Source organism: Gastrolobium bilobum, unplaced genomic scaffold (assembly GCF_033153095.1).
Source record: "Gastrolobium bilobum isolate Gb01-03AN ecotype WA unplaced genomic scaffold, APGP_CSIRO_Gbil_v1 utg72547, whole genome shotgun sequence".
Lineage (NCBI taxonomy): Eukaryota > Viridiplantae > Streptophyta > Magnoliopsida > Fabales > Fabaceae > Gastrolobium > Gastrolobium bilobum.
Window position 1 is genome coordinate 45,706 of NW_026896410.1, and position 72,089 is coordinate 117,794.

The 72,089-nt window shown below is 36.1% G+C and overlaps 5 protein-coding genes across 5 annotated transcripts in view; 2 read left to right on the forward strand and 3 right to left on the reverse strand.

Moving 5' to 3' along the window:
• Window positions 1-3,422, forward strand: part of LOC133299565 (homeobox protein knotted-1-like 6) — an 8,190-nt gene extending 4,768 nt beyond the window's left edge. The window contains exons 4-5 of the mRNA XM_061499032.1: window positions 2,223-2,461; window positions 3,264-3,422. Coding sequence (XP_061355016.1) covers window positions 2,223-2,461; window positions 3,264-3,422 — 398 coding nt within the window. The remainder of the gene's footprint in view (window positions 1-2,222; window positions 2,462-3,263) is intronic.
• Window positions 3,423-33,145: 29,723 nt separating this feature from the next.
• On the reverse strand, window positions 33,146-36,601 carry LOC133299567 (cysteine-rich receptor-like protein kinase 2). Its single transcript, XM_061499034.1, has 8 exons — window positions 36,464-36,601; window positions 35,251-36,083; window positions 34,992-35,105; window positions 34,595-34,734; window positions 34,309-34,519; window positions 33,975-34,209; window positions 33,665-33,815; window positions 33,146-33,534 (listed from the first exon to the last, which is right to left on the reverse strand). The coding sequence occupies exons 1-8, from the start codon at window positions 36,520-36,522 to the stop codon at window positions 33,199-33,201; spliced, it is 2,079 nt and encodes a 692-aa protein (XP_061355018.1). The 5' UTR covers window positions 36,523-36,601; the 3' UTR covers window positions 33,146-33,198.
• A 2,137-nt stretch (window positions 36,602-38,738) lies between these two features.
• On the reverse strand, window positions 38,739-42,110 carry LOC133299562 (cysteine-rich receptor-like protein kinase 3). The gene is made up of 7 exons (XM_061499029.1): window positions 41,351-42,110; window positions 40,818-40,931; window positions 40,591-40,730; window positions 40,284-40,497; window positions 39,965-40,199; window positions 39,360-39,504; window positions 38,739-39,245 (listed from the first exon to the last, which is right to left on the reverse strand). The coding sequence occupies exons 1-7, from the start codon at window positions 42,108-42,110 to the stop codon at window positions 38,919-38,921; spliced, it is 1,935 nt and encodes a 644-aa protein (XP_061355013.1). The 3' UTR covers window positions 38,739-38,918.
• An 8,835-nt stretch (window positions 42,111-50,945) lies between these two features.
• Window positions 50,946-52,097, forward strand: LOC133299563 (protein MAIN-LIKE 2-like). Its single transcript, XM_061499030.1, has 4 exons — window positions 50,946-51,239; window positions 51,311-51,445; window positions 51,491-51,654; window positions 51,998-52,097. Exons 1-4 carry the CDS (start codon window positions 50,946-50,948, stop codon window positions 52,095-52,097), a joined length of 693 nt encoding a protein of 230 aa, XP_061355014.1.
• A 13,353-nt stretch (window positions 52,098-65,450) lies between these two features.
• On the reverse strand, window positions 65,451-67,629 carry LOC133299566 (high affinity nitrate transporter 2.5). The gene is made up of 2 exons (XM_061499033.1): window positions 66,476-67,629; window positions 65,451-65,850 (listed from the first exon to the last, which is right to left on the reverse strand). Exons 1-2 carry the CDS (start codon window positions 67,627-67,629, stop codon window positions 65,478-65,480), a joined length of 1,527 nt encoding a protein of 508 aa, XP_061355017.1. The 3' UTR covers window positions 65,451-65,477.
• Between the last annotated feature and the right edge of the window lie 4,460 nt (window positions 67,630-72,089).

The window sequence follows — 72,089 nt, forward strand, 5'->3', positions numbered from 1 at the left end:
TTTTTTTCTCGGCAATGCACTCCCCCTGTATAAATGAGTCATACACAAATAATAGTTTTCTCCTATTGAAAAAACTATTACCCTTTGATTTAATGGTTCTTTTCCAAAGCGTAAGGTTTAGGTTTTGGAAATGTTGAAGTTCGAGTAAAATTATGGAGTGAATTAGATTGAAAATTTTCACATGCTCTCCCGCAGTTTACGCTGTGAGAAGAGAAGCAGCTTTTATTGATTGATAGAACGTTCAATGCAATCAGCCATGCCATTTAGATCTTCCCCACGCACTATGCCTTCTCTGCCCCATGCCATAGCGTCTGTCATTGCCCTTCATTGTTTTGTTCTCTTTTGCCACTTCTGTCATTCACCCTTTGGTTCTTGCACAACACTTGACAAATGTCACTCTCTAAATGCCATTTCTTTAAAGATAAATGGGTCCCTTCAAGAAAGCAATCGTATTGTTTTGAGTCCACATTAGACTTTGTACTTAAAAAAAAATATAAAATTTATGAAGTATACTTTGCATGTGCTTTGGTGTATCAAAATAAATAAATAATAATTTGTTGTTTAACGATTGGAACAGTAACTGTTAAGGCAGGCATAACATTTTCTTAAATAAGTGCTGAACTTTCGTCGAACATTGATTTGGGTATGATACGATTTAGATTTCTTGATATAAATTTTTGAACAATAATTAATTCACAAAGCAATTTTGTACACAACAAATTTATGGAAAAAGGGTAAGTGGACAAAAAAAATGTGCAAATATATAATTGCTGTTTAAAAATAATGGAGAAAAGATACAGATGTTTGGACCCTCGGGTAGCTGATATCTAGTGCACTCGTGTTTGTTAAGGTCTCGTGAGTTTGTCTTGACTGCAGAATTAAGAACAATAATACTGGGTTTTACTTAGTTTTGGGAAAGGGCATATTGCTTAACTTTGAGTCACTCTCGTTTGGCACTGATGACTGACGATGGATGGAACCAGGCACTGACACTGATGTTTTTTTTCTCTCTTTCTTAGACTTCTTTCCAACGTAGGTCTGGTATGCACAGTGTACTCTTATGCGACCGTCAAATCCTTGTCGGATTGACTGGGTATCAGTAGTTTGTGGGGGCTCATGGCCTACTACTAGTAGCACCAAACAAATTTTCGCCCTACATTTTTTTATTTTTTATATAAACTTTAATTTTCTTACAAATTTTGATTCTTTAAACTGATTGTAAAATTAATTCTGAGTGTAGAAAAAGTTTGGAATTAAAATTTTATGCATCTCGCAAAGGTGATGTTCGTGGGAATTTTCCTACATTTATTTTCAGAGATAGGATATTTTGTCTTGGAAAAAAAGTTGTGTCATTAAAAAAAGTTAATAGTTTAAGAGATAGAATATTTTTATTATCAATATCACTATCAATTTATTTGATCGTTAGATTGATTATGTTAATCTAATGATTCTGATTTAACTTTTTAAAAATCTTCTTTTTTCTTCTTATATTTAATATTTAATATTTAATATTTATTTTTATGTTTGTATGATTATGATTCTTTATATTTAATGTTTTCATATTAAATATGAGGAATCATATTATACAAAGTTGGAAATAAAAATAACCGTTGGATCAACATAATTGATTTAACGGTGAAATAAATTGGTAGTGATATAAGTAGTAATATTAATTGATATAACAATATCATATCCCATTGTTTAATCTATATCTTTTTTTTCTTTTATGTACGCCTGTAGATAAATGCTTGGTTCGGTAGAGAATTATTTTTCTACTTTTAAAATAAATTAATGCAAAATGTTAGTGGTTGATATTTAGTAGTGATAAAAGTTTAGAAAAATGAGAAATTGTAGAGGGTATGGATAGTGCAATTATTTTAATTAAAATGACTTTTGGGTATGTTATTGATGTCTCAAATACTATTTATTCAACATTATTCAAATAGTAGTTAGCATTTATGAATTTTCAGCATGCCGAACATTCTATATGTTGCACAAAATACTAGTGGCAACGTATTGTAAAAAGATGTATTTTTCACGAATTAGATTGGCATTGTCGGATGTTTAATTAACAATTTAAGTTTGTGACATAATATTCCACACTGCATTTGATATTGTGCTCATTTAATTAGCTTTTCTATTTATGTTGTTTTATATGCATCATTTGCACAAGCAATGTGGGGCTTCTTTCATGACTTTGTTATTGCCACTATTTTGGCCAGATGATGCGGGTGTATCTTCGGAAGAGGGTTTTAGTACTGGAGATGGTGATACTGAATATGGTAAATTCCGGGGTGAAGATCCAGAGCTGAAGGATAGGCTTTTACATAAGTTTGGAAGTCATATTGGTAATTTGAAATTGGAGTTTTCAAAGAAGAAAAAGAGAGGTAGGCTATCGAAAGACGCCAGGCAAACACTGCTTCAATGGTGGAATGTTCACTACAGATGGCCTTACCCAACGGTAAATATTTCAATATATATATATATATATATATATATATATATATATATATATATATATATATATAATGTAAGAATAATAAGTTTTACATCCAATTTTAACCGTTGATTTTTGTCAATCTAACATTTATCACCTAAGAATTGTTGGTCTAGTGGCGAACCTAAGATTGTTGGTCTAGTGGCAAACCATCCAGGATTTGACTTGCCCAAAAGATAGTAGTTTCGATATTCCTGAAGAGGGTAGAGAGTCTCAAATCTAAATCCGAATTAGTCGAGTTTATAAGAATTTCGGACACCAGTTGATATATATATATATATATATATATATATATATATGGATATGATCATTTTACACCAGTGTAAGTTACACTCTCGATTTTATCCATTGTTCTCACTTATATCTACGGGCTCTAATTTTTTAGTAATGTGAGCCATTGGATACAAGTTGATCAATAGTCAAGATTGAGTGTAAGACTTCTAACTCCTACACCGGTATAAGAATATCCTGCCCCCCACACACACACACACACATATATATATATATATATATATATGCGCATACACACACATCAAGCATGATATTCTTATATCGGTATAAAAATAAGATGTTTTGTGCAAAATCTTGATTATTGATTTGCTTGCATCTAACGGCTCAAATATCTAATAAATCAAAACCATTACATATAAATAGGATCAACAATTAAAATTGAGAGTGTAATGGATTACATGAAAACGTTGCTTGACCAGCAATTTAGTGAACCTAAGACTAAGCTTTACAATCAAAACCTTGTTTGATCATCCAGGAAGGTGATAAGATTGCACTGGCTAAGTCAACTGGGCTAGACCAGAAGCAAATCAATAATTGGTTTATTAATCAAAGAAAGCGTTACTGGAATCCATCTGAGAATATGCAGTTTTGTATGATGGATAATCTGACCGGACGGTTACTTACTGATGAATGAGGTATGTACGTGCATAACTCGTGTACATTCTCAATTCCTGATTGATTACTGCTTCTGCTTTCTTCTGTAAATTCTCAAGTAGAGTTTCTGACGTTGAAATGGTTACTTCTCCACAAAGAATGGGGAATGATAGTGTAATTTATTTGCTTCACTTGTATTCTTGATGAATAACTATTGACATTGTGAGTGGAAGGCTTATCCTTTTTTGGTTCGTTGTTAAATTATCATTTATCATTTTCAATATAGTAATATCAAATCCATGTAGTAAAGAATCATTTCAACCAAAAACTTTAAGTTATTGGATGAGGTTACATTAATGATTTTATATATATTTAACATGTCCCTTCACAAGAGAGCCAATTGATCAGTTTGAAAAGTGAATAATGCATCAGGCTTAACTTACCTGTGCTATTAAATTTCATTCCACGAAAAAAATGGGAGGTGGCGAAGTGTTGGGAAAAAATCGGTTCCCTCATATCGGCTTAGGGGCCTTTGCGGAAGTCAGTCAATGAGATCCTCGATCTCAGCAATACCTCGGCCTGAATTTCACCAGATCGGGCAGCGCAGCAGAAAAATCAAAACGAAAAAACACAGGAGAGAGAGAGAGAACACAAGCAATTTTAACGTGGGAAAACCTTCTTCAATGAAGAAGTAAAAATCCATGGGACCTAATCCAGATCAAAAATCCACTATGAAAATAATGGTTACAAAATAATCAGAATACACCAATGTGGTGGTTAACTCAACCTCTCCAACAATGGTGATAATCAAACTACCCTAGAGATGTTTCACTCAAACTCTCTCTAGAGATCTCTCAAATGCAAAGCATAAAGCTTTGCTCAAATCTCTCAAATAATTTTCTCTCTAATCTCTTAACCTTGCCTCCACCCACAACTAATGAATATATAGAGGAGGTGAGATCTAGGGTTAGGGTTTTTAGGAAACCCCTCAATGGGCTTGGGCTTAACATTGAAGGAGGAAGCCCAACAAATCTCCCCCTCTGACTTCAATGCGTCAGCTTCATCATCAACCCGGCTCCTTCACAGCAGTCTTCAAATTTCCTTGCTGGAACCAGCTTTGTCATCATGTCGGACCAATTTTGGTCAGTTTGCACCTTGACGAGTTCGACCTCTCCACCTTCCACCACATCCCGGATCCAGTGATACCTCACGTCAATGTGCTTAGTGCGGGAGTGATAGGTTGAATTCTTCGCAAGATGGATTGCGCTTTGATTGTCACAACTCAGCTTGTACTTGTCTTGATTATGGCCGAGTTCCGTGAGGAACTTCTTCATCCACAGCATCTCTTTGCTTGCCTCAATCGCGGCAATGTACTCAGCCTCAGTTGTTGATATCTCCTTGAGTAGGACTTGTTCCAATCGCGATATCTCCTTCATCCGCCGTCCGAGCGAGCTGAAATTTTTTTAGCAAGATCTTGACTCATTGTCTTTCATATCGACCGGTGGATTTCTTGATTCGATGTCTATATCATTCCTTGAAAATTCAAAATCAGAACAGTTTTTCTGGACGTTTCTACAACGAGCAGCAATTTTGTGAGGGTCATTTCTCCCAAAAGAACTGTTGGATTATCCTCAAATTTTGTCAGCAAGATTCCATTTAGGTTGTGGTTGATAGATAGACTAAATCCGCCCACTTCATTCCAATCAAGATGACTTTCTCCATGAAGCAGCTAGCTAGATTGTATGTCAAAGAGATTGTGAAACTTCATGGTATTCCTGAAAGCATAATCAGTGATCGGGATTCCAAGTTTACTTCACGCTTCTGGGAAGCATTGCATGAGGCCTTTTGGTACTCAATTGAGATTGAGTACAACATATCACCCGCAGACGGATGGTCAGACAGAGAGTACCATTCAGACATTGGAGGATATGTTGAGAGCATGTGTTTTAGAACAGGGAAATGCTTGGGACAAGTACCTGCCATTGATCGAGTTCTCCTACAATAACCGTTATCATGTCAGCTTGGGTATGGCTCCTTATGAGGCCTTGTATGGCCGTAGGTGTAGGACACCTACATGTTGGACGGAGATTGGAGAAAGATAATAACTGAGACCAGAATTGGTCCAAGAGACTACAAAACAGATTGAGATGATTAGAGATCGGCAGAAGAAAGCATAAAGCCGTCAGAAGATTTATTATGATGCAAAGCACAGACCCCTTGAGTTCTCTGATGGGGATCATGTATTTATTAGATTGTTATCCACCACAGGAGTTGGGCGTGCTTTGGGAGTTAGAAAGTTGAGTCCACGGTTCATCGGATCCTACCAGATAATAAAAAGGGTTGGACGGTGGCGTATTAGCTTGCTCTACCTCCTGTAACACCCCGTATATGTCCGGTTTGTTATCATATCATCGTATTAAGCCACACTTAATTTAAAAATGCGAAATATCTTTTTCTGTTCAATTATGACGTCATTATTATTAGCAAGTTGAATTACTTACTTCATTTCATAAAACATCGCCTGTATAAAAATTGCAAAAGACAGCTAACTGATATACCTCATAACATAAATGTGAGTATCTAAGTCACAGAACTACAACACGTAGACCGGACAACCCTGATAGTTTATACAACTCAAGCTGGAAGTACTAACATTAATGTGGCATGGACAAACCCCATGCTCACCAAATAAGGCAACAAATCCAAAAAGAGTCTCAACTCAAATATCAATCTAAAGACAGAAAACATAAACATCATCCAATATCCAGTCATGTCAGCATACAACATATATAATCAGCTAAGCTCTGGCCTCCTGCCGTCAGAGGTCTCAACCCCCGCATTACCTGAACTTGAAATATGTGTCCCAAACGTGGGGTGAGATCTCTAAAAAGAAATATCAGTAAGACAAGGGGTCCTCAAGGATCTTCCACCCCAAGCTCACTTACACGAGCAATATAAGTTCAAAAACATTTAACAGTATAAGTTCCAAAACTATGTAGTGCAACAGATATTCATGCCATGTGTGTTTTAACTATTCTACTGGCCAGAGAAATGTAGGACGTACGTCTACAACCCCACAATAAGTACAAGGAACACCGCTTGCACCTCACCCACAATAAGTACCACATACTCAGGCTTACTGTATAGGTGGAACACCACATGCATATCATAAAGGCACTCGCATATAACAGCTCAATAGCATTTCACAAATCAATATATCATGAAAACGACATCATGCATATTACCATACCCCCATGTGACATGGTGGAACCAACAATGGCTAAACCGAGGACACGAAAGCTTACCTTGAAAGCTAACAATCCAAGCAAAGAGTCAAACCAATCTCAAAGCCCAAACACAGCAGAATCACAATCTGTTTTGGACCAACAATATATCAATATTCATCTTTAACAAGCATAAGACACAAAGACAACGCCTTTCTTTTACGTTTTACGTCTTTAGGCTCCTCACTAAGCCACAAGCCCTTAATCACTTAGATTCTGACTTACATAATCATTACAGAAGTCCACAGTAGCCAATCATGGGTTCACAAACCCAAATAGCATTCTGTATGAACAATACCTTCACTGTTCACGAAAATCCAGAATATCCGGATATTTGTCGGGGGCATATCCGGATATTAATATCCGGATATTCAGATCCCCATATCCGGATATCAATATCGGGATATTTCGCGACAGAATGCAGTTCTGCATTTCGCGAGATATCCTTCCCAAAGGTCCAACTTTTACCGATTTCAGAAGCTTAAACATGCATTTCTAGGTGTGTTTAGCATTACCCAACCTTAAGTTATCAACTTTAGCTTATTACATGCATAAATGTTCCATTTTTAAGCCTTAAAACTCATGATCAAGGCTGCCAGCACTTACCCAAGCTTCAAACAGAAGCACAAGGTGATCTTGGAGCTCACTTGAAGCTCCCAAAGTCCAGCACACCCAAGGACACGAAAATGGTGCACACACAAGGTCCTTTCTCTCCAAAGGTTGCTTCTTGAAGCAACAAAATGCCAACACCAAGCTCCCACAACCCAAACAACAAAGGTCAGCCCCTCAACCCAACACACAGCAGCTGGACATCCAGAGAAAGATTACCCCTCACCCTCACAAAGGTATCCCTCACTCACACAAGTGTTTAGGATGAAGAAACAACCAAGAAATGGTCTCAAGGTTGAGTTTTGGTCAAGAACAAGGGAAGATGGAAATGGAACAGTGCAAGGGTGCACTTCAGCCGCCCAAGTCACGTATAAACAGAAAGTCTAGGGTTTTGTGCCCTAAGAATGAGTATTTATAGGCGACTAAGGTTTAAACGCACAGTATTAACGATAATTGCTAAGCTTAGCATTTTAATCCCAAACTTAGGATTCTGAACCTACTCATTTTTCTAAGATTTTTCATATTTTTATTTTATTTTTCGCAGCACCTTTCCGGTATGCGCTTTTCCCTAGCCAGTATCAGTTCTGACATAAGTTCTCATTATTTTTACTTGAAACTTGTTTTACAATTCCTATGTATTATTCTAGTGACATATCCATATTTTTTATAATTTTTCGGGATACTTCATCGTTACGCATTTATACCGAGTAGCAGAACCGGTATCTGCACTTTTCGTCCGAAAAGCGACTTTCAGCATTCTTAATCACTTTCTATATTTATTTAAGCCTTCTTATAATTATTAAGGTCAATTATGGAATTATTTCCTAATTTCACATAATTAATTAATTAACTTCCTTAATTAATGGTGCGGGTTCTTATATTCACCCCACCTTTTTAAGGATTTTGTCCTCAAAATCAGAAACATACCTGTCTCGGAAGTCGGGATACTGCCGGAGAAGCTCGTACTCTCGCTCCCAAGTGCACTCCTCAGGAGTCCTTCCGGTCCACTGCACTTTGACCATCGGAATGATCTTGCTCCTCAGATGCTTCTCGCCACGATCGAGAACCTTGAGTGGTCCGACGGGAGTCTTTAGGTTCTCTCGAACCTCCACATCATCTGGTTGCATCACGTGCGAAGGATCCGTTACATACTTGCGAAGCTGAGACACGTGAAACACGTCGTGGATGTTGGTCAAGTTCGGAGGCAAGGCAAGCCGGTAGGCAACAGGTCCTACTCTACCAAGGATCTGGTAGGGCCCAATAAATCCGGGCTCAGCTTCCTTACTCCGAGTTCCCGACCAACACCGGTGACAGGTGAAAGTCTCACAAACACGTGCTCACCCTCACTGAACTCCAGTGGACGATGTCGCAAATCGTAGTAACTCTTTTGGCGATTTTGCGCCTGCTTCAGCTTTTCTCTGATCAACTGGATCTGCAGGGTAGTATCTTAGACAAAGTCCAAGCCAAACAGCTCCTTGTCTCCAACCTTGGACCAACAGGTAGGAGTCTGACACCTCCTACCATACAACGCCTCGTAGGGTGCTATGCCCAGGCTAGCATGGAAACTGTTGTTGTACGAAAATTCAACCAATGGTAGGTACCTATCCCATGCTGAACCCTGCTACAAAGTGCAAGCCCTCAACATGTCCTCTAATGTCTGGATGGTCCGCTCAGTCTGTCCGTCAGTCTGAGGGTGATAGGATGTACTCAGTCTCAATTGCGTACCAAAAGCTTCCTGCAGCGCATCCCAGAACCGAGATGTGAACTTCGGGTCCCTATCACTAATGATACTCTCGGGCACCCCGTGAAGTCTCACAATCTCACGAACATATAGTCTGGCCAACTGCTCAGTAGTGAAGCTCACCTTCACCGGAAGAAAGTGGGCAGACTTGGTCAATCTGTCCACAATGACCTAGATAGAGTCATAACCAGCCTGAGTCTTCGGCAATCCCACCACGAAGTCCATGGAAATGCTATCTCATTTCCATTCCGAAATCTCAAGAGGTTGAAGCTTACCAGACAACTTCTGGTATTCTATCTTCACCTTCTGGCAAACTAAGTACTTGGACACAAAAACAGCTATGTCCTTCTTCATACCCGGCCACCAATAGTTCCTTTTCAAGTCTTGGTACATCTTTGTAGCACCAGGGTGGACAGTAAACTGGCCCTTATGAGCCTCTGTTATCACCTCAATAGTCAACGGACCTCGAGAAACCACAATCCTCTTCTGAAAGGTCAACAGTCCATCCTCATTCCAAGACACACCGTCCTGGTTCTTCACATAATCTAGGCACTCTCTCTGCACTTGCGCCTCTTTGATCTTTTCCATGAGATCGTTCTCAACTTGCACGGTTTCCATTTCGAGAAGTGCACCCCCAAACAAGGAAGTCACCGTCAGATTTCGAAACTTCTCAATGATGTCATAATCACCCATGGTCAAACTAGATAGAATCACGGATTTCCGACTTAAAGCATCAGCTACCACATTGGCCTTGCCAGGATGGTACTTCAACTCAAAGTCGTAGTCCTTCAGATACTCCATCCATCTTCTCTATCTCATGTTCAGCTCTTTCTGATCAAACAAATACTCCAAGCTCTTGTGATCACTGAACACAGCAAACTTCATGCCATAAAGATGATGCCTCCAAATCTTGAAAGCAAACACAATAGCAGCCAACTCCAAATCATGAGTCGGGTAGTTCTCCTCATTAGGCTTCAAATGCCTCGAAGCATAGGCAATCACTTTGCCCAACTGCATCAACACACATCTGAGCCCTTTTTCCGGAAGCGTCGGTATACAACTCAACTTCCTCAGCAGGATCAGGAAGGACCAACACAGGTGCGGTAGTCGGTCTCTCCTTTAACTCCTGAAAACATTCCTCACACTCGTGAGTCCACACAAATGGAGTCTCTTTCCGGGTAAGGCGAGTCATTGGCATAACCAACATGGAGAATCCCTTGATGAACCTTCGGTAGTAACCTGCTAAACCCAGAAAATTCCTCACTTCAATTACCGTCTTGGGCCTCTCCAAATCAAGAACGGCCTCAATATTGTTCGGATCCACTGCAACTCCTTCTGCAAAAATGACATGCCCAAGAAACTTCACGGACTTGAGCCAAAACTCACATTTGGAAGGCTTAGCATAAAGCCTTTTCTCTTTCAGCACTTGCAACACAATCCTCAAGTGCTCAGTATGCTCCTTCTCCGTCTTGGAGTAAATCAATATGTCGTCAATGAAGACGATCACAAACTGGTCCATGTACGGCTGGAAAATCATGTTCATGTAATCCATGAACACTGCGGGTGCATTTGTGAGTCCAAAAGGAATCACCAAATACTCATAGTGACCGTATCTCGAACGAAACGCGGCCTTCGGGACATCCTCCGGCTTCACCCGAATCTGATGGTATTCGGACCAGAGATCTATCTTTGAATACACACAAGCACCCTTCAGTTGATCTAACAGATCATCAATACGCGGAAGGGGATACTTGTTCTTGATTGTCACCTTGTTTAGATTCAGATATATACTGGAAGTTATTTTTGGTGAATGGAGAGATCCTATAGGTATATAAGTTGAGAAAGTGACCAAGGTTGGTCAAGGTTCTTTCTAAAACTTCATTGTATTACGGTTTCTCAGTCATCGGGTGGAAGATCTAATTTTAATGCACATGCAATGACAGTTTAGATGTAGCCCTCGTGTGGTTTGAGGATGACCAGAACCAGAATAAATCACAGTGTTTAATCTTCTAATCTTTTAACTCTTTGATTTTCATATTTGATAGCTACGTTCTAGAATCTGATTCAATTTTATTTTAAGGGTATATGAGGTTTATGATTCGTTCTTGATCAAATTCCTTTTTATTTTATTGATTTTGGGTTAAGGGGCTTGTGAAACAAGTTACCACAATTATAACGCCCCACATATATAAAATATGTTATTAAATGTTTAATTATGGGTTAGAGGGTATATTTAGTGAAAATCCTGAGTTTTAGGTCAAAATACTCACAAAGGGTAAAATGGTAATTTGACAAATACGTAACCCTAACCTGTGAAATGATAAAACTGGAATTTATTTGGTGAAATTAATGATGGATTTGGATTCAGAACGAAAGTTGGAGTGGATAGGCAAGTTTATGAAAAAATGATAAATAGTGATTTTATCATACAAAAATACGGCAGTACAATTTTGCAAAAAAATGTGAAAAATGAGATTAATGTTCTAGGATTGAAAATATATTATAAAATGTATTTAGAATCAAGAAAGATAATTATTAGAATTATCTGATGAATTTTGATGGTTTTTAGGGAAGCGTGCCAACGGTACAGAAATAGGTATAAAATCGTAATTTTATGCGATCATCGAGAAATTTCAAATTCATCTGTTAAAGAATATATATTGGACTTTGGTGAATTTTATATTTTTGATTAATTGGATGATTTAAGAAATAATCGGTGATTAGTGGATTAAACGAGTGGTTTAAGTGACTTTTCGTCCTTGTGCTTATGTGGCGATCCAAGTGAAACAACAATAAATGAATAGTGTCTCTCCTCACAGAATCTGATCTCTCATATTCTCCTTGCTGCAAATTCGCGCTCCTTCATTGGTGACCACAAACAGAGCTTGCAAATTTCATTTTTTTATTTTCTCCCACCAAATAACTTAGTGTCCCACATGAAAATTCAAGTAAAGAACCTAGTGAACTGGACTCACTTCTATTCTTCTTGAAAACCATTCTATCAAGAGAAATCACTCCATGAAGGTGACAAAATTTTGAAGAAAGTAGAGCCATGGATGGGTGTTCATGTTGATTGGGTGCTTTGAAATCACTCTTGGGGAGTCTTGGAGTTAGCTTATGGTAAGTTTTTTCATCTCCTTTTAATATTTATTGTGGATCAAAATTTATGCCCTATGTGTAAGTGTATGTTGGTTGATGTGGTTAGAGTCATTAAATGACTGTGTATCTTTGATAAATGTTGCTTAGAATGATGTCTTATGTAAGGAAATCCAATAAAATTTTAAGACATTTGGAATTGTTTAACATAGAAATTTTTTGATGTATGAACATAGTTTTCTAGTAGAACAAGTTGTTGAGTAATTGTAAAATTGGTTTGGTGATGGCTTGTATCATTAATAGTAAGATTATATGTGAGTTTAATGCTTGTGGATTGAGAGAAAAATCCCTTGGAGTCCATCCTTGCATGCCACGACCATGTAGGGTATTTGGAGAAATATTGTGCAAACATGTGTGTTGGCTTGATGAGTGGATGTTGTGAGTGTTAAATGGGTTAGAGATGAACCTAAATGACCATTTTGAACCATGAAAAGTGAGAGGAACTACTTAGAGCCCTATAGGTATACCCACAGCCTTGAAGGGGAAAGTTGGGAAAAAATAGTGTTAAGTTGTAATGAAAAGTAATTAAGGACTGAAATGATGTTAGGAAAGCATGATGGAACCTTAGAAATAGTGAGTTATAATTAAAACTCCATGAATGATACTTTAGGCTTTATGGCCGAACCTAATGGGGGGTTTTGTGCATTTGTACTTGTTGTTTTAAATTGTTGCTTATTAGTCAAGCAATTGATGATCATGTGTATGTGATCATTGTAGGTTGCCTCCCTCGGACCCGATAATAGAAGATTGATTCTCGGAGCTCTTTGAATTGCCTTTGGTCCTTGACCATAAGGATTTTGGTAAGTGAAGACTTACTTTGTTGTATGATTAATTGGATAACTAATTGAGTTATCATGTGGCACTATATAATTGTTGAAATGACCACCTATTATAGGCATTTCTTTATTGAAGAAAAAGTTGTGAGGTAACTTGTGATTGGAGCTACCTAGCTTAGGAGCTTCAAAGAGGTAAACCCTTTGTCTTGGGGTTGATCCCCGTGTGTGCTCCACCACGCCCGCTGGGGTAGTGGTTAGAATTTGTAAACTATTATTGTATGTGACATAATATGCTCATGCATTTTACATGTTGTCTGGTATATGTGTAATTATATCTGTATCTCTGGCCAGTAGATAGATTTGTGGGGACTTCCATTGGATAGGCCTCCGTAGGGAGTTTCAGTTGGTATGATGCCATAATGCTGTCTTCATTTGTCGGAGCGGTACTAGGAATGTCTCGGGAGTTATATGATGGGTGCCTTGAATTATATCCTCGGGATATGTTCTTGGTTTTGAACCCAATGATGATTGATTGATGTATGTTCTATGATATCTGTATTATTACTGTTATGCATCTGAGTGAGCCATTGGGTGGAGTGACTTTCCAGGACCTTTGGTTTACTGAGATATATTCTTATATCTCACCTCGCGTTATTGAGATTATATTTCAGGTACCATTGGGCAAGAGGCCCACCTAGGACTCATTGGAGGATTTGGATTTGCACGCATATTTTAGGATTTTGGAGTAGTAGTATTATTGCTCATATATATTAGTGACTTAGTGTATAAACATTCGTTTTGCATGTGAGTATTGCCATGCTTGGTTGTTCATACTTTTATACTAAAGTCATGTAGTTTCATTTGAATTATGATTTGTATTATGTTGTGAGTAGCAATGAATTGTAATAGTTAAATTTGTTAGTAGTTGTAAATCTAATTGCATCATTGAGGACCTTGTGTAATTGATTATGGATGTATATGACGGAAGGGAAATAAGCCTATTCTAGGAGATGATGTGATGTTATTATAATGGGAATTACTTTTCTTATGTTACATAAATTTTTTTTTATCTCCTTCACTCACATTTTTTAAATGGGTCTTACAAGATTTTTTTCTCTCACCTTCAACTTTTTTCTCTCTCCTAATTATTGTTTGAGCATGAGATAATACTTCTCTTATGCAACATAAGAGAAGTATTACCCTATTATAATACATGCATGCAAATGAATCCATGTGATTGAAATGGATAATGTCGCAACTAGATCGCGACGTGACAGCGAAAGAGATTAATGATTAAAAAATAATGGAGTCGCCACCAAAGTTTATTTGGAAAAACATTGAAAAAAAAACCCATTTGTTTGAGAAAATTGGTCTTTGATTCGTGAGTTGATTACGAGTAGGGAAGGTATTAGCACCCTACATCGTCCGTTTTAAAAAACGGTTACCTTATATTGTGCAAATTATTGATAAAAGTTTAAATATTTAGTTCACCCCAAAGAATTAAACAAAATTTATTAAAGAAAAGAAAACTAATTTTTAAAAATTTATATTTGTGCTTGACGGGAAAGGTCCTGCTCCGACGTATCCCTCGGTACAATAGGAAACTCAAAGCTACGTCGTTCTGTAGAAAATATTTGTTTGTCGGTTTATTTTAATTTTGAAAGAAAATGATTTTAAGAAAGATTATTAATTTTTTAAAAGGAATCCATCATAGCTCAGAATTTAAGGTAGCAAGACTACACGTAAATTTTTATGAAGCTTACAACACTTGAGGATGGTAGACCATACATCAACGTTGTACATTGCTGCTAGGATATGGGAAATTTTAGAACAAAAAATATTAGATAAATAAACTTTAATCTTTTTTTTTTTAATCTTGGAAGATAATATTTCAGAAAAAAAGATCCACATTTGCACAAAGTTTAAGATATCATAGCTATAAGAAAGCCCATATGATATGCACAACACTTTAGGATAGAAAATCATACATCAACGTTGTAAATTATTGCTTAGATTGAAAATTTAGATTGGATTAATTGTAAAGTACTTAGAATATTTTGGAGTTTAGAAGGTATCTTTTTTTATTTTTTTGAAAATAATGTCTTTCTTGTCTATGTTAAATTTTTACATTTTTTTAAGAGAAAAATAAATAAAGCACAAACATAATGTTCACTGCAAAAAGTAACTGAATAATAAAAAATAAATTGAATTAATATGAACTACCACACTTGAATAACAAGAATACGATCTACTTTTCCTATTTTTGATTTTAATGAATTTTGACTAAGCAAATATGAAAATGCAAACTAACGTAACATGATGACATTAAGAATTTGGACTTTTCAAAGATCATTAGAATAGGCCCAACACCTAAGATATTATTGGCACAACATAAATGAATAAAGACAACCCTTTTTGCAAAATGAAGATCACAACAGTGGTCTTATTTTACTACTTTTAAAAGTCGAACAATATCTTTGGTTTGGGTTTTTTTTATTATTTAAAAAAAACTACATGATGGCCACAATATTTTCGGCCCACTTTCAACTAACATCACGTACCATGACTGACAAATAAATAATTAAAGAAGGTAAAGAGTGGACAAAACAATATTATAATAATAAGATAAAGTTAAAACAAAACATAGTGGAAGTAGATAGGACTCTTGATGTCCGAATGAAAGAAAAGGAAATTCAAGATGAAGTGCCCTCTGTTACCGTTAGGGAAGAAATGCAATGGAGCTTTGACGCTAAGATGTGGATCCCGTAACATGGTAGAGGCAGCGGTGGTATTCCGACTTGTGCAGTGGTGGTTTAGGTCGGTGGTCAACGGTTTTTTACATGCCTTTCGCGGTGCCTGGCAGCGGCGCATGTTGCGAATTCGGCAAGTATACCGTTCGTTTCAAGTAATAAACTAATAAGTAGAGTATCGTTCCCACGAAGATTAATGCACAAAGTACTAGTTTAACTATTCTCCTTAAGTTGAAAAATAAAGTTGGTTTGAGTTGTGAAGAGAATTGATTTCGGAATTTAAAACAGAATTTAAAATAAAATAATATTTAAAAACAGAATTTAAAAATAATTAATTTCTAACGCATGCAAGAAAAGGTCAAGAACGCCAGAAAGTATTGATGAAAAAATTATAAAAAATGATGTAGCCAGCACTTCACCTCCAATCCTCCCTTATATTCCTATATTGTATTTTATAATTAATTAATTGATTTTCTCAGACAATTCATTATTTCCCTATAAAATAGTTGAACCCTAATGTCTTAGTGATTTCAACTTTTTAACCCAATTAGAATTCTAATGTCTTAGTAATTCCTCTTGAATCAAGCATTAAGCAAATGAATTATGATTCTGCAATTTATGTAAGCCTATGTCTAGATCATACAAAAATTGTTATTCTACCCTTGTCCAAACTAAAATCCCAATATGTCTATTGTGAGTCCTAACCCTCAAAGCCCTATAATCTAGAGTGATCAGTTCTAAACAGGATATGAAAAATTAAACCAGGTAGAATAAAACAAACAAACTAATTAAAATATAAAAACAATACAGAAATTATAAAGGATTCACATTGGGTCCGTGATCCCAACTACAAAAACAAACTAGCCAGACATAGCTGGCTTTAACAAATTAAAGAAATAAAAGTATTCATGAAAACAATAAAGAAAAAGAAGGAGAAGAAGAAGAAGGATCAATGATCTTCTATCTTCAACTCCGTCGGAATCCTGATCTCCAGTGTGAGCCTCCAAGAATTCTCTCCAGCCAAAGATAGATTGTTGTTTCCTGGGGTCTGAGTCTCTATTTATAGAATTGTGCCTTGCTTAGAAATCTTGATCAAATCTTCATTGTATATCTTGGTTCAATCTCCTTTGATTCAATTCTTGATCATATCTCTTGATTTCAATCTCCTCCAAATCTTCTAATCATATCTTTGACCAAAATCATATCTTTGACCAAATCCTTCAAATCTTCCTCTTTTTAATTTAATAAAAAACTTTCCTTAAAAATTTTCAAAGGAAGATTTGATAAAATCTTCAATGATTCAGAAATCCAAAGCAACTCTACTTGATATCTCCAATTTATCTCTTTATTGAGCTGAAATTACTGCAAAATATCAGAAATCTTATGAGAATATTATTGAGAATAAAATAACAATTTAATTATAATTCTCATACTTTTTAATTACTTTTACATCAATTTCACACTCATATTGACCCTTAATACATAGTAAATTGGAGACTCATCAGCGCAAATGAACTAGCTTAGTTTGATGTTGTCTGCACGTGGTGGCCTGATGGTGGTATTTCGATCTGTGTCACACTCCTTTTCTGTGTTGGGTTTTGTTTGATTTTGAGTTTCAAAGTGTTTAGGTGGTGAGAAGCTTGAGATTTCTCTACCTTTCTTCTTCTATTTTTTTTTTATATTTTTCCTTTTAAAAGAGTAACCAGAAGCCGCAAAAAAAAGTTCCCTTTTGCTATGCGTTTCTGATTTTTATAGAGGAAGAAAAAGAAGAGCTTCCCTCGTTCTATATGGTGGGCAATAGGTAGAGGTGAACTCTGTAGTGTATTGCAAGGGTGCCATGCTCAGACCACATGGAGATCTTTTCAATTTTCCATTTTTGGTCTCTGCCTTTTTCTACTTTCACAAGCAAACATGGTGCCTTGTAACAGTAACCAAACCTCCAATGCAGAACATCAGTGACAAGATTTTATTTTTATTTTTCTAATTTTTTATTTTGTTTTATTTTAAATTTGAATTTCCCAGACAATTTTAGGTGTCTACAGATAGTAGTTTGTAATATAAAAATTTACGGCTAATACCGTGGAGTAAGTAATTATCTAAATTGTTATGTATTGTGGGTTGTAACAGAACCAAAGTTTGTTGAGCCTTGTGTGCCAACCTATGGTCAATTAGGTATATTTTTAAGAAATTGGAACACACTTGTATTAGTGGGATTAGTTAATAAAACAAAGGCGATGCTGTCGAAATTTTTAAGAAATTGGTTAGACTTTTATCTAACTTTGAGAGACCATATCTCTCTCCACAATTGTACAATTGAGGTGTACCATATCTCATTTTAAAGCCTAACATGTCCACTACACTATACTAAAATTTGGTACCATTTCAAGTTGTATAGAGCCCTGTATATCGAAATGAGAGGAGACTATCCAAAACTGGCCTGTTGGGTACTCATCTCGGGTTGCTTCTTAAAATATTAATATCTCCTTCATTTATTACCCAAATTAGACTTATGAACCATCAAATTGAATATCTAGGTGTCCTCTACACTATATAAAAATTGTAGAGAAAATCGACTTGTAAATAATTAAGAATCAAAGGAACAGCTGAGTCAGTGGGCAGTTTTGCTTGTTTGACTTCAACCGGTCATATCCGGAGCTAGAGAACTCCAATTGAGGTGTGTGATATCTCGTTGGAAAGATTGAAATGTCTGATTTAACATATGAAAAGATAAAAATTTATTGATGTGTGGATCATGCCTAGTCCTGGAAAAAATTGTGCTATACTCTGTTTTGGTGGGAAATATCTATGGTACTACTGCTGTACCATTCACTTAGTGTAAAAATGGGTAATTATGCTTGCTTGGTTTATGGGAACGGATTGGTAACCTTAGATAAATGTTGTATGATTGTTAAGCCTTAGAAATTATGTTTCCGCATTTAATTTCAGTTATGATCACATTTTTGTTTAATAGCGTAATACAGTTATTTTAAATCGCAAACGTTATAAAAAGAAAAAGTTTTCCCGTTTTTTTAAATGAATTGCTGTGATTATAATTTCGCTTAATATTATAATCAATGTTTACACACCAGTCCGATAATGGGGTGTTATAATAATTCACCCCTTGTTGTAGGTTTAATCCATTCATTATTAACAAACTCCACTCCGAAGACTCATAATTGGTTTACTTGAGAGTGTGCATCTTCTACAAAACGACTAGTCGATCTCTACAAGAATTATGGTGTCACATCCTTAAGTGAGCTTGAACGACATCTCCCCAGTGGTAGAGTGGGAATTCGACTTATATCCCCGGAGTACGTAGTGAAGATGGTGGACCCAATTCCCCTTAGCATCGTCCATACTCTTCCTCAGTCCATTAATGACATTTTTATTTGAAATTTGCATTCCCGATGGGCTGAGAATGTTCCACTGAAGCGAAGCGATGCTGAATGTGTAGGTCAGACATTAGCTCTTGAAACTTTTTATTGACAAACTGAGTTCAGTTGTCAATGATCACTTCAGCCGGGATGCCAAAGAGGCAAATAATATTTCGACGTACAAATATTTTAAATTAGGCCGAAGTGATGGTTGCTAGTTATTCAAATTTGAACCATTTATATCCATTATTTTCTAACCTGATAACATAAATAGATGAAATCATATAAATATAGTTCTCATCTGTTTTACAATATTATAATTGATCTTACTAGTCTAATCTAACTTGTTATGGCAATGGCATAAGCAATGTTATTTCGACTTAGAATTTCTCTATAGCTTATTGTGTTCCAGCAACCAACCATGTCTTGTTATTTTTGGTGAGTGTCCATTGGAGTTGAAAAAATACCTAACGGATAATTTAGAAAAAAATAAAAGCTTAGCTTTGATATTCACATGCAAACATTCTCTTTAGTCCTTGCATACTTTTTCTTCAAAAATTTTACATGGGAGCTTGTGGAGAGGTTGACGTACAAGATTGGGGTGATGCTTATTTGGCCGAGATCTGCTCAGGTAAATGTAGGAGCAAAATATAATGAGCTATGATTATAAGTAAGGAGCTATTGATTGTTCAGGGAGCAAATCTACAAACAATATGCAAGCGCACACATTTAGCAATACATGATTTTATGAGCCCTAGATTATTGTTCTCAAGGGAAAGTTGTAAAGTTGTGCCTTAAAGAAATGCATAAAAATAAACATTAAAAATGCAACACAATAAGAGTAATTGGTTAAGAGATAAAGGAGCCAAATTACTCTAAGTTCAATTTAGCATTTAAGTACTACCAATAGTTCGATCAAACAGAGTTGATGATTCTGTAATGGACACGCACTGGGTTTATCACTAATAATTAATCGTAGCACTTTGGTAAAATGAAGAAACAAACAATTGAGGAGCAACTCGTGAAAATCAATAACTTGAGAGCAGAAATGAAAACAGGAGTAAGAAATCACACTTTTAGAGAAATCTTGATTTGTTGCAAATAGAATGTAAAGATCACAATGAAAAGAAGGTGTGAAAATGAGAGTATTAGAAATATAGACTTATGATGTATTTTCGCCTCACTAGGTTTCCCTCAAGACTCAGCAATTCCCCAACAATGGGTTTAGCTTCGGGTGCTTTTCAATGCCTTGAATACAGATTTTTCTAGCATCTAGTTTTGCTACCTAGGGTGGTCTGCACATATTTCTATGTTCTAAACAACCTTAGGATCCTATAAGATTAAGACCCAAGGAAGATTGTGCTTGCTCTTTATTTCTAAGGCAGCATGTTAAGGTTTATGTGGAGAAGTTCCACACATAACATATATTTCTCAATAAATTCCTATCGCTAGAGAGCCAACTTCTTGTAACCTCCCTTAATGCTAGTTAACTGGAGCAATAAAATAGAAATATCACGAAATCCATTAATGGTGGCAAGCTTACATCCAAAGTTCAACCTAGAGGGATACTTATTCTTCTCCCTTGCCTACTAAAAGAACTAGCTCATATTAAAGGAGCATATTACATATTTCCAAATCAAAAACTAAGAATAGTGAAAGAAAAACAAAGAAAATCTAAGAAATGCAAAAAACAGAGGAACATAAAGTAGGATGTGAGGTCATCTCTGCCTTGTGCTAAAAAAAATCTCTTTTCGTCATGTTTTCCTCTGCATTTAAGGTGCTTTATCCAATTCAAAATGATCTGGAGCGTTGATTGTATCAACGGTTCAGAGTGCGTTTGGCTCCTCGATAAGCTTTTCCAGCTCAACCCTAGTGTAAAATTTTGGGTTTCCTTCCTCTTCTGTGATTGGTAGAGTGTGAGTGTACTGCTGCTGTGAATTTGCAATCTGTTTTCATTTTCTCATTTGTTATCCACGTAGGCAAATTGTTGTTGCTTTTTCAGACAAAACCAGCTGTCATGTTTCCTTTTCTCTCTCCTAGCAGCTTTTTCCTTTTGTAATCTGTTTTGTATCCCTTGTCCTTTCTTTTCTCTCTTCCTCTAATTCAGCAACAATTATTGGGCCATTGAAAGGTGGGCTAAGGTTACCTGAAATAAACCAATAATAAATAAGTTCAAAAATGGACAACATATGTGGTATGGCTCCCTAATATGCACAAGTTTCCACTATAAACAATTAAAATGACCTTGAAAATAAGGGCTTTTAACTTTAAAACCCACAAGATAGCTTTCCATTTTTGGGAGCTATCAAGTGACGACGCCAAAGGCTGAAAATACATGTGGGTCTCCATCTCCACGAGAGAAGAGAGATGGTTCCAGATGTCATGATACCAAGCACCTCCCTTTTTCCTCCTTACACCTTCTCGTTTATTTGATTCTTAACTTCTAACTTTTTGAACAAAACATGCAAATGGAAAAAGGAAAACCTCAAAATACATAAATAAATTCAAAATAAAATTGCGAGAGAAGAATATATAATTTCCTATTCTCTCTTAAACATATTACTTTATATAGAAAAAATAGAAGAAAAAAAGCCTACCGAGAGAAATTCGAATCTTTCGAAAAGAGTCCCTGGAAGCTTTTTAGCATTGACAAAATTTCAACTCTAGAATGATGCCATTACCAATTTGAATTAGAGAACAAAGCTCCAGAGATGAAGAGGACGATGCGGAAGCTGACGTAGGGGAGAGATTGAGGGAGAGGAGCTCTGCCTTGCTGGGCATGGGTTTTATCGAAAAGTTGCAATGTTGAGGTTAAAAAAATTGAGAAATTAATTTATGGAAGATAGAAGTTGGTCTCGTGCTCACTAATTATCACTAAATTGTAGTCGTTTGATCGAAGTAGAATGAAGGGTTAAGATAGAGTGTAAGACTTTGTGTGAAGACATGTGTGAAAGCTAGCCCTACGAGTATGGCCAAAGAAGCAGCCAACAAGATGAAACCGTCGGACCCTGCGTCCCCATATCACCTGGAAAACTTAGATAGCCCAGGCATTTTGCTTACAACTGTAATGCTGCGCGGAGAGGCCAACTACGAAAACTGGGCTAAGCTAATGAAAAACGCACTTAAGGCCAAAAATAAGTTGGGATTCATAACCGGATCCGTGAAGAAACCAGCCGAGGAAGACGCAGAAGAATGGCGAGCATGGGAGATGTGTAACTCGATGATCAACGGCTGGATACATAAAACCATTGATCCAAAGCTCCAACCGTTCATCAAATGCTTTGATGAGGTGAAGGATCTTCAGGACGACCTGAAAGAAAGGTATGTTGTGGAAAATTTCCCCCGTCAGTACCAGCTCAAAACGAGCTTGGCTAATATAAAGCAACGTGGCAGCAGTGTGGGAGAGTACTACACGAAGCTGCGAGGAGTATGGGACGAGCTTGAAGGGAGCAAAACTCGCAAGACGTGTGCATGTGGAGATAACTGTCCGTACACGAAGGAGACTGAAGAAGAGAGGGAACATGATCGAGTCTACCAATTCCTTATGGGATTGGATGAAGCCATATTTGGCAACTTACGGTCAAAAATATTGAATAGCTCGCCCCTGCCATCTGTAAACAAAGTATATGCCACTGTTACACAAGAAGAAACTCACTGTAACACTGCGTGTAATCAAGAAGAAAGAGCGAATGTGGTGGGGTATGCATTGCGTGTTGAATCCAAGGAGAAGATGGAGAACATAGTGCAACGCGTGCCCTTTGAAAGACTGACTGAACGGATCCCATGTCCTCACTGTGGAAAAAATAACCACGACCCTTCAAAGTGATGGAATATCATTGGATTTCCACCAAACAGAACCAGTGGACGAGGGTGAGGAAGAGGTCGTTCGGGGGGACGTTATATGCAGGAGCACGCACACGCAGCAGTAACTTGGGATAACAACCAACGTGTGATGTCTCAGCCATATGATGCCCCGCAGCAAGCCTTTACAAACTCGATGCTGACACTAGAGATTGTCAACAAGTTGATGGCACTGATCGATCAACCACAATCATCAAGTGAAAAACTCTCTGGTAAGAATACTCATATCCAATGGCTTGTGGACAGTGGAGCCTCTCGTCACATGACAGGGTCCTTAAACCTTTTACATAAAATTACAAATATTCAACCCTTGTGTGTAACCTTGCCAAACGGATCTGTCACGTGTGCAGAAAAGGAAGGAACAGTTGTACTTGATGGACAATTAAAACTGGAAAATGTGTTACATATGCCTCAATTGCGATGTAACCTGATTTCCGTCTCGCAATTGTTGAAACACAACAGAAATATAGTGACGTTTATTGATAAAAGTTGTTCTTTGCAGGACCTAATGCTGAAGAGGGAGATTGGTTTGGGTGAACTTAGTGATGGAGTATATGTGTTTCAGCCCACGCTTGTTTCAGCCTCAACAGTTCGAGCAGGAAAGTCTGTGGAGTTGTGGCATAACAGGCTAGGACACCCGTCATATCAAGCATTATGTTTGATTCCAGAATTTAATTTTGTTTTGAATAAAGATGTAATCAATAAGGCATGTGAAGTTTGTCAACGTGCCAAGCAAACTCGATCTATATATCCTTTAAGTTATTCCCGAAGTAAAGATTATTTTCATTTGGTACATTGTGATACCTGGGGACCCTACAAGTCTTCTTCTTTTTCGGGTGCTCATTATTTTTTAATTATTGTGGATGATTTTAGTAGGAGTATATGGGTATATATGATGGCAGACAAAAGTGAAACTTATGATCGAGTGAGTAAATTTCTGGCTATGGTAACTAATCAGTTTGGTAAAAGTGTGAAAACAATGCGTTCTGATAATGGGACAGAATTCAAATCCAATAAAATGATAAGGCTCCTTGGTGAGAAAGGAATTTTACAGCAAACCACGTGTGTGTATACACCACAGCAGAATGGTAGGGTAAAAAGAAGACATAGACGTATTCTTAATGTGGCAAGAGCATTGATCTTTCATGCAGGTATGCCAGTTGATTTCTGGGAAGAAAGCGTCCTCACTGCAGCGCATTTGATCAACAGAACACCCACACGATACTTCAAGGAAAGTCACCTCATGAAGTACTGAATGGAGAAGCACCAGAATACAGTACCTTGCGCACATTTGGATGCTTGTGCTATGCTAACACCCGACCCAAACCTGATGACAAGTTTGCCTCACGGTCACGACGTTGTGCCTTCATTGGGTACCCCACTGGACAAAAAGGATGGAGGTTGCTGGATTTGGAAACACAAGAACGATTTGTATCAAGGGATGTTACCTTTCAAGAAAATATATTCCCATTTCACGCAAGACCAAGAGATGAGTCTGTGCCTAACTCACTTACAGCACAACCCGCAATTGATGAGGAGATCATGGTGAGAGAACAACCTTCTGAACTTCCAATTCCTGAGGGAACGGTTTTAGAGGACAGAGGGAGTGACTCTTTTTTAGAAGAAAGTGCCAATGTAACAACAGTACAACATCCATTAGAAGCTCGTCCCAATACAACGGAAGATGAAGTGCAGCCTCCCTCTTCTCAACGACAACCACGTGCACGAAAGTGGCCCTCCTACCTGCAGGACTACGCGTGTCATATGGCTGAAACACATTCGACTCCCATCGTCCGAACCAATATCACCTCAGGTATTCAGTATCCAATGAGTAATTATGTTATTTTGAATAGTTTTTCTGAGAAACATCGAGCTTTTGTTGCAGCCATCGATGTAGGTCAAGAACCTAAAAACTTTCGAGAAGCCATGAATGACTCACGATGGGTGGAGGCCATGAGAGTCGAAATTAATGCATTGGAGGATAATGGCACTTGGCACATCTCCGAATTACCTCTAGGAAAACATGCTCTTCCAAGCAAATGGGTCTACAAAATTAAATATAAATCTGATGGAACCGTGGAACGCTATAAGGCGCGACTAGTGATCGCCGGAAACCATCAAATTGCCGGAGAAGACTACAACGAGACGTATGCACCCGTTGCGAAGATGGTGAGTGTTCGGACGCTGCTGTCGGTAGCTGCTGCTAAAAACTGGGATTTACACCAACTTGATGTACACAACGCTTTCTTGAATGGCGATCTAAGTGAAGAAGTTTACATGCGGTTTCCACCAGGTTTCAGCAATGGTTCGAACAACAAGGTGTGCCGTTTTACAAAGACTCTCTACGGCTTGAAACAATCTCCGCGAAACTTGTTTTCCAAACTGAGAACATCCTTGACAACATATGGTTTTGTCCAATCACGAGCGGACTACACACTGTTTACACTTCAGAGAGGAGCCACTTTCTTGGCCCTTTTAGTGTACGTGGATGATATCATCTTGGCAGGGAATGACTCGCAAGCATGCAGTGATGTGAAAGACCACTTCAATCGGTGCTTCAAAATCAAAGATCTGGGACACTTGAAATACTTCTTAGGTATCGAAATTGCCCGTAGCAAGAAGGGCTTGTTTTTATGTCAGCGAAAGTATGCTTTAGACATTCTTTCTGAGGCAGGTCTTAGTGGATGCAAACCATCACATTCTCCTATCCAGCAAAATCATCGCCTGGCTTTGGAGGAAGGGCCAGCATGTGAGAACCTTGAACGGTATAGGAGACTGATTGGGAAGTTAATTTACCTTACCATTACAAGGCCGAATTTGAGCTACGTCGTTCATATCCTCTCCCAATTTATGCAGCATCCTAAACAAGCACACTTCGAAGCAGTCATGTGTGTCCTTAGGTATGTTAAACTAAATCCTGGACAGGGCCTCCTTCTGCGCTCAGATTGTGATCTTAAAATCCATGCATACTGCGACTCAGACTGGGCATCGTGTCCTCTCACTCGAAGATCTCTTACCGGCTTCTTTGTTATGTTGGGGAGTTCACCAATCTCTTGGAAAACGAAGAAACAAGTAACTGTCTCTCGTTCATCAGCCGAAGCGGAGTACAAATCAATGGCAGTTGCTACCGCAGAACTGGTTTGGCTTAAATCCTTCCTTGCCGCACTTGGTGTCTCTCACTCAAGTCCTATGGAATTATTCTGTGACAATCAGGAAGCTTTACATATAGCTGCAAACCCAGTTTTCCATGGAAGAACGAAACATATTGAATTGGATTGTCATTTTGTGCGTGACCATATCATGGCAAATACCATAGTTACTGCTCATGTTCGTTCCTCTGCTCAACTTGCAGACCTGTTCACCAAAGCCTTAGGACAGTGCACGTTCCTTGGATTTCTTTCCAAGTTTGGCATTTCATCCTTACATGCTCCAACTTGAGGGGGAGTATTGGAGATTGTTAGTTTGTTTAGATCGTAGGATCTTAGATTCAGTATCTTTGTTAATAGTTGTTTGTTTGTAACTATAGATAACATTTGTTTAGGAGTTTGGTTTGCTTTCTGTTCCTCTATTCCAGTTCGGTAGTTGTTGTAATCTTTTGCCTATTTAAAGGCTTCTATTGAATATAACAGAAACACAGTTAAAATACCAAGTTTATCTGACTTGCCTTCATTTCATTAATTCTTTATTGAAGGAAGTGCAAATGAAACTCTAGTATTTAGTATGAGGAAGACGAGGCTAACACAATGGAAAATCAAACAGTTACGGCCATTGATGGTAGAATTTAATATATCATATTGATTGCCTATTTTAAGAACCATTGTGCTTTAGAAATTAGAAGTAGGATTTTCCATTGTCCACCATTATGAGATCAGTGGGGACCTCATGGTGTGATTTGTTGGAAGTAATATATATATATATAAATTGTATAGACAATCTATTGGTTATGAATAAGAAGTTTGGTAGTGAAAAGGTGTGCCTTTTCGTCGACAAACAGATGTATCTTTTCATCCTAAACGATGTGTTGTTTCATCCTAACGGACATGTTGTTTCATCCTAACGGACATGTTGTTTCATCCTAACGGACATGTTGTTTCATCCTTGAATGGGTGTCTCTTCATGTTGAACGAATGTGTCTTTTCGTGTCGAACGAATGTGTCTTTTCGTGTCCAACGGATGTGTTGTTTCGTCGTCGAATAGGTGCCTTTTGGAACGTGACTTTACGTTGTCTATAAATAGACACTGACACCTTCAGAAAATGGATCCAATTTTTCTGCACTGAAACTCTGCCGGAATTTTTCTCCTTCCGGTTTTGCATGTTCCTTTTCATACTCCAGTGTAGTTTCCTCTGGCATTTTGTTGTGTTCGTTTGGGCTGTTGATTGGTAGTGCCACCATTCTTCAGACGAAATCCGTTCTATCCTGGGAGACAAGTGTCCATCAACCTTTGGCATCAGTGAGGGGGCAAATTGTCTTAAGGAGACTCGTTCTGTGGGCTCGGATTTAATTCCTCTACTGCATACATTAATCTGTTCTGATTCTTTATACTGACTACAAGTAAGTCTGTTTTTAATATTTTTATAATTGCACAGTGATAATTCTGATCATCTACCTCCTCTGCCTTATACATGGGTTCAAATCTCTTAGTGATATAATATCACCCATTGTCTTCAATAACAATCTTAAGACAATTTGATGTTTTGAACCTGTGATCAGTATATTTTATTTTCTGTTTTATATACTATTTTTTATTTACTGTGTGATTAATCTGTGTGATTAATCATAGTTTCTGTTTGCATGAATAATCTGTGAATGGTATCACTTTTTCTGTGATTGGAAATATATGTCTTTAGATTTCCAATTGATATATAATATTATATTTCATGCGACATTATTCTGTGTTTGGTTTGCTTTGTGCCTTCCATGAGAATTTATCGTGTAAATCACGTATGTGCAGTGTGATCCTTTAGTTTTATGTAAAAGTATTACTTCGGTACCGTACATACAAAACTCTAATGGAAAGTATTCCTTTTTACGATCTTTTTATCCTGAAAGTTAATTTCTTGGGATGCATATAACACAGATAATTTTTATAGTTTAAGTTTCATCCGTGTTTACAGAAATATGATCTTGTGAACAATGGAAAGGGGCTTTTGTATGTATTTGGATATATCTTCTTGGATTTTCATTGATATATGACTTGATGGCCATAAATTTTGCATGTCAAAACGTGTATGCAATAATGGTGGCATTATAATATTATAATAAATACATAACTATGGCAGCCATTATTGATATAGTTACGGTGAGGTATCTTTTTGTATATCAAGAAGTTTGCATTTGTGTATGCATAGATATGATGCATGATGTTGGATTGTTGATACCATAATTGCTTTAAACCTTCCTTCCATATTTAAATTGGGTTGGAATACTGGAAGTTAAGAACGGTGCAATAATACATATTTTTTTTTTGTCGATAGTCATGTATGGATAATATCACTTGTGCAACATATTTTGTAAAGATTTTGCATGTTTGAAATCTTCAAATTCATTTAATTCAATTAAATCGGATTTGATTTTTGTTTGTATAACAGAAATGACGAGTGTGATAAATGAGAAATATTTATGACATGAATATTTTGTTATATTAATTATTATGTGGGAAATGTCATGCATTTATTGGCATTCAATTGTATATGGTACACTTAATGAATTTGATGGTATATGATGATGTTTGATATCCATTAAATCATGATTTATAAATGGGAAAGTTTTGACTTTATGATTTAGGCAAGTGATAATTCTTGCTTAAAAAAGTGCACTATGTGCTTTGATGGATATAAAAGTCTTATATCTAGTGAAATATTTGATACTATGTGAACTTAAAAGGGCTATCATAGTGGTGGCATGATCACGGTCAATGGATAACTTTGAATATTGTAAATGACATGATAATTGTATATTATCTTATGGTTAAATTGGATTTATTATTTGATATATGTTAATGTTCAGTAAGAAAGTTAAAGGCATTAAGGAGCGATCGAGGGGAAGATTATAATGACCCTTCGAGGAGTTCAGTTTGGAGTGTGATATCATATAACAAATGATTGCTCCTTATGCTTCACAATCCAATGGGATTGCTGAGAAAAAGACCCAGACATTAAATGATATGATCTTGTTGATGTCTGGTTTTTTGGGGAAAAGTCATTTAATGACAAATTATATAATCAGTAAAGTATCCCACAAGAAAATTAAGAACACCCCCTATGAAATATGGAAAGGTAAGGAGCCTACCTTGAATTATCTTTAAGTGTGGGGGTGTTTGACAAAGAGCATACCATACGACGTATGGAAAGGAAAGAAGCCATCCCTGAAATACTTTAGAGTGTGGGGTACTTGGCTAAGGTTGCGGTTCCTAAACCCAAAAGGTTGAAAATCAGACCTAAAACCGTGGATTGTGTATTCATCGGTTATGCACTTAATAATAGTGCTTATCGGTTTCTAGTGTATAAATCTGATGTCTCAGATATACATGCTAATACGATTATTGAGTCAAAGGAAGTTACTTTCTTTGAAGACGTATTTCCGTATAAGAGGATACCTGAATCAAGTGGTAATAATGATGATCAGGTTGTGATACCTCAGGATGCTACAACTGATACTGATCCTATAGAGGATGTAGAAGATGAACCTAGACGTAGCAAGAGGCAAAAGACCGCCACATTCTTTGGACCTGATTTTATGACATATCTATTAGAAAATGAGCCTCGGACGTATAAGGAAGCTATAACGTCCCCGGAAGGACCATTCTGGGAAGAGGCTATCAATAGTGAGATAGAGTCTATCTTGTCCAACCACACTTGAGAATTGGTAAATCTTCCTCCTGGCAATAAGCCTTTAGGAAGTAAGTGGGCGTTCAAAAGAAAAATGAAAGAGAATGACACTATTGATAAATATAAAGCAAGGCTTGTAGTAAAAGGCTACAGGCAACGTGAAGGTCTCGACTATTTCGATACTTATTCACCTGTTACAAGGATCACATCCATCAGGATGTTGATCGCGGTAGCTACATTAAATTGATTAGAAATACATCAAATGGATGTGAAAACCGCCTTCTTAAATGGCGACCTGGAAGAAGAGATATATTTAAAACAACCTAAAGGTTTTGTTGTTCCAGGACAAGAACGGAAAGTTTGTCGCTTAATAAAATCCCTTTACGGGTTAAAGCAAGCTCCAAAGCAATGGCATGAGAAATTTGACAAAGTTATGTTGTCAAATGGATTTCGAATTAATGAATGTGACAAATGTGTCTATGTTCGAAATACTGAAAATGGTTTTGCCATTGTTTGTCTTTATGTAGACGACATGTTAATCATGGGTAGTAATAATCAAATGATTAATGCTACTAAACAATTACTTAAAAGTAAGTTTGATATGAAAGATAACGGGATATCAGACGTTATCCTAGGTATTAAAATCCATAGAACATCTACAGGGTTGGCCTTATCACAGGCTCACTATGTAGCTAAGGTTCTTGAGAAATTCAAGAGTTTGAAAATAACTCCTGTGAGGAACCCTGTAGATTCTAATCTGAGTTTATTAAAGAACACTGGTAAAACTACATCACAAAAGCTATATGCTCAAGTGTTGGGAAGCCTTATGTATGTTATGAACTGCACCAGACCTGATATTGCTTATGCAGTAAGTCTGTTAAGTCGCTTTACCAGTAATCCAAATGAGAATCATTGGAAAGCTATGGTAAGAGTTTTGGGATACTTGAAGTATACTCAGAATTATGCTTTGCATTACGAGAAATACCCCGCGGTTATAGAAGGGTATTGTGATGCAAATTGGATCACCGGCTCTAACGACACTAGATCCACAAGTGGATATGTGTTCACCCTTGGTGGAGGTGCTGTGTCTTGGAAATCGTCCAAGCAAACCTGCATTGCAAGGTCAACCATGGAAGCAGAATTTATTGCTTTAAATAAGGCCGGTGAAGAAGCCGAATGGCTTCGTAATTTTATTGAGGATGTTCCTAATTGGCCAAGACCGGTACCATCTGTATGCATACATTGTGATATCCAAGCAGCTATTGGAAGGGACAAGAACGTCATGTATAACGGTAAGTCTAGACACATACGTCGTAGACATGATACCGTAAGACAACTACTCTCGAATGGAATCATTTAAATTGACTATGTTAAGTCTAAGGAAAACATAGCGGATCCGTTAACCAAAGGGATTCCTAGAGAGTTGGTTGAAAATTTGTCGAAAGGAATGGGTTTAAGGCCTATCAATTGTTGAGCATTGCGGTAACTCTACCTAGAAGAGTGGAGATCCCATGAACTAGGTTCAAAGAGACAACTAAGTGATGGTCGACTGTTTAAACACTGTGGAGTTTTTAAACTCATACTCATTCCTAAGACAAGACAGTGTATTTATGAGGGTAAGCACTTAGGCTTTTAATGATTTCTTAATCTGTTGTGTTCAGATGATGTATAGTGAGTTACATCACAAGAAATCACCTATGTGAGTGTGAAGTGAGGGCCGCTTCTATGAGAATTTTTCAAAGGCCGATTCTCTAAAACACTCGCAGAACCAGGCAGGTGTCCCACGGCCAAAATGGGCGCAACAAAGGACCAACAATGCTAGAGAAGCAATTGTGTGACTCCTATTGTCTAGGTATACACTAAAGGTTGACGGTTCAAGTCGACCTAGACCACCAATTGACCGAGTACATCCGATAGGTTTCCACTAGAGAAGGTTCAAAGGTAACTCCACCTATCTCGATGCAGTTGTTTCTCGTTGAGGAAATTACACTTTGCATTTATACTCTTGTGCACTTTTTTGTCACGATGATTTGACTTCTTATCCATGTGGGGGATTGTTGGAATTTATATATATATATATATATATATATATATATATATATATATATATAAATTGTATAGACAATCTATTGGTTATGAATAAGAAGTTTGGTAGTGAAAAGGTGTGCCTTTTCGTCGACAAACAGATGTGTTGTTTCATCCTAAACGATGTGTTGTTTCATCCTAACGGACATGTTGTTTCATCCTAACGGACATGTTGTTTCATCCTAACGGACATGTTGTTTCATCCTTGAATGGGTGTCTCTTCATGTTGAACGAATGTGTCTTTTCGTGTCGAACGAATGTGTCTTTTCGTGTCCAACGGATGTGTTGTTTCGTCGTCGAATAGGTGCCTTTTGGAACGTGACTTTACGTTGTCTATAAATAGACACTGACACCTTCAGAAAATGGATCCAATTTTTCTGCACTGAAACTCTGCCGGAATTTTTCTCCTTCCGGTTTTGCATGTTCCTTTTCATACTCCAGTGTAGTTTCCTCTGGCATTTTGTTGTGTTCGTTTGGGCTGTTGATTGGTAGTGCCACCATTCTTCAGACGAAATCCGTTCTATCCTGGGAGACAAGTGTCCATCAACCTTTGGCATCAGTGAGGGGGCAAATTGTCTTAAGGAGACACGTTCTGTGGGCTCGGATTTAATTCCTCTACTGCATACATTAATCTGTTCTGATTCTTTATACTGACTACAAGTAAGTCTGTTTTTAATATTTTTATAATTGCACAGTGATAATTCTGATCATCTACCTCCTCTGCCTTATACATGGGTTCAAATCTCTTAGTGATATAATATCACCCACTGTCTTCAATAACATGATTTAACTTAGATGGGATTTACCGAATTCATTTCCTACGCTTGTTTTCAATTTTTTACCCTTTCTGGTCAGGTTTAAAAACATAAAAGAAACTACAAAAGTGCATTACTATCAATGGAAATACATTTCTCATGACCAGACAGTTATATCATACACACAAAAAGGTAAGTCAGATTTTTTTTTTTTCTTCTCCTTAGTAGGTCCCACTCAATTCGTGCAATAAAACAATTTTATTTCATGCAATATAAAAAATATATTTTCCTACTACTAGATCATGTTTAACAGTTCAAATCATAATATAATAGTAACTTGTAATAGTAATATAAACCCGGAGGGTTGGCTCAAGAGCTCCAAGGATGGACGAATTACTAAAAAGAATAACGGTTTGAATTTTGGAAAGAGTTTTTAATTTTTGGGTATAGTTGGATAATTGTCACGTCAAAAAGGATAAGTAGGGTCATGCCGAAAAAAAAAAAGTAATAGTAATATATTTTTCCTTAAATTTTTCTTCAGTGAAAAATTGTGTTCAAAGTTCAAACATTGTAACTTGTACAGTATTAGCTTCCCATTACCTCGGATAAAAAGAGCTATGGGAAATAGTAGCTATTGAATCTGCTGCATTGAGAGGTAAAAATGGGTCGTCACTATTGCCATGAAGTTCCATGGTACTTTCATCAATGAAGGGTGGATTAGAGGGAGCTGCAAGGTGCTCTTCCTTCTTTGTTAGCATCTGTAGTGCCTTTGACATAGTTGGTCGTAATGAGGGGATTTCTTGGGTGCATAGAAGTCCTATGTGCACCACTCTTAACATCTCATTCTTAACATGGCTACTGTGGTTGTCGTTCGACACTAGATTTCGATCAAATAATTGTTCTGTAGTCCCTGACTGAAAATGCTTCCATGTCTGATTTTGTCATAATATTAATCGAAGAAAAGGGTAAGTTAGTTCACCATGCAATCTTGTGTTAACCAAGAGAAAGGTACATTTGAAAAAAAAATTGAACAAATTAACTTGGGAATATTGTGCAACTTACCAATGTAACTAGGCTATCTAAATAGTCTGATGTTTTGCTCATGTTGTTCTGTCTCCCAGTAACTATTTCTAGCAGTAACACTCCAAAACTATATATGTCTGCTTTCTCTGTTAACTGACCATGTGCTAGATACTCTGGAGCCATATAACCCCTGCAGGTCCAGGAAGAAATAATGAGCATACCACTATTTCAGGTATAATACATAGTGGTTACTACTTTTGTACAATAGCGCGTGCTTTTTACTAGTATATGTTCAATACTGTTATGTTATTAGTTGTCAAAAGATGCATTATCTGAAAGAAATACTTACAAAGTTCCCGCAATAGCTGTACTGATGTGGCTCTTATCTTCTTGAAAGGACCTAGCCAAACCAAAATCTGCAATCTTAGCACGAAGTTTTGCATCCAATAAGATGTTGCTGGCTTTTATATCTCTGTGAATTATCCTAATTTTGGAGCTCTCATGCAGGTAGACCAATCCTTCAGCTGTCCCAATGATAATGTCATATCTCTTCTCCCAGTTTAGTTGTCTACCCTTGTTTTTATCTAGCATGTATAGAAAAACAAAATGAGAAAAGTTACATTAAACTTCATGACTGCCCATGAAATGGAGGCATTTTCAAATTGCATGAGTTCAGTTATTACCAAATATGAAGCGATCAAGACTTTTGTTGGGTAGAAATTCATATACAAGAAGGCTTTCAGGTCCTGAACAACTGCACCCTAACAGTCTAACTAGATTCTTGTGTTCCACACTACTGATTATGTTGACTTCATTGTAGAAATCTGCTGCTCTATGTCTGTTGTTGAAATATAACCTCTTGATAGCAATCTCTCTTCCATCAGGCAGAACTCCCTGCAATAGCAAATTGTATGAGTGGTTTTGATATGTAAAATGATGGGGATGTAGGTCAGCAGAGGAAATAATTACTTTATAAACCGTTCCAAATCCTCCTTGTCCAATCTTTTTAGCTTCATCAAAAGATTCAGTAGCCTTCTCCAGTGTAGAGTACTTGAAGTTCAAGCTATTGTGGTGAAGGGTGTTGGCTAACTTTTCTGCATCATTTGAACCTAGAAAGCAGAATGAGAATTGAGATAAGAAACATGTTGAAAATACTTGTGCTTTAACACAACGATGGTTCCTTGATTTGTTAATTGGACAAGGTGAAACTCCTTGCAGAAATAGGGGTGAGTAGTAAGAGACTGGGATTATGATATAAATACACAGTACATACAACTTCAAGTTTCCACCATTGAGGAACTAAGAATGGTGTGATTTCTGTGTTTGATATTTTTATTATAAGCAAATGTATAAATAAGTCATTTACCTCTTCGTTTCTTTTGAATATATCTGTGTTTGCGGATATAAACCCCAATAGCTATTCCAATCACCAAAACAATCACTGCACTGACTACTGCAACCACTATCACTACTACATTACCTGCACAAGTAAGAAAAATGAACTCATACTCAGAACGAACCCCTATTAGGTGCTAATTTCTCTTAATGCTAAAAGCTGGATCCTAAAACAATAACCATGATAATAAATTATGCTATGTTAGTGAAGAAAACTGCAACTTATTTACCTCTTGAACTTCCATTATCCTGTTCCTTATTAAGAAAATCTGTGTCTGAGTACCTCATGAAGCATCCAGTGTTCAGTGCTCGCCCTTCTGACCAGGGCAAGCATCCCAATATCGAAGAAGATGCATTCTCAAGACATGCTTTGCAAGAGCTTGTGTTCAAACTCCTCCAACAATCAGCCAGAACATAAGCTGACTCATTAGCTGTTCCTGATACAACAACCTTCTCCCTTGCATAGCCTATATTGTTGAGTGTTGCAACTTGAACAGCACTCAAAACAGCACTCTTTGCTGCTGTTTGAAAACTCGAGTTCTTCTTTGTTGTGTTTCCACAAACAGCTTCATCTCCAGAACCTATATACTCATTATAGAAACTATAGTTTTCAGCCCTCATGAAGCAACCATCAAGGTAAATACGACCTCCATTGTAAGGGAAGCATTGGGGAAGAACCGTTCGCGCCTCTGCATAACACAACACACAGTCTAGTAATGAAAGATCTCCATAGCACTGAGCCAGACCATAGTTAATGTCAGGTCCTGTCCCTGAAACTGCTGTGCCATATCCTGTGCTGCGCATCTGTTCACTGATATTCTCCATAGTTGCAACAAAATTCGGAACAAAGATAGTTGTGTTGTGCTCTAGCTGATTGCCACATATTATTTTTACTGTCTTAGCCCTTGGTTCTGCCATTACTGTTTCTGATAGTAATAGATACTTCATGAGAAGGAAAACAAGGCATTGAGAATGGACAAGAGAGACTAATTTCTCCATTTTTGATATGATGGAATCTGAATCACTTCCTCTAGTGCTCTTAGTTGTGCTTCTCAACAAGGAACTGCAGAAAAGGAGGGTTTAGAATATTTATTGTACATTAATTGGTTATAAATTATATTGTTTTTTTAGATATCAATCTACTCTTGTGAATAAAACCCACTACCTTTTATGCAGGTCAAATTCTCGGATCCATTTAGTATGTTACTAGAACAAGAACTCTTGAATTAAATTTATACTGTTTAACATGGAAAAATATTTGAACAAAGCAAATTTGAATCAACAGTAGATTTATATAATCGGTATAATAGTTTTATGCTAACATGAATAGAAGAAGTAGACAAACATGTTTATATATTATAATTTCTCAAATCAGAAACAGAATTAGACAAAACTGTTACTAAAGTTGTAGAAGTTTTTGAAGAAGAGAATTGAAGTTCTTACCTGTGCTGTGCATTTAAGGCCTGAAATGAATTCAATTGAAGTTCTCCATGATATCTCATCCAACTTTCCAAGTTTCAGACGAGGTTTTAGTTTTATCCAAGTCAAAAAGAAAGGAATAAAGCCAAACACGGATAATGTGCTAGCTAGAAATTAGAATGTAGGTTGGAACTTGAAAATGAAAGAGTTTACTATTTGAAAATAAGAGAGAGCACGACATGACAGTGCTCAAAAGTCTTCACTTCAACCAGAAAAATAGTGCATCTACGCGGTTAAGTCATCGTAATTTACCATTTTGCCCTGTGCTCAAAGTCTTACCCGTTTATTTAATAAAAATCTCATGATTCTTTGTGTAAAGTTTTTTTGTTTTTTTTTTTTTAAAAGGGAAAAATGTATGTTATTTTAAAAGATGTAAAGTTGTGTCAATTTTAAGAGATAGATAAAGAAGGAGAGAGTGAAATGATATAAGTTGTCTGATTTAAAAGGATAAATATTTTTCTCTTTTTAAAATGAGTTTTATAAGAGTTATGTTGTAAGAAAAATGATTCTGTTATGTTATAGAGATTCGTTTTGCGTGCTGAAGTTTTTTTTTTATTCTTCAAAACATGCGAGTCTCACAAAATAGTGTGTGTAAAAAATTTTGTGTGATTATATTAAATGATAAATGCAAATCTCTTTTAAAATATACTTTTATAAAAGATAAAATGAAATACCGACTTGTGTCGGTGGCAATTCAATTTTTATAAAAGATAAAGAGTCTTTGCATTGCCTATATAACAAAACCATCAATCAAATGATTTTACTATGGGATTGTCAACAGAGATTTTTTATTTATTTATTTATTGTAAGTTTGTTTTTTATAATAGGATTTGTCATTTGTGAACTGATTTTGACAGACTAAGACATTAACGGTTAAAAACCTTGGCGATCGCGTGGCCGGGTTTACAGCCTCGAACGTTTGACTTATTATGTTAATTGGTTCGGGAGAGCATTGTCCCCCAAGTTTTAGCTATGAAAAACTGATTATTTAAAGGGTTTTATAAGAGTTATGTTGTAGGAAAAGTGATTGTGTTATGTTATAGAGATTCGTTTTGCGTGCTGAATTTTTTTTTTTTTTTTTGCTGCGGGCCCCACAAAATGTTGTGTGTGTAGAAAAATTTTTGTGGTCATATTAAATGATAGATGATAAACCCTTATTTAAAAAATATATATATATATTAAACAAGTAAAGCTCTGTTTCTAATGTGAAAGTGTGACTTTAAGCTTTAGCTGGGGAAGGTTTTGATTTTGTTCAATTGTCAAATGGTAGAATAGAACCGGTGTTTGGGCATGGATACAATCAGATAGAAGGCACTATTATGAATGGATTAAAAGATTGTATTTATTTTGTTGAAAATTTTATCATTTTCTATCGTGTTTATCACATTGTGAGAGAAGTCTAATATACATTCACTGATAACTTAAATTTTTGGGTTAATATAATTCTTTATATAATATTAAAGCTTGCGATTAAGACATCACAAATTCAATTATCACTGCTCTCATGTTTTCAATAATTATTTAATTATGAAATTTCTTAACACAAGTAAAATGACATCCCTTTAAGTCCAATGAACTCCTCTATAAAAAAATGTGTTACAAAATTTTAATATAAAATCATACCTTCAACTAATATGGATTAAAATATTTCCTTATAACATTCAAGGAAATGAAAGATCATGTTCTATGAAATGATTTGTTAAGTTCTCATATTTTAGGTGGTTCTCATATCAAATTTTCAATACTCCAATTTTATAATATTAAAAAATATGAAAACACCCCTGTAACCGCGTTGTCAAAGTTTTATGACCAAGAAAAACCCGCTTACCTGATGACTCCAAAGTGAGGAAGTAGGAGTTTGTAAGAATTCTAGACTAAAAGGTAAATAACAATTTTCTAAGGATTAAAAAGTAAATAACAACAACATAAGGGACTTTAAAATAAATAATTATTACATAAGATACTAAAAAGTAAAAACAAACAATTATTGGTGATATAAAAGTAAAATTGTTGTAGTATGCATGCACCTTTCACTTTAGGTGCATGGTAGAAAGCTCCAATCAAGTGTTATAAGGCCCGAATCCACAACTTAGTAGAGAACTCAAATGGTATAAAAGCACATAGTATAATATTTACATAGATATCCTATTCATTGATTCTTTTCTTTTCACAAGGTAAAATAACTTTATGCAAAAGCATGTTAAACAGCTTTGTGTTTAATCTATACATAACAATTAGTTCTAACTGTTGGTAGATGGTTCATATGTGGGGTTATGTCACTATGCAAGTAGTGACAAATGCCATGCTGATAAATGAAACCATACTTTCTTAAGAATGAAGGCTTGCCAAAAGCTGTCATAAGGGTACTTAGCAATTGTGAGCACAAAATTGTTCCAGGAGAAAGATTGTGTGGTTCAACTCATCTAGCCTCAATCAAACTTTCAGTCATGGTATCCCCTGAAGACTGTGTGTTGGATCCAGGCTGAAAGTTTTTTCCAGGTAAACTAGATCTGATGAGTTCTGAACGACCAGAATTAATGAATGGCGGTTGCGTTGGCCGAGGAATTTCATGATTGTTATCAATCATTTTAACAACTACTGACATTGATGGTCTCAACTCTGCAGATGCTTGTGCACAAAGCAACCCTATCTGAAGAAGTTGGCATGCTTCCTCTACAGGAAAATTTCCCTCTAGGGTTGGATCAACAATTTCAGTGAGCCTATTTGATCCATAAAGGCTCCAAACCTTGTACAAAAGGAGAATATAAAAAATGATGTTTATATGAGAACACTTGTCTTGTTAAAAGCATGAAATGGATTAATAAAATACAGTAGCATCATGCTAGATGATAATAGTTACCATTTGTAGGATAGAGGATGAATTTACAACAAAGGAACTGTTTCTTTTGCCAGATACAACTTCAACAAGCAGAACTCCAAAACTGTACACATCTGCTTTCTCAGTCAACTTTCCACGAACTATATATTCTGGAGCCATATAACCCCTAAATTTGAACATATAATTAACTGTAAGTGAATCATGCAGGAATAGCATATGAACTCTGTTTCCAATGTATATGAGCAAGAAATCAACATAAGGTTTTTTTCTTACAAGATATAGAAGTGCTTTACAATCTAAAATATTTGAACTGCAATAACAGTGGTGATTAAGACTGCTCAGGGAAAGAAAAAACCATTTTTTGTAGACAAAGAATTTATCATAATACAATGCAAAATAGATTAAAAACACTATTAATGAATGTAAGCAACAAAAGTGTTAGTCTTCACAAAGCTTGCATGCAGTATACAAGTTATAAAACAGTAATTAACAGAAGGCAGACAGAATTTTGATTAATGAAAATTCACCTTCCCTTCACCTAAGGAAAGACATTTCCCACATTGATGGCACATACGGAACACATCGATGTTGGAAACATAAGATACAAAAGAGGGTCATGCACTTACAGTGTTCCAGCAATGGCTGTGCTAATGTGAGACTTGTCTTCTGGAAACAATCTAGCAAGTCCAAAATCAGCAATCTTGGGAGCGAAGTTCTCATCAAGCAGAACGTTGCTTAATTTTATGTCTCTATGAATGATTCTAACATGTGATTCCTCATGAAGATAGGCCATGCCTTCTGCAATTCCTAATATGATCTTATGCCTGACTTCCCAAGTCAGCGGTTGAGAAATCATTCTAACTGGAGCAGTTCAAAGGAGACATAAGTAAAATAACGTAATTTAAAGGAAATTTCTTTAAGACAGGATACCAGATATAGAATTACAACCAGAAAGGTGATCATGGAGGCTCTGGTTAGGCATGTATTCATAAACAAGAAGGCTTTCAGGTCCTGTAATGCTGCACCCCAAAAGCTTTACAAGATTTTTGTGATGAATGCCATTGATCAAATTGACCTCATTGAAGAAATGATCTGCCCATTGTGTTGTGGTAAAGCTAAGCCTTTTTATGGCCACTGTGTTTCCATCTGGCAGAACTCCCTATATTGATACAAAAACTATAGTGATGCCATCTGTAAGCAACAATTATGTTGTCCAAAAAGATAGTAAGACATAAGATCAGAAAATACTTACTTTATAAACTGAACCTGATCCACCTTGTCCTAGCTTATTGGCATTATTGAAATAGTTTGTAGCTTTTTCAAGAACTTCATATGGCATATTTAGCTTGGACTTGTTCATTGTGTCCAAAAGTGCACCAAAATGTCTTCTTTCTGAGGTAAGAACAACATTACAATAATCTTCAGTACTTTGAGTTTGGATAATCTATCAGTCCTAAATATATATCAAACATTGAATACCTCTTCTCCTCGCCAGTGCATTCCTCCTTACAAAGAAAACAACTGTTGCAGCAACCAGCAGAAGAGCCAGGGCAGCAAAAGATGCAGCCAGAATTATAGCTATACGCCGGTGTCCTAACATACAGTAACATAGTTTTAATTATAAATTTTATCAGAATAGTGATGTTTTAAAGTATTTTTCACATTAATGTAATGAATATTGTCAAATTGATAAGAAAATTAAATTCCATAACAAACACACATCAAGGGCAAAAGGTCCACCTAAAATTGCTCAAAAGAGTGAAATCTGTCCTTTGAATATCACTTACAAGAAATAAATAAATAAGAGATATATAACTTAAAACACTACAAATTTGGTATATTTGAGTTCTATTGCCTAGATATGTCATAAATGAAAGAAGCAAATAAAAAGAACATCATTAATTCATATCAAAACCAGAGACATACTTATTAGGAAATGAGATTCGATGAGCTAAATTCTAGATTAAAAGATTTGAAGAAGGGAAGTTTCATAGCAAAAAGGACTAGCTCACCATGATTTCCAGCAGGTACATCATTGGTAGAATTATAATAGAACTTTTGTGTGGAATACCTCAAGTAACAACCAGCATTCAATGCTCTTCCTTCATCTTTTGTTGTACAAGAACCAATCCTAGTAACAGCATCTTGCAAACAGTTCTTGCAGGCAGTGCCATTAACAAACTCCCAGCACTGAGCCAACCCATAAACAGATACGTTCTTTCGATCCAAAGAGCCAACAAAGAACCCATCATTTTTTGGTGCTAAAAAGCTCAAATTTCTTACTAACTCCAAAGCATTAGCTTCATAAACACTGCTATTCCCACTAAAATCACTGGTGGCACAAACGGTGGTGTCTTGGTCACTAAGACTCTCATTGAAGAAGTTGTAGTCATCATATCTTAGGTAGCAACCATCAAAGAAGAGCCTGCCACCACGTGTACCTTTCTGAAATGGCAGGCACCTAATGATCTGTGTCTTGCACTGTGCAAGACACATGTTGCAATCTGATTGAGAAAGATCTTTCATGCATTCACCAAAAGCATACACAGTTAAGTTCTGTGTCCCATTAACAACAGCTCCATATCTTTGTCTTGAAATCATAGAGGTCAACGAATCAATGGCACCCAAAAAGTTTGCTATGAAAACTTGACGATTAGGCATTGATGCAGTTTTGTTAGTGCACACCAAAGCTGCTTTCTGGGCTCTTGGGTCTGAAAATGCAGGAGTTGCAAAGCAACAAAGGAAGAGAAGTAGAAAGGATGCAGAAGACATTGAAGTTCGAATTTTTTCTTCTTTTTTTCTTTTTTGTTGTTGTTGCTGCTGCTAGATAAGCACAGAAAATGGTGTTTGGAATGCGAGAAAATAATGATTGGTGGAGAAAAACAGAGTGGACTTGGACAATGAGGAAGACATATACATAAAATAATGATGATATCTATACTTTTCATAAGTTACCTCTCGAAGATTTAATTCTAAACTTTGAAGTTTTGAAAAGTAGAATGATATAGACAAAAATTGTTTTTAATGTATTTTTATAATTGAAATGTAAGATTAGTTTTTTATTGCAGAATAGTACGGTTCAGCTTTTTCATACGTAAATTTTTTACTTTTAAGGCTTGAATTCGTGTTTTATTTCTTCTTAAAAAAAGGTAACTTTACTTGTCATTGCTTTCTCTGCACGTGAATAGAAAAAGAAGTCTTCAGGAAAAATAATTAAATAAGTAAATGGTTATAATTTGAACGCATATAATCAATCTTAAAACTTCGTATAATAATTTAGTAAAAATAATAAAGCTAAAACAAGTCATTTATCTTTAACTTCAAATAATCGTGTTTGATTTGATGTGAACGGGGGGCCGTAATTTTGAAGCTAATAAACGAAACCGAGTGAGTGGCACTGAGGTCAAAGGGTGGTGTAAAGTGTAAGCTAAGGTCGATCTCAATTTGACCGAGTTTTCAGAAGTTGAAGGAGATGGGGCCCACACGGAACATGGATTGTTATTGGTGATGGCGTTCCAGAAAGTGGGTGGTTGACCGTAAATGGAGAAAAATACCTAGAAATATGGTTCAAGTATAATTATTGCTGATCATAAAATGATGATAGATTTTGCATTTAATATAATATTAACGGGATTGAGTTGATGGTTCAAGTTAATGTTTCTCTTTTGTAGGGCTTGGTCGATCCGTCTATTTTGATTATTAAATACAAATTTGAATTTTGTAGTCTTCAATTCAAAAGTTTAGCTTTAGAGTCTGTTAAGTTGACATAGGATACTAAATTTTATTTTTATTTTATATTTTTTATATTATTTATTTGTATTTTATGATATTATAATTGAATGTAAAAAATAATCTGATTTTTTTTATATATATAGGAGAAGACAACATTACAATATATTAAATTATTGATATTATAGTTAAATTATTTATGCAGAATTTGTAGTCTTTTGGATATGCAGAATTTAGTACTGCTTTAGTTTATTGGTTAAGCAGACTATTTGAATAATTTTGTTCTATATTATGATGTTTTGATATATATTGAATTTATGAATCTTTATAGAATTATTAGCGATGTTGATCGTATATCTATTTGGATAAATTTTTGTTTTTTTTTTCATATGCTAAGCCAAACTTTTATTTTTTGTAAATAAGTCAGGCCATAGACCAATAATTATATTCATAACAAGTTATAGGCTAAGTCAATCAGACATATTTAAACACAGACTTGCTCTTTTAATACCAAAGTTTAGCCCGGCTCGAACCATTAACATCCCTAGCCACACCCATATTAAAGAGTATGGATCCTATTATTTGTTTTTTCTCTTTTCCATTTATAATGGAATCCAGTCATCTTTATGTGAGTATGGAAAAAAAATTGTGTGGCAAAACAAAAATATTTTTTCTCATTTATGTTTTCTAAGGTGAAAAGTAAACATTTACATGTAATAGTTGAAAATAAAAGTAAAGAAAATAAATTTACATATATCCATAATAGGGAAGGATCTGTTACAAATTTTTTCTTACAAATTACACTAAGTATGACCAGTCATACACTCTTGATTGAAGTATGACTGGTCAGACATAGTATAATTTGTAAGAGTTTATAAATAAAAAATTTATAAATATAACATTCTCCATCCATAATATATTATGTATATTTGTTGACAATTATGTGTTGGGATTAGATCTATTTTCTATTACGGAGTGTCATTTGTATAAGCAAAGCTCTATGATGGAGTCACAATGAGTGAATTTCAAACAAGGGAAAATTATGTATCATTTTAAAAGATGTAAAGTAATGTCATTTTAAGTGAGAGAAATAAATAGATAAAGGTGAAGAGAGAGTGGACAAAAAATATAAAGGTATGAGTCTCGCCTCTTTGTAAAAATGAAAAGATATAAGTTATGTCATTTAAAAGGACAAATATTTTTCCCTTCGAACAAAGTCTGCAATCAGAGTAGAGTACGAGGGCACAATGAATTTGGAGAGTGTGCAAAAAGTATCTTTTCTATGAAAATGAGATATCTATAGGAAAAAAAAATTCCCATTTACGAATAAGGTAATTAAAATTGAGATTTTATGTAAAATTGAAAAGGAAATAAAAAAATCATAAAACGTAAAATTATAAAGTAAAAAAATTATAAAAAATCATAAAAACATTTGAAATATTTATAATATTGTTTTGATGAAAAAAGGTATATATAACCATTTTACCCTTGTGAGACCCACCAAAATGAGGCAATGCATCATCACGTTTATGTGAGAGGTGAGGTGATGGAACATTTATATTTATGGGCTGCAATTGCCCGTCTATTTAATTCCACCCATGTCGCTTTTCAATAACAATATGTATTTTTATAAGATTTTAAATGGTTAATTTTTATTAGATAAAATATTTTTCAAGTAAATAGAGAAAATTTATCTCCGATGAGTCTAAAATAATATTGTTTAGGACAAAATTCAAGGTGTTTTTGTAATTCTAATATAGTATGGTTATATTAGTCTTTATTATTATAATTTTTTTTTTTGGAAACAATCATTATAATTTTTTAATCTTACAAAACGATGTCGTTTTAAGTTAATCAGAGATAACTTCATCTTCGGTGACGGGAGAAATACTTTTTCCTTTTTTATTATCTAGTTATATACTTTTGTGAGCTTAAAAAAACTCTGCTGATAATTTTTTTTTAAATAACAAATCTAGAGAAATAATTAAGCATATATGATTCCCAATTTACAGAGAATTATGTTTTTTCATAAGTACGTCTGAATTCACAATTTACAGACAACTATGTAAGTTCATAAGTTATTTTTTTGTTTGTTTTTATGAATATTATTAAAATTGATCCGGTCGAGGTACTGGGTCACTGGCTCAACCGGTGAAGATATTAAAAAATTATAAACATATTCAAATATCTAAAAAAGGATAAAAATTTCAAACATTTTAATATAAAAAAATAATAAATCACACATTATTATTCAATAAAGGATCAAACAAAAATATAATGATCATGATACAGGGCTTCAGATTCAGTAAACGATATCTCTAATTATAAATCAAATCGAAATTTCCTACATAGTACATAATTGAGATAATATTAGTGTTGTAGGTACATAATATATATAAGTTAATAAGCAAAAAATACTCAAATATATCCATTATGTTTTTTTTTTTTTTGTAATTTTTTTTTGTAATTTTTTTTGGGACCGGACCGGGTCATCAAATTTTAAAAAAATCGGCTGAGTCGCACCGATTCTGATGCATGATCAGTTCATTGCTTTATCTAAACCGGTTATATGACCGATTTATCGATTTTCGGGTCAACTAACCAGATCGGATTTTATTAACATTGATTTTTATGAATACATAAAACACATTCATTACGTTTTTCTTTTTTATTCTTTTTCCGTCACTCCACTGCCTTGAATACCAATATTAACCATAGTTGTAAAATCCGGTCGGGTCGACCCGGAACCCGGTGAACCGGTCATCGAATCGCTTCGGGTTTAGCATTGGACCGATCATACATCGACCCGGTCAAACCCAGACAAAATCGGCCAAACCTGGTGACCCGGTCGGGTTATGCATTTAAAAAAAAAAAACCAAAATTGTTTCATCTTGTCAAAAAAATGTAGAACTCATTTTAAAAACTTTTTGTAATTTTATTTGCTAGTATACTCTTCTACAATGACCTCAAATTTCAGTTTCTAATATTGAAGCAATTTGCGGAATAATAAATTAAGAGAATGTGACATATGTCATTTTTAATGTAGTTGAATTTGAAAAATATGAGTTCAATGTTATTGAGAGATATTATAAGGAGATTATGAGTTTTAATTTAAATTGACATGTATTTTTATTTATTTATGCTTCTTGTTTTTGAGTTTATTTAATGAACCTTGTTTAATTCATTTTAGATATGGAGAATATAATTGAATTTATATGTTTATATTTATATATTTTTTTATATATCTATATATATCCGGATCAACCGGTCTGACCAGTGACCCACCGGTTCAATCAGTGACTCGGTAATTCAGTACCCCGACTGAATCAATGTCCGAGTCGAATTTAATAACACTGATATTAACGGAACAAAATTTCAAGAAAGGAAAATGTTAAGTATTATGAAAAGTAATTCCTAACATCGTTACAAAAGCTTTTGTAAGAAATACTTTTGTTTATTATACTTTTTTAATGTTAGAATTGATTGCGAATTAATTATTGTTATCAATCAAATCTATTCATCGCTTCTAACTTCAATAATTGCAAAGAGATGATAGAATTATCATTAATTTATTTTTATATAGTTATAATTTTTCACATAATTTTTCACGAGAGAAAATTCATATACATTAGCCAATGACTACATCAACAGACAAAGATATCGCATGTTGAGTGTAGTATATTGACAAACCTATCGGCGAATTTGATGCCAATCCCGATTCCACATCTCAAGTTATATATTGATTTTTCCCTAACAACCGAATAAATGCCAAATATTACCAATGGCATAGCTGTCGAAAAGTTTCGTTGGCAACCTTAGGACTTCTGTGAGCAATTTTAGTGCTGGATGAATTTAAAAAGAAAGACTTTTAAGCTTGCTTTGAATTTTTTTAATAGTTAAAACTATTTTACATTTGAATAGAATATATAAAATTAATAAGTACTTTTATATAGGGTTTAATATTTTTGTTTTTATTATAGAAATTTTTTTTGTCACTCGCATAAAAGTGAGTGGATGTGATCAATCTTTTCTTTCTCTTCTCTTTACAATGGAATCCATTCATTTTTACGTGAGTTTGATAGAGAACTTTTTTCTACAACAAAAATAAAAATATATTTCTCTTTTATATATAAAATTACTAATAAAGATATGTGAATGATTGTAATGGGGTGAAGTAGTTGCGATAAAATTAAATTTTTAAAAAATTATTATTTTTTGACTTCTACAAAAAGTTACTTTTTTAACTTTTTTTAAATTCTATTTTTAAAGTATCAACAATGTGAGTTAGTGTGAAAAAAAATATCTTTTCTATTAGGGGTGTTGCGATTTGAATTGAATTGGTTTTGAAACAAAAAATTATCTGATCCAACTCTTTTGGTTTGATCTTTTGATCATCCATTCGGTTTGAATTTTTTTTTTCAAATTTGATTTTATTTAGTTTGGATTAAGTCTGTTTTTGATTTTTTCGAAAAGCTTAAAAATAAAATTTATGAGATTATTTTTACCATAATGAGCATTATTTATCATGGATCTTTTGTACCGGAACCAGCAAAAATTTTTGGCAACACGGAGTAATAAGTTTTCCAAAATCACTAATAACAAAAAATACTTGATCGAAGTTCTACTAAAAAAATACTTCATTGCAAATTGTATAAATATCCTAAAAAGAAATTCCATAACATAACGAAAGTAAACTTAAAACATTAAATCAAATTCTTTTGACCCATATTTGGGAATAGGCCCAAATAGATAGAGAGTAAGTTTGGATTGGATCGGTTTACACCGGCTAAATCAAAAATTGATCTAATCTAATTAAAATTTACGTGTTTTTTTTTTCGATTTTTGATTAATTCGGTTATCAATTTCTTTATTTAGTTACCGCAGTTTGAATCAGTTTGGATCGGTAAATAAACATCTTATCCAAATAAGGTATTTATAGGAGGAAAAATTTCCAGGTGTGAGAGGAGGTATAATCATTTTACCCTTGTGAAACTCATTAGATGAGACACCTCTATGTGAGAGGTGAGGTGAAGGAATATTTATATTTGGGTGAAGGGGTTTTGTTCCTATAATGGGCTGTAATTGCCGGCCCGTTGAATTCCACATACGTGGTTCCGGAACAAAATGTATTTTTACAAAATTTTAAATGGTTAATCTTTTATTATCTGATTATATACTTTTGTGGGTTTTTGTTGAGCTTTTAAAAACTCTGCGAATATTTTTTTTAAGTAACAAATGTAGAAAAATAATTAAGCATATATGATTCACAATTTACAGAGAACAATGTTTTTTCGTAAGTATGTCTGAATTCACAATTTACCGAGAACTATGTAATTTCATTAAGTTGTTTTTTTGTTTGATTATATACAGACATAAAAAAACGTCCATTACAGTTTTTCTTTTTTATGCTTTTTCCGTCACTCCACTTCCATGTATACCAATATTAAAGGAGCAAAATTTATTTACCAAAAAATAAAGAGAGCAAAATTTCAAGAATGGAAAATGTTAAATATTGCGAAAAGTGATTCGTAACATCGGTACAAAAAGCTTTTGTAAGATGTTGTAGGCAAAAAAATTAATTTATTACTTTTTTAATAAAAAATTACGAATAAGTTGTCGTTTTGCAAAAAATTACGAATCTATAGCACCCAAACACGCCCACATGGGGCATGTTCTGATGGAGAAAGACACGCCCATGTGGGGCGTGAGCTTGTGAAAGAAACACGCCGAAGGTAGGGCGTGTTTGTGTTGCTACTCACGGCAAGTGCACCGATCGTACAAGTAATATATGATTAAGTAAGAGATCGTTCCCACGAGGATTACGGTTCAAGCACTAATTCACTATCGCAAACTTAGTTGGACAATCGAAAGTGTATTTGGAAACAGGATTTGAATTGCAAAATTAAAATATTAAATATTAAAGCTAATTACTTGCAAGAATTAAAGACAAGAAATTAAAGATGTGATTTAACTAATAAAATAAAAACGTAGCTAGGGGTTCGATTTCATTTAATCTCCTTATTACGTTTGAATTCCTTCTTAATGTTAATTGTCCTTATTATCAATCTAATTAATTCTTTCGCATGTTATTAGAGCTCAATCCCTTGTTACTTTAAAACTTTTAAAATATTGGAAGAACCCTAGTTCCCCGGTTATTCCCCAAGCATGCAAGCATTAAATTCAAGAATTAGATTCAAGAATCTTAAAGATTACGCAAACCCTATGTCTATCCCTAGAATCATAACGTTTACGATGAAGTTATCAGATATGGATCACACACCAACATTCCTATTGTCATGCATTCACCGATGATCATTATATAAGATTCAAGCCAATATAAAGCATTAAAAACATATAACTTCATTCATGATATAAAGGAAAATTAACACAGTGAATTGTTCAAAACATAATAAATTGACTAAAATCCATCTAACCCTAACTACTTAAAGAACTAGCCGGACATAGCAAAATCAAGAACAAAAGAAAATAGAAAAGCTCCCCCAAACTCCATAAGTGATTGGTGGATCTTCAATATCTCCAGTGAACACTTGACGTTGATCCGTCTTCGCCCCTCACGAACATGAATCTGATGTTCCTCCGCGTTCCTTCAGCCTCCGAGCACCCAAGAGTTGTTTAGCAATGTAAAAGTTATGTATTTCTGGTCCCCAATGGTGTTTAAATAGGTCAAGAGTTCGTATTACAGTAGAAAACTTGAATGGGCCTAAGTTGGACTTGTCTGGGCGCTTAAGCTTGTGAATGGGGGCTTAAGCTCCCACTTCTAATAACTTGATAAGATCTTCAATCTTATTGTTTTCACCTTGATTCATCTTCTTTTCTGATTTGATCTCTCTTTATCTAAATCTTCATATTTGAATCATTTGTTATCAAATCCCTTTTAAAAATAACAAATATATTAATTAGTTCCAACAATCAGATAATGTTCATGATTATCATTTTAAAACCCTAATTTTTGACTTGTTCAACTAGATAATTCATATTATTTTAGTCCATTAAACAAGATAAACTAAAGGTTTATCAGTGTGGCAGTAGAGAGACACGCCTAGGGTAGGGCGTGAGCTTATGAAGCAAACACGGCCAAGGAAGGGCGTGTTCCAGGAGAGAGACACGCCCACGATAGGGCGTGTTATCCGCGGTGTATATAAATTCGTTTTTCACTTTTTTACCTCATTTCCACCCTCCCATCCTCTCTCTAAACCTCCTCCTCCTCCTTCTCTCTAAATTTCTTTTGGAGGGTTTTGCGCAGCGAAGCTCTGTCTCTCTCTCATGTAAGTCCCTATTTATTGTTTATTTTTTTTATTAACAGCAATTAATATATGATAGTTATTAGCGACTTAGATAATTGTTATGGGGTTAGAAAAATATTTGTGACTTTATTTAATTGTTAGGGGGGTTAGAAAAATATTAGTGACCTATGTAAGATTGTGATGTGACTTATATATTATATGACTTACAAATTAATTAGTTACTTCTAAATTGGTATATGTTGGTTTTATGACTTATTTACACACTTAGAAATTAGTTTGTGACAATTAATTTTTTTTTATGAATGACACTTGCAAACATATTGACCTTTCAATTAACCACAGTATAATTAGGGTTAAAGACGAATGAATAACGTATACAATATTAATTTAAATTGAATTTGAATTAATATTTGTATTGAAATATATTGATAGAATAATGTAATGTTAAATGAATTAATTGTCAATGATGTTAATGTAATTGAAATTAATATAACAATTGAAGTTATTAGTTAAATGCTATTTAATTAAGTGCAATTAAATTTTATTTAGTGTAAATTAATATAATATCAATACTAATTTGGGTACATCTTTTTCATCTGTAGTAGTTTCTATTATGGCCCATTCGTCTTCATCAGAGTCCTCGCGCTCTGGATCCGATGGTGATCTTGAGCCATCCGATCCTTGTACGCATGTACTTCCTGGTCCATATAGGTGGGAGGTACTCCGTAAGAGGACACAGCGCAATCACGTTTCACAAGTTGTGTGGAACGAGGATACGGTTAGGGGGTTAAAGACGAGGCGAGGGAAACTTCAGGGGGGACCCCATCACGATGATATACCAGACGTTGTCGCTGACTATTTGACACAGGCTGGGTTCATACACGTGGCACGTATGAGTCATGTTCAGGTATGTAATGTTCAAATAGCTTAATTAAATTACCGTATGTGGACTTTGTATAATTGTTGTTTTTCCTTCAGATCGATACCCCCTTGATATCTGCTTTGGTTGAGCGTTGGAGACCGGAGACACACACATTTCATATGACGCAGGGAGAGATGACCGTTACATTACAGGACGTGGCTGGTATACTTGGTTTGCCTACTGACGGGCAGGCAGTTACTGGATCTACAGCGTTGGATTGGATTGCTATGTGTTAGGAGGTTTTTGGGACTACCCCAGTTACGGGCACAGACATTCACGGAGGCGATCTACGTATATCTTACTTAGACAAGATATACGCTGATTGGTTTACAGTAGCACACAATCCAGAGGAGGTGAGGCGTTACACCAAGGCACACATTTTGCGGCTATTAGGCTCATGGTTAGTGTGTGACAGATCAGGTGGCAGCAAAATTGCTTGTCGTTACGTTCCACTGTTTGCAGGGGACTTTACCGACATTGGCAGATACAGTTGGGGGTCTGCGGTTCTCGCCCATCTCTTTAGACATTTATGTGTGGCAACAAACCCGCGGACTGTAAATCTGGGTGGTTGTCACGTATATGGGCTTGGATTAGATTCCCCCCCATTGCACCACCTATCCCGCAGCCTACCCACCCGGAGTGGCATTTTGGTCACAGGTATATTTTATTAACTCATATTGACTAATTTATTACATGTTCATTTGTTGAATGAGTATGATAATGGTTTACACATTCCATTACAGGTTTAATTCCCTACCTCCCTTTAAGCCACATGAGCAGTCTTGGTATTGGGCAAACCTTGACACGCTTTATAGAGACGAGGTTTGTGATATCTATTATTAATTGTTTTTGGCATGACCAAGTCTTGGTTGCCATGGAAATGAGTATGCCTTGACCAAGTTTCACATCTTGAATACATCATCTATATATTGTCGATAATTTCGACGAATGGATAACGCTGCAGCAACGACGTGACTACAAGGATATTTAAATGCTTTAAATTGTCCACATTGGCATGTACGAGCAGTAAGGTTAACATCATATGTCCTTTCAAACCCTGCATCCACCTCAAAAACGGTTTCATCAACATTATATGTACGCACAGTATGCATTGTTGCCACGGATTCATTATGTGTCAAAGATTCAATCACATTTTTGCAATAACTATGACCAGATTCAAGTTGCCTACAAGCCGATTGACCTCTTTGCACGCAATATTGAACCAATCTACTGTATGTAAATTTTACCAGACCAGTAATGGGCATGTTTCTTGCTCCCTTTAACACTCTATTTATGGATTCTGCCAAGTTTGTTGTCATATGCCCAAATCTTCGTCCATTAAGGTCATGTGCACGCGACCACTTTTCCTTAGGGATGGCATCAATCCATTCTGCTACCTGCCTGCTTGTGTCTCAAAATCGTGCTAGCGACCTCTCAAAATCCACCATGCAAGGAGTATATCCTGCGAACAATTTAAAAAACACACAGTTGACGCTTAACGAAAAAACTACAATTATTTAATTCACCAATCATAGTGTGCAACATACCTATATTCATCAGGCTAGCCTTCAATTTGTCATTTCTAAATCGTTGATTAAAATTGCTTGCAACATGTTGCAGACAAAACACATGAAATGCATGGGGTGGCTGCCATAGGGGATTATTTTCAACAGCCGATAATATGCTAACATGCCGGTCTGAAATTAGACATATATTATCCGCTTGAGTGACGTGCTGATGAAGATTGGCAAGGAAGTATGACCAAGCCTCCAATGTCTCACCCTCAACAACAGAAAATGCAAGTGGCACACATTCATTATTACCATCTTGAGCTGTGGCAATCAATAACTTTCCCTTATATTTCCCGTATAGATGAGTGCCATCAATTTGTATCATTGGTTTGCAAAATTTAAATGCCTCGCAACATTGTCTGAAAGTCCAGAAACAACGAACAAATACACGTTTTCCGGTAACCAACTGCCCCCCAACAAAACAATCCTTTGTTTGAATATTCTAAAAGGAACCTGGTGAAAAACGAAGCATATATTCACACCAGTTGGGTAAAAATGCATAGGACTCCTCTCAATCACCATATAACATTGCCATTGCTTTCTGCTTCGCATACCATGCCTTTCGATATGAAACTTTGAATCCATATGAATGCGTTATCCTCTCCTGAACGAGCGAAATGGCCACTGAAGGTTCCTTTTTTATCATCTCTGAATCACAAAAGCTGGATATAAACATTAACAGAACAACAGGTATATCAACTGCAATTTTAATCAGCTTTTTAATTTGAAATTACATACCTACTACAAGTGCTGCAATAACGTCAGAATCAAGTTGTCGATGATCTTGAGAAATATGGTCATTCAAGCAATTGTGCTTCCCACCCCATTTCGTCACCTTCCAATTTTCACCATACGTTGGTTTAATTACCCTGACCCTCCACGGGCAACCTTGGACATGTGCACAACATTTCATGCTTAATTTTGTGGGAGTGCTCTCAACCATAATTGCTTCTTGATGCTCCTTCATGAGGTAAAGCTTGATTGCCATCTGAGCCTCTTTTTTGGATGTAAATTGTTGGTTAACAAACAACTTTTCTCCCAATTGCCAAGGACCCTGGATTGAACCCGAACTCTGCGTCCATGATTGTGCCTCACTCGGATAATCCCAATCAATATATGTGTAATGTGGAATTTCTGACCAAAAAGGATCAACAGGTGCATCGCCTACATGTACTACGTAATAATAATAATAGAATTGAATTATTTTCTTAATCAAAAATTGCAACAACCAAACTGTCAGTATATTAATTGATAGCATACCTTCAGGATGTTCTGGTACTTGACTCGATGTTGTGCCTAATGTACAACGATACGAGACTCCCCCAAATCATGCACTGGTTGAAGTTCAGTACCAGACCTGCCACATTCTTCGTCATTGTCCGATGCACTCGCATCCTCTAAAAGAAGACGATCCTCTATTGCAATATTTTCCTCATCATCTTCGTCATACTCCTCATCCATAACCCAAGTAGGGTCATGTTCATCTTCCTCAGACATGTTAACAGCAGGAACAACAGGAACAACAGATGATGATGCATTAAGAGGAGAAGTAGACCTAACTGACCTCATTGGTATGACAACTTCCTCCGCGGTTGTAGTATCCACATACAACTCTAAAAAATCCTTTCTACACTGGTTCAAGAACTCTTCCATTACCATATTGATGTCTTCGTCATCGACCACTTGCAAGCTAATGTATTGTTCACGTTGCCATAACCTTGCCGTGACAAGAGTGATCAATTGGTTATCTTGAACAAGGAAGCGCGGACACTTGTAAAAACAGGAAGAGTCGGGTCCGACACGCTCCGACACGGCGACACGCTCCGACACGGTGTCGGACACGCGGTTGACTTTTTCCGACACGTTGACTATTCCGACACGCGAATTTGACTGTGTCCGACACGGTCAAATGGCATTTTCGTAATTTTTTTTAATTTTTTTTTTTAATTTTTTTTTTAAATTTTTTTTTTTTTAAAAAGTTAAAATATATTAATAAAGCTTCCACCTAATCATATCAATTTTATCTTTTTGTCTTTTTTCCCCTTAAGTAGATAAGAGATCATCTCAGCATCATTGTTGTCAATTCCCATCACGCTCTTGTTGTATCTCTCTCTAATATGATTTGATCTCTCTATCTGATATTATATCTCTCTCTCATCCCAGTTCTTATTTTTTTTATTAAAGCTTCCATCTTTATAACGTGTTGATGGGTATTATTAATTTAGTTTCATTTTTTTTGTTTATTAAATATTAAATGAAATATACACTATATAAATTAAAAATATTATTTAATATTAAAACGTGTCCCAACGTGTCGAAATCCATAATTTTTTAAGATTGACGTGTCGGAGTGTCGTGTCGTGTCGTGTCACGTGTCGCGTGTCGTATCGGTGCTACATAGGTCTTGAAGACATAATTTTTGACGTATTTTCTGATGCAGCTCAGCAACCGTTGAGTTTCGTTTAATACGTGATGGCCTTTTCTCCCCTACAAAAATAACACCACGATGACCTTCTTCTTTCCTACCGTTAAAATATAGAACGACACGAATAGTATCAGAATTCACACTCATTTTTAAAAACAAAATTTTAAAAGATAAAACAAAATATGAGTAAATAAGTGCAAACTATCAGAGAGTTTAGCATAACAATGACAGAATTGTGAAGAGTGTGTAGGGGGTGGGTGTTTAAATAGCAGTCAGTTTAGTCACTCACGCCCATATTTGTGCGTGTCAACCCACTGAACACGCCTTATCTTAGGCGTGACCACACACGCCCTACATAGGGTGTGTTTCCTTCACAAGCTCACGCCCCACATGGGCGTGTCTCTCTCCATCAGAACACGCCCCATGTGGGCGTGTTTGGGTGTTATAGATTCGTAATTTTTTGCAAAACGACAACTTATTCATAATTTTTTATTAAAAAAATAATAAATTAATTTTTTTGCCAGATGTTGTAAGCGTTTTTATTTCATTCCCTTATTTCCAAAAAAAAAAGGAAAAAAAGAAAAGAAAACTTTTGTAAGAAGTACTTTTTCTATTATATTTTGTTAATGTTAGAATTGATTGTGAATTAATTATAGTTATTAACCAAATCTATTCATCGCTACTAACTACAAAAATTGCAAACAGATAACGGAATTAACCAATGACTACATCAACAGACAAAGATATCGCATGTTAGTATATTGACAATGCTATCGGTGAATTTGACGCCAATGCCAAATTCGCTGACGAAATAAAGTACTTCTGTCGGCCATTTTAATGTTGTATATTTTATTACGTTATAAGAAAAACACATCTTATAAACGAGATTTATATGTTGATTTGAATATTGAAGATTTTTTTAAATATTTTAATCAGTTCATCGTTTTATTATTAGTCTGATTTGAGGCAGGTTTTAGAATTAAGATTTTAAATTTCTCGCAGAGGCAATACTGAAGAGGATCAAACACATATTTTCACTGTACTTGCTCAAATTTTTTTTGAATTTTCCAAAGGCATAAATGGCAAAATATTCATAAAATAATAAAAGGTTGTATTTCCTATATATTTCTCGTTTGTCGATTTTCCTGTGTATTAACCTCTTTTTCGCAACATTAAAACAATTAAAGAATTTAAAAATGATATAAAGCAATATCTAATGATAAAGCGTGCACATATTAAATCATGGAAGCAAAAGGAATCCACCAAAGTAGATATAATCCATCAACCATAAGTTCAAAAGTTCAATAAAATTCACATGGCAAATTGATCATATACCTATTAGGTGGTGCTTGGTACGTGTGCAAATATTTTTTCCCCGGGAAAATGGTAGTGGCTATCTGATATTCCCTTGTTTGGTACAAGAAAATATAAAATTATCCAAGGAAATATTTTTGCACCAGGATTTCAAATTACACATAAACATCCGATTATAGATGGCCATCCAAAATGTGGTATTTGAGAAACGATGGTAGGTGGGGAAATTTTGAGAGAAATTTCTTACCCTCCATTTCCGACAAATTAATAACTCCTCTCAAAGCAACGTTCAAAATTTATTCAATATTAACTATGCGTATTTTTGTGATTTCAGTTAATATTTAAAATCAATATTTTGCAATCAACCAAACATAGCATCAGAAAAAATACAAAACTTTCCAGGTAAAATTTTGGATCTACCAAACATCTTTTCATAACTTACCCGGATAAAAATATTTCTCACCATATTTCAGAAAATCTTTTTTTACCAAAACAAAAAAATATCTCTTGTACCGAACGTAACGTTATATTAATTTGGCGGAATTACTATTGGAAGACAAGCCCAAATCTCGTACGGAGAGCTATGTAACTAAAGCAATACCATGTGGAAGTAAGATTGAGAAAGGGTCATGGCCACATCAGCAAAATGGCCATGCAACAGAATAACTAAATACAATTATTTGTTATGAAATTTGTTGTGCTTCTTTTCTAGTTTTCCTGCATAAACCAATGTATAAATAGACAAAGCAATGTATCATTATCTTATCTTTTTCATAATGCAAAACAGAATACCATTCAAGATGGTATCAGATATCTAAATTGGAGCTTTGGTATGCAAAGTGGTTTATTCTTTTGTTCAAAATTCTTTCCAATTGCCATGGAAGAACAAGGTGCATCAACTGCAGCTCCGACAACACCTGCAGCGACTCCAGATTTCTACTCAAATCTGGCTAATCCCTACTTTCTGCATCTAAACGAGTCACCATCACAAGTTCTCGTTTCTCCATGATTTCGAGAAATAAAATTGGTTTTGTTGATGGGAGCTGATCCAAACTACTCAGCTTGGCAGAGATGCAATAATATGGTGAGTGCATTGATACATAGATCCACTTCTGAAATGATCGTGCAATCCATCATATGGATTGAGAAAGCATGAGACATTTGGCTTGATCTTTGCAAAAGATTTTCAAGATCAGATGTATTTCGAGTATCTGACCTTCAAGAAGAGATTTATCGGCTGCAACAAAGAGACAAGACAATCACATAATGTTTCACACAGTTGAAGACACTATAGGGCGAACTTGAAAACCTCAAGTTACTTCTAGTATGTAGCTACCCTATCCGCTGCTCATGTGGAGGATATATGAAAATGAGATAGCAACATGAAAGTGATCATATCGTCATATTTTTGAAAGGCTTAAACGAACAATATTCACAGGTTAGGTCTCAAATTATGGTCATTAATCTATTACCAGATGCTACTAATGCCTTTTCGATGGTAGTTCAACAAGAAAGGCAATTCCAAGGAGAAGGAAGATTAGCCACTACCTCCAATTCTCAAGCATTTGCTGCTATAGTGAATTCTTCTTGAAGAAACTATGGTGGCAGAGGTTTTGTGGGTGGACGAGGCTAAAACATCAACAAGATATGCACACATTGTGGAAGAAATAATCACATGATTGAGACCTACTTTCATGTCCATGGATTCCCTCAAGGATATAAGCCAAAGATCACTGCCTCACAGAGTGTTCTCAATATTATTCGAAATCCACACACTGATCTTATTGTTGAGAAGCCAGATAGTAATCCAACAGTTTCTTTTTCCAATGATCAGTAACAATGCATCTTGGATCTTCTTGAAAATAACAACTTAGCTGCTGATCCGACCATTCACTCCATAAACTTCACACAAGTATCCAACATACACACTGTAAACATGTCAGATCTAGGTATCCGTGACATCCAATGAATCTTGGACACAGGTGCAACTGATCATGTTACCTATTTTAAATCTCATTTTACCTTTATTGAAAAGATTAAAGCAGTTTCTATTAATTTGCCAAATGGTACATGTGTCACAGCTTCATTTTTAGGAACCATTCCTATTTCTTCCAAACTCATTTTATTGAACATTTTATATGTTCCTGAATTTAAAGTTAATTTGATATCAGTGACTAAATTATTAAGTACCTATTCCTGTTGCCTAACATTTCGCTCATCGTCTTGCCTTATACAACAGCTACATACCCAGGTGACGATTGGTATAGCGGTACAAAGAAGTGGACTATACGTGATATCCATCAAGATAGATGGGGCAAAGATCAAGAAGCCTGGAGTAGATATTGGAAATTTTTGTAATAATGCAAATAGCTGTAATAAGAATAAGATAACGGTGATCCCACATTGTGGCACCGACGTCTTGGTCATGTATCTGAATCCATTTTGAGAGAAATGTCAATTCTTTTCCCTTTTATTCCATTTCATCATAACAGTGTATGTGATGCTTGCCAATTTGCAAAATAATGACGTCTCCCATATAATATCAGTAAGACTACATCAGCAAAGGCCTTTGATCTTGTGCACGCATATATGGGGGCCTTATTCCGAAGCTTCCATCAATGGACACAGATATTTCCTTACTTTGGTTGACGATTATTCACGGTTTACATGGATAATCTTAATGAAAAATAAGTCTGAAACTCAATCACACTTACAACATTTCTTCAGCTACATTGAGAACTAGTTGTAAACTTCATTGAAAGTCCTTCGCAGTGACAATTAAGTTGAGTTTCTGATGACTGAGTTGTACTTGAAGAAAGTTATTATCCATCAACGTTCATGCGTTGAATGCCCTCAACAAAATGGCATTGTAGAACGCAAACATCAGCACGTTCTAAATGTCTACAGTGCATTGTTATTTCAATCCAATTTGCCCATCAAGCTATGGTCATATGTTATTACCCATTCAATTCACCTTATTAAAAGAACTTGCACCCTTTCCTCAAAAACAAATCACCATATGAACTCCTTCATGCCATACCTCATTTCCTAATGGACCTAAAGATCTTTGGGTGCCCCTCTTATGCCTCCACCTTTCGAGCATACTGCACCAAATTTGACCTTAGGGCCCATAAAGCTGTGTTTCTTGGCTACAAAACTGGTGTGAAAGGCTACTCCTTTATGATCTCAATTCTTATGAACTTTTTGTTTCCCAAAATGTAGTGTTCTATGAACATATTTTTTCTTTCCAAACCTCTATCACCACACCTAGTCCCACATCACTTCATCTACCTACAAGCACATTAGCCTTAGATTTCGATACATACATTAATCCTAAATCTCATCGTAATTAGGTCCTCCATGCATCATAGACAATGAGTTTGTTCCAGCATGTGATTCTCCAAACATCCCAGCCACATCAGCTCTCCTAGCATGTGACCTTACATCTGCATTGCCTCCAACATGGTCCTCTCCATTTTGCTCCGAAGATCATCTCGTGTTCATGTTCCACCAAACTTTATTGCTGATTATCACTATAGTCCATTCAACCTTCATGCTAATCTTTGCCAAGGTATGGTATCCTCATCCAAATACCCTCTTACCGATGTCTTATCTTACACTCATTATTCGCCCTCATATCATCATTTTTGCTTAAGCATCTCAACGCATACAGAGCCTAAAACATAAAATCAAGCTGTGAAGTCAGAAAATTGGAGACAAGCAATGGTCTCTAAGTTAGATGCTTTGGCTTTAAGCAACACATGGTGTATGACAGATCTACCTCCTGGAAAGCAACTAATTGGTTGCAAATCGATCTACAAGATAAAGCACAAGTCCGATGGTTCCATAAAGCGTTTAAATCTCGTCTTATAGCAAAAGGATTCACCCAAATGGAATCCTTCTAGTAGCAAAAATCAACTCCATCAGAATCCGTCTAGCTCTTGCAGCAGCAAAATGATGGTTCCTTTATTAACTTGACTTCAACAATTCCTTCCTCCACAGAGATCTCCATGAGGAATTTTATATGCAACCTCTACCGGGGCTACAAAACTTGAAACCAGGTCAGGTTTGTCGCTAATAAAAGTCTCTATATGGCCTTTGTCAGGCCAGCAGACAATGTGTAACGTCCGGCCGCTTCAAGAATCAATGACTAATGTTTCCGAAAAGTCGTCAATCTCCTCTCTTCCGCTTCATGTTCATCAACGTGCTCTACACGTGGTTGACGAACTTCTGTATGATGACTGTGACTTCCAGAAGGATGACTAGCCTCACCTTCATTGTTACCCGCTACACCCTCTTCTTGTGAAGGGGGTTATGATCCAATGGCTGCAGCAAAATGGCTCCAGGCGATGGAGAAAATCTTCAGGGTGATGAGGTGCTCGGATGCAATGAAGCTGATATACTCCGTGTACATGCTGGAAGAAGAAGCAGAGGATTGGTGGACCAATACAGTACAGCCCCTAGAAACTGAAGGCAGGGAAATCACCAGGCGGTTGTTCGAGACATTGTTCTTGGATAACTATTTCCCTAGGGAGGCTAGGGAACAGAAGCAGAATGAGTACAATGACCTAAAGCAAGGGTCGATGTCGATTGATCAATACTTTGCAAAATTCAACGAGTTGGTGAAATACGCCAATTATGGGAGAGCCTTGCCCACTCCAGCTGAAATGACCTCCAAGTTCTAATGGGGTCTGAACGAAAAGATGTCTTGGAAGATGTCAAACTGTGACATCCGAGAATTTAGCAGATTTGTGAATCAGTGCAGAAAGGTATAAGAAGTATACAAGGGGTCACAGATCAAGAAGCCTTCTGAGGCCCAGGCACCTAATGCCAATAAAGCAACGGGCTCAGGTTATTGGAAGAACAAGAAGATGAAAGGCAAGAAGCTGAATGTGAATAGTCCACTCGACTTGTTCAAAAAGCCCGGAACTCAAAAGAATTTTGTTGATAGAGGACCTCCTCCCAAATGTAGAGGATGTGGAAAGGAGCATAGAGGTTCGTGTGCTACAGGTGAAGTCATTTGCTATAAATGTGGAAGGTCTGGCCACTACTCCAGGCAGTGTCCTCAGAATGAAGTGAGGACTATGGCAGTTCAAGCTACTGCTGTTCCTGTCTCTGTTGTTCCACCTATGCTAGAGTCCCAGATGGTTGGTAGAGTGTATACCATGGACCGTCAACAATCGGAGAAAGCTCCGAATCTAGTGAAAGGTACAATTTATATTGATAATATGGATGTTGAAGTGTTGTTTGACTCAGGAGCTACACACTCCTGTATGTCTGATTTTGTGGCCGTTTGGCTAAATTTGCAAATGTACGACATTTGTCCTCCAATGAAAGTGGTTACTGCTACTGGAGAGGAGTGTTATACATCCGTGTTATGTAAAGATGTGGAGTTCAAGTATGAAGGCCGAGATTGCGTGCTGGATTTTATTTTTTTACCGATGATCAGCCTTCAAGTTATCTTGGGAATGGACTGGTTGTCAAAGAACTGTGCTATGATAGACTGCTGTGGAAAAAGGATTGTGCTGGCTGCTGATGATTCTGCTACTAGTTCTTCCCCATATCTATCTGTGTTGCAGGTAAGAAAGGCTTTGAGGGCCGGGGCATTGGGATATGTCTTTGTGGGAGGTTTAGTAGGCAGAAGTCTTGAGGAGATTGGCACTATTTCCGTGGTGAAGGAGTTTGTGGATGTGTTTCCAGATGAAATTCCGCAACTTCCGCCTCATAGAGAGATTGAGTTCACGATTGATCTATTGCCTGGTGTGGGGCCTATCTCTCTGGCTCCGTATCGGATGTCACCACCGGAATTAGCCGAGTTAAAGAAGCATATTGAGGAGCTTTCGGCTAAGCAGTTTATCAGGCCAAGTGTGTCCCCGTGGGGAGCACCAGTTATATTTGTTAAGAAGAAGGACGGTAGCATGAGATTGTGCACTGATTACCGTCAGTTGAATAAGGTTACCATTAAGAACAAGTATCCTCTCCCTCGCATAGATGATTTGCTTGATCAGCTGAGGGGTGCTTATGTTTTCTCAAAGATTGATTTGAGGTCGGGTTATCATCAAATCCGAATTAGGCAGGAAGATATTCTGAAGACTGCCTTCCAATCTAGATATGGACATTATGAGTATCAAGTAATTCCATTTGGACTCACTAATGCTCCGGCGGTGTTTATGAATTATATGAATCGCATTTTTAAGCCGTTTCTGGATCAATTCGTGATCGTGTTTATTGATGATATCCTGATATATTCCAAGTGGTATCAGAGCAGGCCTCTCTTCCAGTACGGTGTGGTTCGAGGACGAACCAGGCGAAAGCTGGTGGGCATGTAACATCCCGAGCGCTGACGAGGGCGGGGAGTGATCGCCGGTGCAAAGAGGCACAGACAAGGAGCGGCTCATGACAGGCTTCCAGCGTGGGGTTACATGCATGAATGAATCGGATCGACACCCGAAAGAGAGCGATTCCAAAGGTTGTGCAGGTATGAGACTGCACAGTTTGGGATAACTTATAAGAATTAATTGGTACTACCTATGCTAACAAGATGCATCTGCTTTTCGGTAGCCCGGATCGGAAGAACTCCACAGTTAAGCGTGCTTGACTTGGAGCAATTCTGGGATGGATGACCTCCTGGGAAGTTTTCCCGGGAAGTGTGCGAGTGAGGAAAAAGCACACTAAAAAGTCTCGTGTTACCGAAAACTTCCCACGATTAACTGTGGAGTTCTTCCGATCCGGGCTACCGAAAAGCAAATGCATCTTGTTAGCATAGGTAGTACCAATTAATTCTTATAAGCTATCTCAAACTGTGCAGTCTCATACCTGCATAGCCTTTGGAATCCCTCTCTTTCGGGTGTCGATCTGATTCATTCATGCATGTAACCCCACGCTGGAAGCTTGTCAGGAGCCGCTCCTTGTTCGTGCCTCTTTGCACCGGCGATCACTCCCCGCCCTCGTCAGCGCTCGGGATGTTACACAATGGCACACAAAACTCTTTTCGTTTTTTATCTCCATTGGTTACCAGCAAATTCATGCTGACCACTTAATGTTTACACTTCGAAAGCATTCTTCGTTCACTATTCTACTTGTATATGTTCATGATGTTGTGCTTTGTGGCAATGTTTAAAAACTTGGTCGCGCTATCTACCCGGCCGAGGCCAGGGGTCGCGGCGTCATGGGTTTAACCGAGGGGTCACGTGGTCACTTCGCTGACCTAGATTTATATATTAAAAATATATAAGTATATATACTATACGAAAAATTAAAAAAATTCAAACCACCAATCATCAAAGATTCAAAATATACTTAACATAATTCAACCAATTAAATCCACAAGTCAACATTACACAAGCTAATCAAAGTATCAAAGTATAAAACACATATTTCAATGGAGTTAATGAAAAGTTATATCATTAAACTCAGCCCATCCTTACTTCTCACACACCTACAACAGCATGTGAAAGGAGATCCCTTACCCAAGAAAGAATGGTGGGAGAGAGACAAATCAGCATGACAGAGGAGAGGGAGAGAGAAGATCGAAGAGGATAGGAGGAACCACCACTGCGACGGAGGAGATCACCAAATTCGAGAGACTGTATCTGGATCTGGGAGAGAAGATCAAAAGAGAAGAAGAAAAACGATTGAGATTTCAGATCTAGTTTTAGATCTCGGCAACAGTGAGTTTTTGTTGTTTTTACCCACCCAACGACGTATTTTGGTGTGTAATTTTTTTTTTTTTTAAATGCAGTGACCCTTTCTGACCTCTTTGACCCGGGAGTCACAGGTTTAATAAGGGGATTTTGGGGGTCAGAGGGGTCAACGTGCATGCAGAGTCTAACTGCTAACCCTAACCTTTAGAGAGAGGGGGTTAGTCACCCGACAGGGTCAACCCCGGGGCAAGGCGGAGTTTTAAAACACTGCTTTGTGGAGATGATTTATCAGAAATAAGTCGTGTCAGACGTCTTTTAAATGAAAAAATTCGTATCAAAGATCTTGGGGAGCTTCGTTACTTTCTTGGGTTGAAAGTGTCTCGTTCTTCCAAGGGCATTATACTCAACCAACGCAAATATGCATTAGAAATCATTTCAAATGCATGATTAATTGGAAGAAAACCAGTTAGTGCTCCAATGGATTCTGCTGCCAAGATTAGCTCTTCACAAGGAACATCTCTCCTTGATCCTTCTATCTATCGACGTCTAATTGGTAGGTTACTTTATTTGACTACCACCCGACCAGATATATGTTATGTAGTCCACATCTAAGCCAATATGTAGCCCAAACTATTGATGTTCATTGCAGTACTGCCAAATGAGTCTTGCGTTACTTGAAGGTTGCTCCTGGTCGTGGCCTTTTATTCCCTTCAACTAATGATCTTCGAGTCTAATCCTTTCTCACGTTCTATTCTTGATAAAAAAATAAAAATAAAAATAAAAATACGAAATGTAACTTTTATAGGCAAAAAGTGAAATACAAGAATCATGCAGGAATGATACTGTTCATTTATGCAACCATTTTTTAACTATGTACTCCCAGAAGAACATAGTTAAAAAAAATAACTTTAATATTACACTTATGTACCTAAAGGAGTACATAATAAAAAATGAATTGCAGGATGTCTTGTCACAAGACATGCGATGCACTTATAAAGGGAAACATAAGACTAACCTGCCATATTGAGACAGATGATCACTCCAGTCAAATAGTTAAGAAACCTCTTTAAAAATTATGTTGTCAATAATCATTTAATGCTTCATTTAATTATTAATCATAGACATTTGTCACACACACTAGACATTTCTTACAAGGAAAACTTAACTTTATTGTACACCAAACTTAAGATCAGACATTGAAATCAAAAGACTATGTGTCCTGCTTCAAAGGAATTACAAGGGTTAATGCGTTCAAGAGGAGTGGATTTCCTCAAACATGTGGTGGTGTGATTTCCTCAGAGGGCCTGGTTGAAGTATTGAGTTTTTGGCCTCTTTCACTTCTGCTGTTATCAGCAAATTTCAAGCTTGCATGATGGGAACCTTTCTCCTGCTCCTTTGAGTTCCACTCAGCCAAGTAGTAGTCTTCTTCTGTGACCCTTTCAGATGATGGACCAAAAAACATCCCACCCCATTGTGGAAAGTATATTAAGCACATTGGCAGGGTGCATATTATGATCATCACACCCATTAGAGTTATTCCCCTTTCTTTTGAAAACTTGGATCCTTTGAAGAAAATTAGTTGTGTCACCACTGCACCCACATTGCCTCCTCCACCTGTCATTCCAGATATGACCCCTAATGACCTGAAGATGCATATTTTATTGCAAACAATTAGAATTCATCATAAAGAAATACTGACATAGTGCTTTGCACTTTGTTGATATAACTCCTGCCTTTTTGAATAAACCTAACCAGCTTTTAAGCTTGTGTTGAGCATCTACACTTAAAGATTGTATTGAAATTTATCATCAGCTTTGGAATCATTCGTTGGTCAAATCAGAGTTGTTAAAGAGTTATCTTTATGGTAAATAGCCTAAACATGATGCATGAAACATGTATTATATGTCAGAGAATGATATTCTTTTCTTCTAATAAAAAAAGAGAATGATATTCCTTGTCTCAACCTATTACATACGCGTGACTTTGCCTAATATGTCTTATCTGATGGCTTCTAACAAATTAAACAACTAAATTAACAGTTCTTTTATTCTTAGATTTTTTTTCTCTTTGGTTTAATCTGAGTCTTACACTTAACTATTGACAACTATAATGGAAATGTTATAACTTGCAAAATTTGCTACAACTCTTGAGAATGCTCCAGTGTTTATACAACTAGACATACAAGTGGAGGAAAGGGAAAGCAGATTTATAAGATTAAAAGATAGCTTTTTAAATAATTTGATTGAAATAATGACTTGAAAAACTTACCTTCTTGAGACAAAAGGAACAATTCCAAAGGTCATCCCACATGCAGCTTGGACAAACACAGAGAATATGATCATAACAACAATGGATACACTTAAAGATCCAACCATGCCAAGGATTATGCAGAACACACCAGCCAAGGTTTGACACACCCATAAGGCCCATAACCTACCTTTCATTCCAAACCTCTTAGCCATTGCATCAGATATATAACCCCCTCCAGGTCTAGAAAACACATTAGCTAAACCAAAGCATGCAGCAATGATTCCAGCTGTGTGAAGTTTCAGATTAAATCTATCATAGAAATATTCAGCTATGATGTTGTCTATGGTAAGCTCTACCCCAAAGCAATAACCATAAGTTAATGCTAAAATCCACCCTCTATAATTTGTAATCCCATGATACAAAACTCTTGAAAATTCATCTTTTGGTTTTTCCCCTGACTTCTTCAGGCGATGGAAATTCCCATCTGGCATATCTTGACCAAACATCAATATGGAAAAAGCTGTGAGCATTTGGAACAAAGCAGGAACAAAGAATGCTATTCTCCATGCTGTGAATTGTGCTGCACCAATGTCACGGATGAGGGAAAACACAAGGGGCATGATGAGTTGTGTGGCCCCTCCTCCAAGGTTTCCCCATCCACCTGAAAATCCATTGGCTGAACCAACCACCGGAGCAGAAAACATAGAACTCATCCAAAACTGTGTGGAGACAAAGGTGGCTAAGGAAAAGCCAGTGAAGAAACGAACAAGGAGGTAGGAGGTAGCTGAAGAGATAATGGAAGTGAAGTACACTGCTGGTGCTGTGAGTAATATGAGAGATGCAGAGGCAAGTCTTGGTCCAACCAAGTCACAAGCAGTTCCCATAGCAATTCTTGCAAAAACAGCACCTGAAACTGATGCAACCCCAGCATTTCCTATGTCAGTAGCTGTGAGATTGAGGTTGTCACGAATTATTGGAATGAGGGGTGGTGCTGCAAAACTAGATACAAAGCATGAAAAGAAAGAGACCCATGATAGATGGAAAGCACGCATGTGGGGTTTAGCTAAGGAAAATAATCTGAATTCAGTGGCCTTGTGTTCAGAATCCACAGGAAGAGTGAACTTTTGTTGTTGTGATTCATTGTCAGATGATGCTGGAAGTTCCACATCCATGCTTGCACCTTAGATTGGACAGAGTTGAACTATTGATTTGGTGTATATATGATGATAATAATAAGAAGAACCCTTTAGTGGGTGAAAATGTGAATATGACACCAAGTTTTCACTACTGTTCTGCGCACCAAGCTAACCAAGCCAACCACTTTTTGTGTCGTTTGGCAGAAAAACAAATGAGATTTTATTCATATTTATTAACGAAAATGTGCAAACTGTTGAACTGCTTAAGTCTTCTGAACTGGCCTGTAAATATTCTTTTAAGGCATATAAGGAAGAGTAATAGAGCTGTGCACATAGCTAAGCAAAACACTAAAAACTGAGACTTGGAGAATTGTGAACCTTTCAGAAATAGATTAGCTCAAAAACTGAGACTTGGAAAATCGTGGCTTTAACTGATGACTTTTCATGGGCAAGAGAGGCACAGTAGGGTGCTTAAACACTCTTCCTATCGCCGAGTCTCATTGTTCTTACTTTGTTTTTGACGTGCGAAGAGTGAACCTACAGGTTGGAAATCAAAAACAAAAGAAAGGGACTCGTTGGAATGAAGCAAAAGTTCAAATTTTGACTTTAATGGAAATGGGAATAGATGCTCTTGTATTTTCTTTAATATAATGGGAAATATTACTCTTAAGTGTCCTCAGACAATTTTTCTATCATGCACTCACAAATGAGAGAAAAAAAATAAAGAACAGGCCCCATTCTTGATTTGTGAGTGCATGAGAGAAAAATTCTCTCATGTCACATAAGAGTAATATTTCTCTAATATAATCGTTTGAGAAATCTCAATTATTTTATTTGTTGATAGATTCAATTGTTATAAATTTTTTTATAAAATTCATAAAATAAAAATAACCATTTTAATTATTGTCCGTTCAAAATTTTCGTGCACAGACCTCCCTAATTTGTGAAGGTAGGAATGAAGGTCAATTGTTGCAGTCTTTTTTGTAATTTTTGTAAAGAGATTGTTTTTCGTATTTGAATCAATGTGACTTTTTTTTATCGCAAGGAGCAACCTTAACGTCCTCTAATATATTGATAAATACTTAAAAAAAATTTATTAAGATATGATATAAAAAAATTTATTCTTTGTCACCCATCTTTGATGTCAAAGGTTTGCTTGAAAGAAAGATCATGGCAAACAAGTTGATTAACATGCATTGACTTTGGAGAGCTCTCTTGGATAGTGAAATTTGTTGATTGAGGAAATGGCTTTTATGGACTTTGTATGAGATTCCTTCTCTACTTAATTATGTATCTATTCCTTTATTCGTAAAATGCCAATTGTGTCCTACAGTACATTCTCTACTATATATCATGGAGCACTTGTTGCATTTTTGGTAGGTCTCAACTTTCCATGGCAGCAAACTCTTACAATAATACTTTTTTTAAGAGGTAATGATGACAAATATTAAGATTGAAGCAAGAAAAAGCACTATTAATTATTTTAGTAATGTGTGTTAAAAGAAGTTACTTAGGGAGTGTATTTGACGACCCTAGCTAGTTTAATATGGTCGTATTGCAAATAATCATGTCATTCTTGTGCAACAGGATTAAGGAGAGTACTTGGACAATTTTATAAGTTATGAACGAATAATAATGAAGAAAGAAAAGTTGAAACAAACGAAAGAAAACAAGGAAGAAAATTTCAAATAAAAACAAAAAACCAATTTGAAAAGAAGATAGCGGCCGGCTTAATGCTCCATTGCTGAAGATAATAGACTCACTATCACGGTTGGTAACTTTTGGTGTGTACAAATGATATAAAAAAAATTAAAATGGTTATGATTTCTTTGCTGGGTGGAATCGAAATAATTTTTTTTTTTAATTTTATATTCAATTTTGTTCTATTCTTAAAATGCATTAAAACATAGAATAGAAGTATAGAACCCATATATGTGTTATGCTATGTTTCATTTCGTTCTAACAAATCTACTAAATACTACACGAGTGTGACATCATGCTAAAGTGAAACTTCATAAGGGTAAACAAGTCCTTTCAAAGATGTTGACCAATTCTTATATTAATATTTATTATTACTGAAAGCTACAATATGCATGGATCACTAGGGGAGGGAAATTAATATATTCAGAGGCATATACAGAACCTTATGAATGTTTATTATGTGGGAAAGGTATATTCATTCCATATATCTTAATCATTTCAACGAATCAGATAATTATTGAATTTCTTTCTTTGACTATATATCCTCGTTTCGCGTCCCATGGATGGCCATACTTAAAGTTACAACTTAAAAAATTCAAAATTCAGGAATTGAGATTATTTTTTTGGAGTTACCCAACCCTAATTACCTCTTTGAGGTGAGTTGCCTCCCTCCGGTATCCTCACGAGCTTCGACTCTTTGAGCCGGCTATGGGACTAATCCGGAGTGCGGGGGAGCAGTGATGGCTAAAGGTTCAGCCCCCTCCCTAAGAATGCATTCAGCAGGAATCGAACACACGTCCAACCCCACTAACTCAGCGCCAAATTACCAAATGAGCTGCACCCATTGGGTGGAATTGAGATTTCTAAAATTTAATGGCACATATGTGAAATATAAGACAATTAAACATATGGGTCTCAATTACGTCTAGTCAAGTTGATCCATTTGTTAAAGAGAACCATAAATTAAGATTAAAGACAATAACAACATGATTATTTAAATTATGAAACATGCTATCAAGAGTATGTTTTGTACAAATTTGTTTCTAATGAAATCAAAATGATAGTTGGAATAAAAATAAAATTGTCTCATATAGAATTTTTTTTATTTTTTATTTTTGAAGATTATCATCATACCTAAATTTCAAATACTTAAAACCAATGTAAACTACACAATAAACTAGTTAGTATTTTATTTAATTATCTTTATCTTTGATATGTGAACCTGAAATTATATGAAATTATACAATTATACAAATATATAAGGTACAACATAAACATTAATGTATTGTATTTTGTGAATAATTACATAAAAAAAATTTCAACATTAGGAATGTAAAAAAAAAAACTAGGTAGAAACCAATCTGATAACGCTATGCAGTCATCTGGGGGATAGGTGGAGTGTATATATATATATATATAGTGGCGGACCCAGGAAACAAATTTTATGTCCGCACATTCGGAAAAAAAAATTATAAATAAAGTTTAAATCAACGCTTGAACCCGCTCATAATCTAGTTGCTTCCAACCAATTATTTCTCCCCTTAAATCTTATCAATCCTCCAAAACAAATATGAGAATTACATCATCATTCTATTTTATAGTAGTGAATAAAAAAGTCAACACTACATGTACAGAAGGCAAGCAAAATCACAATGAAGACCTCGTCTCTAGATATTAACTTATTTGAGAATGTCAGACCTGCAATCAATCCTTTCTTTTTATAAAAACGAAAAAGGAAACAAAGGATGAAGAGAGCATGGGAATGTGTACGTGACAGGGGAGAAAGAATAAGTTTTTTTTCTAATCAATTTGTGTTGCTACGTGTTGGGCTTCCTCCTTAAAAGCTAAGCCCATGCCCATTTGAGGGGTTTTCTAAAAACCCTAACCCTAATTTTCACCTCCTCTATATACACTCATTAGTTGTGCGTGGAGGCTAGGTCATATGAGAGAATTTTATTTGACAGATATTTGAGAGAAAATTGTTTGAGCAAAGCTTTATGCTTTGCATTTGAGAGATCTCTAGAGAGAGTTTGAGTGAAACATCTCTAGGGTAGTTTGATTATCACCATTGTTGGAGAGGTTGAGTTAACCACCACATTGGTGTATTCTGATTATTTTGTTACCATTATTTTCATAGTGGATTTTTGATTTGGACTAGGTCCCGTGGGTTATTACTTCTTCATTGAAGAAGGTTTTCCCACGTTAAATCTGGTTGTGTTCTTCTTCTCTCTCTCTCTCCTGTTTTGAGATTTTTTGTTTTGATATTTCCCCTGCGCTACCCGACCTGGTGAAGTTCAGACTGAGGTATTGCCAAGATCCGAGATCAGGATCTTGTTGATTGACTTCCGCACAAAGGCCCTTGAGCCGATCTGAGGGAACCGAGTTCCCAACAGTGGTATCAGAGCCCGAGTTCAATGGGTTCTGAAGGAGACGAGATGGAGACCAGTGGCATAACCAATGATGGAGACATGTTCACGTTGACCGCAGATGATTTTACCTATTGGAGACCGATGATGGAAGATCATCTCAACTGCAAAGATCTACACGAGCCCATTACCCTTGATGAGAGACCGACATGTAAAACTGATAAGGAGTGGGAGATCCTGAGTCGAAAGGCGGTAGCCACGATCAGGAAATATATTGATAAAAGCCTCTTTGAGCACGTGTCCGGGTTCACGAACGCGTATGAGTTGTGGACGAAGCTGGAGTCCATGATTCAGAAGAAGACTCTCAGGAATAAAGCATACCTGGTTCGCCGACTTGTGAAGCTTAAATACAAGGAAGGCATGAGTATG

Bases quoted from the DNA above. Each gene is read 5' to 3' on its own strand.
- LOC133299562 (XM_061499029.1), bottom strand. From the start codon at position 42,110: ATGTCTTCTGCATCCTTTCTACTTCTCTTCCTTTGTTGCTTTGCAACT. The intron at 40,932-41,350 runs GTGAGCTAGTCC...ACTGTATGTTAG, and splicing joins TGTACCTGCTGGAAATCATG to GACACCGGCGTATAGCTATA. The intron at 39,246-39,359 runs GTAACTATTATC...CTTTTGTACAAG, and splicing joins CATCCTCTATCCTACAAATG to GTTTGGAGCCTTTATGGATC.
- LOC133299567 (XM_061499034.1), bottom strand. From the start codon at position 36,522: ATGAGATATCATGGAGAACTTCAATTGAATTCATTTCAGGCCTTAAAT. The intron at 34,520-34,594 runs GTAATTATTTCC...TTGCTATTGCAG, and splicing joins GATTTGGAACGGTTTATAAA to GGAGTTCTGCCTGATGGAAG. The intron at 33,816-33,974 runs GTAAGTATTTCT...CTGGACCTGCAG, and splicing joins ACAGCTATTGCGGGAACTTT to GGGTTATATGGCTCCAGAGT.
- LOC133299563 (XM_061499030.1), top strand. From the start codon at position 50,946: ATGGCCCATTCGTCTTCATCAGAGTCCTCGCGCTCTGGATCCGATGGT. The intron at 51,240-51,310 runs GTATGTAATGTT...TTTTTCCTTCAG, and splicing joins CACGTATGAGTCATGTTCAG to ATCGATACCCCCTTGATATC. The intron at 51,446-51,490 runs GCAGTTACTGGA...GCTATGTGTTAG, and splicing joins GTTTGCCTACTGACGGGCAG to GAGGTTTTTGGGACTACCCC.
- LOC133299566 (XM_061499033.1), bottom strand. From the start codon at position 67,629: ATGGATGTGGAACTTCCAGCATCATCTGACAATGAATCACAACAACAA. The intron at 65,851-66,475 runs GTAAGTTTTTCA...ATGCATCTTCAG, and splicing joins GTTCCTTTTGTCTCAAGAAG to GTCATTAGGGGTCATATCTG.